This window comes from Vanellus vanellus (genome assembly GCF_965231255.1).
Source record: "Vanellus vanellus genome assembly, chromosome: 7".
In the NCBI taxonomy this organism is placed as follows: Eukaryota; Metazoa; Chordata; class Aves; order Charadriiformes; family Charadriidae; genus Vanellus; species Vanellus vanellus.
The window spans coordinates 47,487-117,945 of NC_138912.1; the positions used below are offsets into that span (position 1 = coordinate 47,487).

General features: G+C 46.5%; 2 protein-coding genes across 4 annotated transcripts in view; both read right to left on the reverse strand.

The window, feature by feature from the left end:
• Window positions 1-26,091: 26,091 nt before the first annotated feature.
• On the reverse strand, window positions 26,092-49,952 carry ALDH18A1 (aldehyde dehydrogenase 18 family member A1). Of its 3 annotated transcripts, none has more exons than XM_082486457.1 (16): window positions 49,826-49,952; window positions 48,042-48,191; window positions 47,847-47,951; window positions 46,773-46,925; window positions 46,090-46,180; window positions 44,373-44,497; window positions 42,583-42,727; window positions 39,840-39,913; window positions 39,099-39,198; window positions 37,734-37,954; window positions 32,913-33,050; window positions 31,989-32,184; window positions 31,715-31,836; window positions 29,393-29,579; window positions 27,820-27,915; window positions 26,092-26,837 (listed from the first exon to the last, which is right to left on the reverse strand). In XM_082486457.1, exons 2-16 carry the CDS (start codon window positions 48,183-48,185, stop codon window positions 26,656-26,658), a joined length of 2,079 nt encoding a protein of 692 aa, XP_082342583.1. In that variant the 5' UTR covers window positions 48,186-48,191; window positions 49,826-49,952; the 3' UTR covers window positions 26,092-26,655. The 3 variants fall into 3 exon arrangements, with proteins under 3 accessions (XP_082342583.1, XP_082342582.1, XP_082342584.1); XM_082486456.1 differs by having other exon boundaries at window positions 46,767-46,925; XM_082486458.1 differs by lacking the exon at window positions 47,847-47,951 and having other exon boundaries at window positions 46,767-46,925.
• A 15,265-nt stretch (window positions 49,953-65,217) lies between these two features.
• The window catches only part of TCTN3 (tectonic family member 3), a gene marked incomplete at its 5' end in the record, with an annotated part of 14,742 nt that continues 9,500 nt past the window's right edge, over window positions 65,218-70,459 (reverse strand). Inside the window, 3 exons of the mRNA XM_082486653.1 lie at window positions 65,218-66,133; window positions 69,088-69,225; window positions 69,988-70,153. Of these exons, the coding sequence (XP_082342779.1) occupies window positions 65,912-66,133; window positions 69,088-69,225; window positions 69,988-70,153 (526 nt within the window). The 3' untranslated portion in view covers window positions 65,218-65,911. The remainder of the gene's footprint in view (window positions 66,134-69,087; window positions 69,226-69,987; window positions 70,154-70,459) is intronic.

A 70,459-nucleotide genomic window follows, 5' to 3' on the forward strand; every position in this document is an offset into this window, starting at 1 on the left:
TGCGTGCTCCGGACAGAGGACACCCCATCTCCCTCCAGCTCCTGCTCGCCAAGCTCTGGCTAACTGAAGCCCCGGCTCTGCACTGAAGCTCCAGCTGATTTCAACTCCTTCTTCCCAGCTCCAGCTACTTGCAATAGTCTGGGCTGTTATTCTTGTGGGGGACTTCAACTTCCCAGATGTCTGCTGGAAATACTACGCAGCAGAGAGGGAACAGTCATGGAGGTTCCTGGAGTGTGTGGAAGACAACTTCCTAACACAGCTGGTGAAGGAACCAACTAGGGGAAATGCCCTGCTGGACCTACTGTTTGTTAACAGAGAAGGTCTTGTGGGGGATGTAAAGGTTGGAGGTCGGCTTGGGCAGAGTGATCACGAAATGATAGAATTTTCAATTCTTGATCAAGTAAGGCGGGGAGCCAGCAGAACTGCCACCTTGGATTTCCGAAGGGCAGACTTTAGCCTGTTTAGGAGCATAGTTGAGAGTGTCCCTTGGGAGGCAGTTTTGAAGAGCAAAGGTGCCCAGGAAGGCTGGGCATACTTCAAGCAGGTGCTCTTAAAAGCGCAGGAGAAGGCCATCCCCTTGTCTTGAAAAACGAGCAGACGGGGAAGAAGACCAGCTTGGCTAAATAGAGAACTTTGGCTGGACCTCAGGAAAAAAAGGAAAGTTTACATTCTCTGGAAAAGGGGGTTGGCAACTTATGAGGACTATCAAGATATAACAAAGCTATGTAGGGGGAAAATGAGAAGGGCCAAAGCTCAATCAGAACTCAGCTTGGCCACTGCAGTTAAAGACAATAAGAAGAGATTCTTTGAGTATATCAATAGAAAAAGGAAGACTAGGGAAAATGTAGGCCCACTGGTGAATGAGACAGGTGCCCTAGTGGTGGAAGACACAGAGAAGGCAGAGTTACTGAATGCCTTCTTTTCTTCGGTCTTCGCTGCTAAAGCTGTCCCTCATGAATCCCGTACTCTGAAGGCAAAGGGGAAAGTCTGGAGAGAGGAAGATTTTCCCTCAGTTGAGGAGGACCGTGTCAGAGACCACTTGGCCAAGCTGGACATTCACAAGTCCACGGGCCCTGATGGCATGCATCCGCGAGTGCTGAGAGAGCTGGCGGATGTTATTGCTAGACCACTCTCCATCGTCTTTGAACGGTCATGGAGAACAGGAGAGGTGCCTGAGGACTGGAGGAAGGCTGACATCACTCCGATCTTCAAAAAAGGCAAGAAGGAGGACCCAGGGAACTACAGACCATTTAGTCTCACCTCTGTCCCTGGGAAGGTAATGGAGCGACTCATTCTGGATGTCATCTCCAAACACGTTGAGGAACAGGAAGTTATTGGAAGTGGTCAACATGGATTTACCAAGGGTAAATCATGCTTGACCAATCTGATAGCTTTCTATGATGTTATAATTGGTTGGCTGGATGAGGGGAGAGTCGTAGGTGTCATCTACCTTGACTTTAGCAAGGCTTCTGACACTGTCTCCCATGACATCCTCATTAGGAAGCTGAGGAAGTATGGGCTAGATGAGGTGACAGTGAGGTGGATTGAGAGTTGGCTGCGGGACAGAACTCAGAGGGTTGTGATCAGCGGCACAGAGTCTAGTTGGAGGCCTGTAACCAGTGGTGTCCCCCAGGGGTCAATACGCGGTCCAATTTTGTTTAATATATTCATTAATGACCTGGATGAGGGGACAGAGTGTATCCTCAGCAAGTTTGCTGATGATACCAAACTGGGTGGGGTGGCTGACACCCCAGAGGCCTGTGCTGCCATCCAGCGTGCCCTGGACAGGCTGGAGAGCTGGGCAGAGAAGAACCTAATGAGGTTCAACAAAAGCAAGTGCAAGGTCCTGCACCTGGGGAGGAAGAATGCTAGGCACCAGGACAGGTTAGGGGCGGACCTGCTGGGAAGTAGCTCAGAGGAGAAGGATCTGGGGGTTGTGGTAGACAGTAAATTATCCATGGCCCAGCAATGTGCCCTTGTCGCCAAAAAGGCCAATGCAATCCTGGGCTGCATAGGGAAGAGTGTGGCCAGTAGGTCGAGGGAGGTCATTCTCCCCCTCTACTCTGCACTGGTGAGGCCACAACTGGAATACTGTGTCCAGTTTGGGGCTCCCCAGTTCAAGAGGGACAGGGAACTGCTGGAGAGAGTCCAGCGAAGAGCAACTAAGATGATGAAGGGCTTGGAGCATCTGCCTTATGAGGAAAGGCTGAGACAGCTGGGACTCTTTAGCCTGGAGAAGAGAAGGCTGAGGGGAGACCTTATTATGGCGTACAAGTATCTAAAGGGGGGGTTGAAGGAGGATGGAGCCAGGCTCTTTTCAATGGTTCCCAGTGACAGGACGAGGGGTAATGGGCACAAGTTAGAACACAGGAAGTTCCGTTCAAATACACAGAAAAACTTCTTTACGGTGAGGGTGACAGAGCACTGGCACAGGCTGCCCAGGGAGGGGGGGGAGTCCCCTTCTCTGGAGGTTTTCAAGACCCGCCTGGATGCAGTCCTGAGTAATGTGCTCAGGGCAATCCTGCTTTAGCAGGGGAGTGGGGCTGGATGACCTCTAGAGGTCCCCTTCCAACTCTGAAAATTCTGTGATTCTGTTGACGAGGTCGTCAACCAATCAGCGGCCTGACTTGAGTGTTAGGGTTAAACACCATGGCTTTACACAGTATAAATATCAATAAGTTGCTATGATTAATTACTTAATAACTATGCCAAGCAATGTCCAAAGAAGAGCTGGATTCAAAGAGGAGAGGTGTGCCAGGTCTGAAAAGCACCTCTCCCCCCAGAGACACCTGCAGACAGAGAGTTCAGCTGGCTGCACGCCGGCCTCCTGAACTCGGGGGTCCCACGGCACCAGACCCCCACCTCCGGGGAGGGTCCACGCACCTTGCCCACCCCATGCTTTTCCCCGCAGCCCCCAACGCCCTACCGCCCCTCTCTGCCTCCCCCCCGGCCCCTGCAAAACCAGCCAGGCTGGAATCCGCTCTTGGCCCCCAAACCCACTCGTTTAGTGCCCCTTTCTCAGCCCAAAACCTCAGCTGCTGGGCCCCTTCTCAAGTCCCAAAAACGCAGGACTGCACCCCTGCTCCTCAGCCCAAAGCCACACAACTCCGCCTGTTTCTGAGCCCAAAACCAGCCCCGGGAGCCTTTATTTCTCCGGCACCACCGGCCCCGCACCCCAACTCCCCCAGGTCGAAGGCACCCCGCGGGGAGCCGGGCCCAGCCAGCCCCGCTCCGAGCCTACACTGCGCCCCCCCCCCCATGCCCCCCGTTCCCCCAGCCTCCCTCAAGGCACCCGCTCAGCGCCCCGTCCCCCCCATCACCCCTCAGGGTCCTCTACAGGCCCCCCGCCATGTTCCCTTGGGGCCCCCTCAGGCCCTCTCACTCACCGTTCGCCTTGACGAGCTCTCAGCTGCCTCGCCACAGGCCCGCGGGCCCGGCCCGGCCCAGGACCCGTCCGCCGGGCTGCACTTCCCCTCCGCGCCGCCCCGCTCCCATTTCGAACTGGGCGCCATTTTCCCTACGACCCCTCGGCTTCCGGAGCGTCCCGGCTCGCCCTCGCCGCGCGCCCATTGGCCGTCGCCCGCACCCCTCCTTGGGAGGCCCCACTCCATTGGCTCGGCGCTGCCGTCAATCCCCGCTGCGCCCCACCCCGGCGAGGCAATCCGACCAATCGAAGCGCGGCTCCCGCTCTGTGATTGGCCCAACCTCCCCGCGAGGGTTGCCATGGTGAAGAGGCACCGGCCGCTGCGCGGGGCCGTCATTCACCAAACTCTCTCTTTTTGCTTCCTGAAATCTTTCTAGATTTTTGTGCGACAGCGCTAAATAAACCGGTTGCGCGGCCCGGCCCTCCACGGGGTCAGGCACTTCGAGGGGGGACGGCGCTCCCCAGCTCCGGGGGCACCGGCCGCTGCGCCGGCGCGAGGTCCAGCCTCTGCGGGGGGGGACAGGGCGGTGGGGGTGACGGGGGAGACTCCGGAGGAGCTCTGACGAGCTGCGGAGGCGCCCGGCGTCTGCGCCCGGCGGGGGTGCCCGCCGCCTTCCCCTCGTGCCTTCCGTCAGCTCTCGGGTAACTCCCGGGGACTGCCCGGAGCCGGCTCGCCTCCAGCGGACTGGCAGCCTGCCGCAGCGAGCGGTTTGAAGCCCCCGCCCCGCCAGCGCCGGGCGGCCAGCGGGCGGGAGACACGCCGGCACCCGGCGAAGGGGTTCTCTCGGCTCCCCGGTGCTCCTGGCCAAGACCCGCCGCCGGGGATGGCGCTGCAGTACCGCACTTCGGCCACGCGGAGGCAGCAGCAACGAGAACGAGGCAGGGCGGGAGGCGGGGCCGGGGCAGATGTAAGGTGGGCCAGGGAGGGTGAGAGGCGGTGCCTGTGAGGGGGAGGCGGGGCCGAGGCAGCAGCTTTGGAAAGCGCTTTTACGTCCTCCATAGATGGGGGGGACGGGGGAGTGGGTGTCGAGTTTTGAAATGCTGTCTACAAACAGGCTGTCTTTGCATTTCAAAAACCTTACAGAGCACAGACATTTCACTTATGTATCTATTTACACATAGATATATATATTTAGGGTAAACATAAAACTGAGAAATACCAGAAAACGTCCATGAGCTGAAGGGGAGAGACAGCAATTAAAGAATAGAGGCGGGGAGCCAGGCAGAGAGAGAACGATAAAGGCAAAAATGTGCTATAGGACAGATTTTTTTATATTCTAAAATGCTTTCTATAATAGAGCAGATTTTTTTTCATGTAGGTTTTTATTTTGAACTCCTTCTGTATACATAAATGAATATAATTTATCAATATATATAAAAATGAGAGACTTTTCTCTACTTCAAATGCCTCATGCCCATATTTACAGATTTTCATGTTTTTTAATCCCTCCATGAATTTTCAGATGTTTTTGAGCTGTGACCCGCCTCTTTTGGAGCAACACTTACATGACACCCCCCCCACCCCTCACTCACCTGCTCCTCTGCCACATCATCGCCCCCCCCGGTGACCTTAGGATGCCCCAAATGACATCATCACCCCCACAGATACACACACACCCCCTTTTTATCCCCCCCCCCCCAACAAAAAGGGCACAAAATGACCGGACACCCAGGGCTGGCCCCTTCCCCTCAGGGCGCTCAGCCACCAGCAGGCAAACCCGGGCGGGGGGATCTATTGAGCATCGCCAGACACATACAACGGGACACCTGGAAAAAAAAACAAAATCCCCAATTATGTTTCAGCAGATTAACAAAGAGCACGGAAGAAAGCAGAGGAATTCCCTCACACCGAGGGACGGGGCGGCAGCAGAGCTACAGGAGGACTCCTGCAGGGAAACAGCTCAGCGCCAAATACCGTGCGGCCTTTCAAAGCTGGAGCGACTGGAACTCTTCCGGTCAGTATTAAGACTAAGTGCCGCCTGCTGCCATTCTGAGCACGACAGTAAACCCTCGGGCTGGCTCTGGGAAACCCCTCCTGCCTTCCTCACGGCGCTGCTGCCGCGGGGACCTCCCCCTGCCAGGCTGCCGCACGAGATGCGACGGACCCCCTCAAACAGCTACAGCCCTCGCGCCGCCGCCGCTGCTGCAGCTGCACACCTTGCTGGGTCAGTACAGCCGAAAGGGAAGGGTAAAACTCTGAAGCGTGCAATGAACAAGAACGAACAAAGCTCAGTCCTTCACTCTATGCAGAAGAGGTGCACGTATGCTTAGAGAGATCTCTCTCTCCCCCCCCAATAAAAATACTTATACTACAAAAGTATTTGACCTTCCTTTGGCACTAAATGAACTTGCCCAGCTGTCAATCCATACCATTAAACCATCCATCTCCAATATATACAGCTATAATTTGATTCGGGGGGGGGGTTGGGTGCTGCACGATTAGTGGGGACATCTGGCCGGCCGCCCTGCCCAGGAGAGATGCTACTGAACTGCCAGGGAAACGTGCCGCTGACAGCCAGACAGAAATAAAATACTTCAGATCACTCCACCTAAATATCAAAAATAAAACCCCTGTAATATTCGGTTGCCTCTTTTTAAAGATTTACAACAAATACCTAACTGCTTAAGTACACCTCAAACATTGTATGCTACAGCTATGTGGCAGTTACAGTTGCAACAATGCAAGTCAGTTTGTAAATTACACGATTTAAACTTTTTTTTGAAGTTTTGTTGATGATAGAAAAATCAGCGAGATAAGAGATAGCCCATATGTTTTTACTTCTGGGCTGGGGGAGGGGGGGAATCAAATTCCCCGTGCTGCAATCCATAAGGCCACCAAAAAGGACCAGCAGATTGCCTCATGCTTTTGGCTGTGCTCAACGCACAGAGGAACATGTTTTTATGATATTGTGCTTTCAGGAAGAAAAAACAAACAGAGGGAAGCAAGCTTCGCATGAGCACAACATGATCCAGAACAGACCTTAAGTTTAGTATTTGTGTTCATATACTTCACAGAAAAACTACAGAAGGAGAGTCGGCACATCCTTAATGTTAACTCCAAAGCAGATGCACACCGGAGACATACCTCGTCCTGGCAGACCACTCTGGATCCTTTCTGTCTGTCCCGTACTGTCACAGCAGAAGAAAGGGTGACCGCGGAGAAAGGCTGGCCATTGACAATCTGCCGAGAGAGGAAAAAAACCTTGAGTGTAAAGCTGGGTAGGAATCTCAAGCTGCCTTCTTCCCTGAAGGCTTGCCCAGATGACAGCTGAGCGGAGGAAAAAGTACTTGGCATCACCTTTGGGACGCTTCTTGGTGCAGGCCACTAAAGCATTTGCGTTTTTTAGAGAACCTTGCCTTCTGTTGACTCACCGGCAGCTTCAGTTGCACTAGAGGCATGTCGTTGTTGGGACGGACACGACACTGAACATCAAGTTGCAGCAATCCAATCTCTATTTAACAAGCAGTGCTTTTTTATATTCTTTTATCTATGCATATATTCTAGCATTCTACTTTTGCCCGATACGCTCTCACATCACACGCTGTTCATGCTCTGGTCAAAGCCAGGATGTTTGCCAACCCTTATCTTTTTACTTAGCTCTTCTCAGGACTCCCCAGTCTCTTCAAGGGTACACAGATATCTGCTCAAGGTCAATGTTAAACTCACATTCTGATCCCTCGGACCAGCTGAGGTTTCCCACAGAGGTACTTCCCCGCAGGTGACAGACACAGACACCTATGTTCATCTTCTCAAGCCTATGTACAGCCAAGGTTTCCTCACCCTAGATGGCCCAAGGTAAATACTTTTCTTAAAGGGTAAGGCAACCCACCTGTCCTTCTGAACTGCCTCCTTGCAAAAAAAGCAATGATTTTTTTCCAGGCACCTTCTCCAAACAGTCAAGATCTTTTAAAAAGGCCGTTGTGTCACCAAACCTGCTCAGGGACCCTGCCAGCTTTCGACTGCCCTCCGCCTTACCAGGCACACCCTCTCTGCCATCTCCCAAAAGCAGGAGTACAGCACGCACCCAGACCCCAGCGCAACCCTGCCGGTGCCCACGCGCACCTCGCTCTTTGCACGAGGAGCCCTCGAGCATCCCTCCGAGCGCAGCCGCACGCGCAGGATCAGCTTCGCCTACGCTGGTTTCAGTGGATGCCATTGCTGAAGCTTTAAACCGAAAACCGCCTCCTGACACTCGGCCGCAGCAGAAGTCATCCATAACGAGAACTCCACAAAAACATAGAAACACAAATTGCAAACCCACAGCAGCAGCAGCAGCAGCTTCAGAGATATTGAGACCAGGAACAAGGGAGAAAAAGAAAACAGCTTCATCTCACGCATGGGAAAGCGGCAGACAGAGAAAAGGGTGAGCATTCACAGCCCTTACAGAAAACAGGCATTCTCCTTCCCTTCTGAAACCCGTCTCTGAGGCCTAAATATCGCAGCACCACTGTGGCAATACCCAGCGTGGGGAAAAACAGCCCCACTGCTGACGTTTATGGAGCAGGGCACACAGACAGAGGGACGCATTTTGCCACACACAACCCTGAATCTCCTGAAAATTAACGTTTACCAAAGAGAGCCCCTTGGAATGTACTGCCAAACAACATTTGGCAATAAAACTTTGATGTGTTTGTGTCCTGGTTCCGGCAAGGATGGGGTTAATTTCCCCAAGGAGCCGGCAGGGGAGGCAAGTATTCCATACCACGTGACCCATGCCCAGCTATAAAAGGTGCTAGCCGGGAGAGGGAGTCAGTTGCCACTCCGGGGTGGGCTGTGGCAGTGCGGGTCTGGTTGGTGCGCTTCGTGGCGGTTCTGTAATCGCGTTCTTGTATTCTTTTACCAGTGTTATTTTTCTTTCTTTCTTTTCTTTCTTTCTTTTCTTTCTTCTTCCCTTTGTCTGTTCTGTTAAGTTATAATATTTCAACCCACGAGTTTTGCCCTTTTCTGTTGATTTTTCCCACGGCTGTGGGAGTTGAGCGAGCGGCTGCGTGGTTCTCTGTTGCTGGCTGAGGCCAAACCACGACAGTCCTTTGTGGCGCCCAACGTGGGGCACGAAGGGTTGCAATAACGACAGATCTGACCAGAGCTTGTTAAAAGAGATTTCTTATATGCATTTCTCCTATTAGTTAAATAGTTGCCGGTTACAACGTTGCTTCGTTTGTTTACATGGCTGTGTTATGTAAATTCTTATATGCTGTATGTACTCCCTGTGATGCTGTTTGTTATCTCAGGGAGAGGGATCAGGACTATAATTTTGCTGTCCTGTGCAATATCAGCTTATGATATGGTAACATCACTATTCAAGTGGCTTTGTTGGGGTTTCTATGCAGTATTGCTGTCCTGTCCATACCTTGGTTCCTGTCTCTCAGAAGTTATCAATAATCACACCCAATCTATGGGAGAAACAGGGGGAGATGCTTTCCCCAGCTCTTTTGCCTCCTTTTTCTCCTTTGGGCCAGGTATAACACCTCTTGAGACTTTTGAATATCCTTGGGACGCTCAAACCAGCGTGTTCCTATTGCTATGTCTCCGGAATGTTTTTCAAGTCTTGTTTAGGGTAAAACAGCTGTTTAAGACTACCACTCAGAAATCTGTCCCAAGGCCAAGATAGCCAGGGGTGGCATGGGATGTGGGAGAACATGGGCAGGTATCTAGAGAACTTCTCACCTCCAATGGCTTGGGACTTCACCCTTGAACAACTCCAGGACCCTGATAAAGTAATAGAATATTTGAAAGGAAAATGCTGTGGCTATTCCAGAGAGACACAACTTATCACACTGTGTTGGGCCCTGGCCAGTATCTACCAAACACTGCTCAGTACTATGCAGGACCCTCAGGGGAAAGAGGGGAAAGCCAGACCAGCAGACAATGAGGCTACTCCAACGCCAGTGGCAGGCACTGTGGCTACTCAAACCCTGGTGACAGGCAATGAGGCTACTCCAACCCCAGTGGCAGGCACTGCAGCTGAACCGGATAACCAACCTGTGCCAGTATCAGTTGCTCCTATACAGAAGAAGAAATACACCAAGAAATCAGTTCGCATAGTAAAGGATGATGATGAACCAGGGCCATCAAAGGAACAGGAGGAAGAGACAGAACCAGAGATAATAACCCAATCCCTATCCCTGAGTGAGCTGCGAGATATGCAAAAAGATTTCAGTCGACTTCCTGGTGAGCACATTGTCACCTGGCTGCTCCGATGCTGGGATAACGGGGCCAGTAGCTTGGAATTAGAGGGCAGGGAAGCTAAGCAGCTGGGATCCCTGTCTAGGGAGGTGGGCATTGACAAGGCAATTGGGAAAAAGACACAAGCCCTCAGCCTCTGGAGGCGACTCCTGTCAGGTGTAAGGGAAAGGTATCCTTTCAGTGAAGATGTTGTATGTCGTCCAAGCAAGTGGACCACCATGGAAAAAGGTATCCAGTACCTAAGGGAATTAGCCGTATGAGAGATGATTTACTTCGACCCAGATAACACGCAGTTACCCACAGATCCTGATGAAGTCCAGTGCACAAGGCCCATATGGCGGAAGTTTGTACGGAGCGCACCATCATAATATGCCAACTCCTTGGCAGTGATGGAATGGAGAGGTGAAGAGGGACCAACGGTGGATGAGGTGGCTGGACGACTCCATCAATATGAAGGAAGCCTATCTTCCCCCCTCGTTTCAGCTGTGGAGAAACTGTCCCAGAAGGTCCAGCAACTTGAAGAGAGTATGTCCTACTCCCCACCTGTACAGGCCAGCATCTCAGCTATTAGGAGCAGGCGTTTCCCTACTCAAGAGGGAGAGTATAGGGGGTACACACCACGAGGCACCCTGTGGTTTTACCTGCGTGACCACAGAGAGGACATGAGGAGGTGGGATGGACAACCTACCTCAACCCTACGGACACGGGTACGTGAGCTGCAAGGAAGAACAATCACAAAAGGGGATCCCTCTAGGAAAAGTGCAGCTCCTGTTTCCAGCATACAGTTCCCCAGACAGAATGGAAGGCCTGATCTTACCTCCGATCCTCTTGAAGGGACTTCCAAATCATTTTTGCAACAAGTGAGTAACGTATACTATGATCAGGATTAGAGGGGCCCTGCCTCCAGCCAGGTGGGGGAAAGGGACAACCGGGTTTATTGGACTGTGTGGATTCGATGGCCTGGCACATCTGAGCCACAGGAGTATAAGGCTCTGGTGGACACTGGTGCACAATGCACCTTAATACCATCAAATTACAGAGGAGCAGAACCCATTTGTATTTCTGGAGTGACAGGGGGATCCCAAGAGCTGACTGTACTGGAAGCTGAAGTAAGCCTAACTGGAAATGAGTGGCAAAAGCATCCCATTGTGACTGGCCCAGAGGCTCCATGCATCCTTGGCATAGACTATGTCAGGAGAGGATACTTCAAGGACCCAAAAGGATACCGGTGGGCTTTTGGCTTAGCTGCCTTGGAGACAGAGGAAATTGAACAGTTATCCATCTTGCCTGGTCTCTCAGAGGACCCTTCTGTGGTAGGGTTGTTGAGGGTCAAAGAACAACCAGTGCCGATTGCTACCACAACGGTGCATCGACGGCAATATCGCACTAACCGAGACTCTGTGATTCCCATCCATAAGTTGATTCGTCAACTAGAGACTCAAGGAGTGATTAGCAAGACTCGCTCACCCTTTAATAGTCCCATATGGCCAGTGCAAAAATCTAATGGAGAATGGAGGCTAACAGTGGATTATCGTGGCCTGAATGAAGTCACACCACCGCTGAGCGCTGCCGTGCCAGACATGCTAGAGCTTCAATACGAACTGGAGTCAAAGGCAGCCAAGTGGTATGCAATGATTGATATCGCCAAAGCATTCTTCTCAATCCTTTTGGCAGCAGAGTGCAGGCCACAGTTTGCTTTCACTTGGAAGGGCATCCAGTACACTTGGAATCGACTGCCCCAGGGGTGGAAACACAGCCCCACCATTTGTCATGGACTGATCCAGACCACACTGGAACAGGATGAAGCTCCAGAACATTTGCAGTACATTGATGACATCATTGTATAGGGCGACACAGCAGAAGTTGTTTTTGAGAAAGGGAATAAAATAGTTCAAATCCTTCTGAAAGCTGGCTTTGCCATAAAATGAAGTAAGGTTAAGGGACCTGCACAGGAGATCCAATTTTTAGGAATAAAATAGCAAGATGGACGCCGTCAGATCCCAATGGATGTGATCAACAAAATAGCAGCTATGTCCCCACTGACTAGTAAAGAGGAAACACAGGCTTTCTTAGGTGTTGTGGGTTTTTGGAGGATGCATATTCCAAATTACAGTTTGATTGTGAGCCCTCTATATCAAGTGATGCGGAAAAAGAATGATTTTAAGTGGGGTCCTGAGCAACGACAAGCTTTCGAACAAATTAAGCAGGAAATAGTTCATGCAGTAGCCCTGGGGCCAGTCAGGGTGGGACAAGATGTTAAAAATGTGCTCTACACTGCAGCCGGGGAGAATGGCCCTACCTGGAGCCTCGGGCAAAAAGCACCAGGGGAGACTTGAGGTCGACCCCTGGGGTTCTGGAGTCGGGGATACAGAGGATCCGAAGCCTGCTATACCCCAACGGAAAAGGAGATACTGGCAGCATACGAGGGGGTTCAAGCTGCTTCGGAGGTGGTTGGCACTGAAGCACAGCTCCTCTTAACACCTTGACTGCCAGTGCTGGGCTGGATGTTCAAAGAAAGGGTCCCTGCCACACATCATGCAACTGATGCTACGTGGAGTAGTAAGTGTATTGCACTGATCACACAGCAAACTCGAATGGGAAACCCCAGTCGTCCAGGAATACTGGAAGTGATCATGGACTGGCCAGAAGGCAAAGATTTCGGAATATCACTAGAGGAAGAGGTGACGCGTGCAGAAGAGGCCCCACCGTATAATGAACTGCCAGAAAATGAGAAGAAACATGCCCTGTTCACTGATGGGTCCTGCTGAATTGTGGGAAAGCATCGAAAGTGGAAGGCTGCTGTGTGGAGTCCGACACGACGAGTTGCAGAAGCCACCGAAGGACAAGGTGAGTCGAGTCAGTTTGCAGAGGTAAAAGCCATTCAGCTGGCTTTGGACATTGCTGAGCGAGAGAAATGGCCGGTACTTTACCTCTATACTGATTCATGGATGGTGGCAAATGCTCTGTGGGGGTGGTTACAGCAGTGGAAGCAGAACAACTGGCAGCACAGAGGTAAGCCCATCTGGGCTGCTGAACTGTGGCAAGATATTGCTGCTCGGATTGAGAATCTGGTTGTGAAAGTATGTCATGTAGATGCCCACGTCCCCAAGAATCGGGCCACTGAGGAACATCAAAACAACCAGCAGGTAGATCAGGCTGCTAAAATTGAAGTGGCTGAGGTGGATCTGGACTGGCAACGTAAGGGTGAACTATTCATAGCTCGGTGGGTCCACCATGCCTCAGGCCATCAAGGAAAAGATGCGACATATAGATGGGCTCGTGACCGAGGGGTGGACTTGACCATGGACACTATTGCACAGGTTATCCACAAATGTGAAACGTGTGCTGCCATTAAGCAAGCCAAGTGGTTAAAGACTCTTTGGTATGGAGGACGATGGCTAAAATATAAACATGGGGAGGCCTGGCAGATTGATTATATCACACTCCCACAAACTCGCCAAGGCAAGCGCCACGTGCTCACAATGGTGGAAGCAACCACTGGATGGCTGGAGACATACCCTGTGCCCCATGCCACTGCCTGTAACACTATCCTGGGCCTTGAAAAGCAAATCTTATGGCGACATGGCACCCCAGAAATAATTGAGTCGGACAACGGGACTCACTTCCGAAACAGCCTCATAGACACCTGGGCTAAGGAGCATGGCATTGAGTGGGTATATCACATTCCTTATCACACACCAGCCTCGGGTAAGATAGAACGATACAATGGACTGCTAAAGACTACCCTGAGAGCCATGGTGGGTGGGACCTTCAAACATTGGGATACCCATTTAGCAAAAGCCACCTGGTTAGTTAACACTAGGGGATCTGCCAATCGAGCTGGCCCTGCCCAATCAAAACTTCCACGTACAGTAGAAGGGGATAAAGTCCCTGTAGTGCATATGAAGAATATGTTAGGAAAGACAGTCTGGGTTAGCCCTGCCTCAGGCAAAGGCAAACCCATCCGTGGGATTGCTTTTGCACAAGGACCCGGGTGCACTTGGTGGGTGATGCGAGAGGATGGGGAGGTCCGATGTGTACCTCATGGGGATTTGATTTTGGGTGAGAATAGCCAATGAATAATTTTATGATGTTAAATGCTAAATAACCTTGCTGGTGTATGTTATCATTATCATTGCTATCAATGGTACTACAGAAGAATCACCCAAATCAATGACAGATGGACTTTGATGAGACTGAGTAAAGTGCGTGATGATGTAATAAGAACTGATGTCAGTATCTGGCACCCAGCAATTTTCCTTAAGATCAACATCTTCAATCTGCGGACTGTGAGCATGGACTGCATCAGGTACACCAGCCTCAGCAGCTGGCGCCCAGCAATCTCCTTGAGATCGACATCTTCAACCTGTGGACCGTGGGCATGGACTGCATTGGGTTCCCCAGTCACGAGCTTCAAATACAGCACCCAACAGTTCAGCACTACACAGCATCTTATGTGCCCTGAGAGACTGTTCTCACTGCTGGAGCCTACCGTCATGGACTATGTGAGCTTAATGGACATTTTTAAGGGATGGCTCATAGACTATGGGAACTGAAAGACCTGGGCATGACATAGATGGTATGGAATAAGGGGTGGATAATGTCCTGGTTCCGGTAAGGATGGGGTTAATTTCCCCAAGGAGCCGGCAGGGGAGGCAAGTATTCCATACCACGAACTAGCCGGGGAGAGGGAGCCAGTCGCCACTCGGGGGTTGGCTGTGGCAGTGCGGGTCTGGTTGGTGCGCTTCACGGCAGTTCTGTAATCGCGTTCTTATACTCCTTTACCGGTGTTATTGTTTTTCTTTCTTTCTTTTCTTTCTTCTTCCCTTTGTCTGTTCTGTTAAATTATATTTCAACCCACGAGTTTTGCCCTTTTCTGCTGATTTTTCCCACAGCTGTGGGAGTTGAGCGAGCGGCTGTATGGTTCTTTGTTGCTGGCTGAGGCCAAACCATGACAGTTTGACACACACAATCTGGGGGGAACTCGCTCTTTGCTTTCTGCTGCTGTTGTTCTTCCTTCAGAAATCCTACTGGGAGCCAAGTTTTTCAATACCAGTTCAAGCACTTACCTTCCTGGTATTACCAGCACATTTACACAGGCAAGTAACTTGATTGCTCCTCTCAAATTATCCAAATGAAAGTTACAGCCATGAGAGAGGTGTGAAAAAGGGGAGGTCAGGCAACAAGAGAGCTCTGCAGCCTGCCACCAGGCAACACCGCACTCTACTTTTGAAGCCATGCACGTGCCCCAAAAAAAGACACGCACTCACACCCCCACGCAAAACAAACCAAAAAATCCCACCCCTGAGGGAGCTGGGGGAAAATTAATGAAAGGGAAGACCAACAGCTGCAACATTAAGTGAAATTTGGCTTTAACCCTGACCATGTAGTTAAGCAACTCTCTGAGTCTACACATCAATCTGCTCAATGACCAGTCCTTTTCTGGAAGGACAAACTTTTTTTCCTTAGAAGTCGTAGATCAAAGGCTCCATGGAATAGAATGTGGGTCAAGCCACAGGACAACATGCCATCGACATTAGAATTAAAAAAAAAAAAAAGGAATAAAAATCAAGTGAAACATCAATTTCCATCACATTTCATTCATTACATTCCCACTGGCATCTAAATGCTCAAAAATGAGCTATACTGACACAACATACTCAAAAAAAAAAAATCAGTTTCACAGAGAAAAATGAACAGCTGATTCCACCTTGCCCATAAAATTAGCATGAACAAACAGAAGGGAAACACTTGGCCCTAAAGAAGGTATCGGGCAGGTTTAGTTTATCCGAGAGGAAAGTTCGCTCTTTTACCCAAAAGGAAGACAGGAGGGAAGGAGGCACGCTCTGTTCACTGCAATTTCGCATCAGCTTTTCTGCGCTGGCAGCAAATTTGCCTTTTCTGCCCCTTTGACGTGGAGTACCTGGAGTGCCCCTGAACTCGCAAACGTTTCTCCCCACTCCCCCAGCTCCTCGCGTGTGATGACCCGAGCATTTGGCAGAATCAACCCCACAGGATTTCCTTATCAGGATGCAGAAGGGGACACTGGAAAAAGAGGAGGTAAGAAACGACCCCGTTTGTCACAGCCAGACAACGTGCACAAGCCGGGGTCCCCAAGCCCACCTCTGCCCATGGGAGCGGGGCCCAGACAGGCACCTGGCAGGGATTTAACCCCCCAGGGAATAGGCCGGGCTCCTGCAGGCAGCAGGATGACTCGCCTCCCCGCTGCTCAGAGTTCCTTGGTTGGGACAGCCCAGCCTGCACCCGGCCGCTCTTCAGCCCTGCGGGGATCGCAGGCCAGCTGGTGGGTTCCCCAGCCAACACATGCTCTGGCTAACTACAGCTCCTGCTCATTACCGCTGCTGGGAGCCTTGCCTCTGGCTAATGCACGCTCCAGACAGTGCATACCCCAGCTCACTCCAGCTGCTGTTTGCCACAGCTCTGGCTAACTGAAGCCCCAGCTCTGCACCAAAGCTCCAGTTGATTTCAACTCCTCCTTACCAGCTCCAGCTATTGGTAACAGTCTGGGCTTTTCACAAGCTCATCAATCAATCACTTTCCTAACTTGAGTATTAGGGTTAAACACCATAGCTTTACACAGTATAAATATTGATTAGCTTGTATCATTAATTACTCAATAACTATCCTAAGCAATGTCCAAAGAAGAGCTGGATTCAAAGAGGAGAGGACGTGCCGGGTCTGAAAAGCGCCTTTCCCCCCGCAAAGATGGAGTTCAGCCTGCTGCACGTAGGCCTCCTGAACTCGAGGGTCCCATGGGACCAGACCCCCACCTCCGGGGAGGGTCCACATATACTTCCCACACCCTGCTTTCTCCTGCAGCCCCCAAAGCCCTCCTGCCCTTCTCTGTCTCCCACCCCCCAGCAAAAACAGCTTGTCTGGCTTCTGCTCTTGCCCCCCACACTGGCATGCTTAGTGCCCCTTTCTGAGCCCCAAACCCCAGCTGCTGGGCCCCTTCTCAAGCCCCAAAGCCACAGGACTGCACCCCTGCTCCTCCGCCCAAAGCCACACAATTCCATCTGTTTCTGCACCCCAAAACCAGCCCCGGGAGCCTGCTTTCCAGCCCCCAGGGCAGAAGACCTGCTCTCCCGTCTCGGGCCCCGAACCGGCTCAGCCCCTCTGCTTCCTCACCCCCTCGGCAGCCCCAGCGGGCCACGCTGAGGGCCGGGCCGAGTGCAGCCACCCCTCAGCCCGCCACCCCCAGGGCCCACAGGCACTTTCGGGGAGCGCTGCGCAAGTGCGGAGGGCCCGACCCCACCGCGCTGCGGGGAAGCGCCGGCACGGCCCGGGCGCCGCTTCACTATCGCCCTTTCAGCCTTTATTTCTCCGGCACCGCCAGCCCCGCACCTCAAACTCCCCAGGCCCAAGGCATCCCGTGGGGAGCCGGGCCAGGCCAGCCCCGCTCCAAGCCTACAGTGCCCCCCCTCAGGTCCCCCATTGCCCCAGACCCCCTCAAGGCCCCCGTTCAGCGCCCCTTCCCCCCCCGTCACCCCTCAGGGTCCTCTACAGCCCCCCCCGCCATGTTCCCTCGGGGCCCCCTCAGGCCCTGCCGCATCTTTGCCCACCACCCCCCACTCACCTTGACGCGCTCCAGCTGCCTCACGACAGCCTCGCGGCGAGTCCGCGGGCCCAGCACGGCCTTGCCCGGCACAGCACCCGCCCACTGGGCCCCGCTTTCCCCCCGGACCGCCCCACTCCGATTTCGAACTGGGCGCCATTTTCCTCCCACCCCCTCCGGTTCCGGAGCGTCCTGGCCCGCCCACGCCGCACGCCCATCCGCACCCCTCCTTGGGAATTCCCACTCCATTGGCTCGGCTCTGACGTCAATCCTCGCCGCGCCCCACCCCGGCGAGGCGATCTGACCAATCGAAGCGCGGCTGCCGCGCTGTGCTTGGCCCGCCCATCCGCCTGGGAGCGGTTGCCATGGTGAAGAGGCAGCGGCGGCGGCGCGGGACGGTTGCCGGTATGACGGGCCGGTGCGGCCTGGCCTGACCGGCGCAGGGGGCGCGGATTTACCAAACCCCGGCTTTTTTTTCTTAAAAATTGTACGGATTTGTGTGCGACGGCACAAAAGAAAACCGTTGCGCCTTCTTCCCCTCTTGCCTTCCGTCAGCTCTCGGGTAACGCCCGGGGGCTACCCGGAGCCGCCTCGCCTCCAGCGGACCGGCAGCCTGCCGTAGGAGGCGGCTTGAAGCTTCCCTCCCCGCCACCGCCGGGCGGCCAGCGGGCGGGAGACACTCCGGCACCCGGCGAAGGGGCTGTCTCGGCTCCTCCATGCTCCTGGTCCTCCCCCGCCGCCGGGGATGGCGCCCGGCAACGGCCCGTGCGGCGCCGGCGCTGCAGTACCTCGCTTTGGGTGGTAGTGGCGTTTCCTTACCGGGAGGCAGCAACGATTGCGGCGGCAACGCAGTATCGCATTGCCGGTACGGGCAGACGGCAGCGTGGAGCACGGGGATGCCAGTGCGCATGCGCGGCATCTGAGCTGCGGTACCGGTTTCTGGCAACATCCCCTTAATTATCGCGTTCTGAGCACTCATTACGATGAGCGATGACTGATATCTCAGCCCGGTTTATGCCATACAAAGACCATAACGACTTACTGGGGGTACAGGGCTTATATGAGTTTTAAGATATAACTTTAATAGGGTAGAACTTAACTTGTAAGATATAAATTATAACTCTGAGCTGTGTTTCCCAAGGCAGGTATGACTGTGGTGCTCTTGTCTCTGCTGCCCGCTGTGTTCTCACAGAACGCTTGCAGGAAGTAGCCCCTCAAGTTTCCTTTGTTACCCATGGGATTAATAGTTTCTGGTTTAACCACAAGCCAGTGTGACATGAGTTGTGAAGTTGCATGCTGTCCATGCCAAGGTGTAATCCTTAAACATGTTCTACTTGCTTTCCACTTCCTCCTCCCGTTTACTTTTTGCCTTGCTGCTGTTGGGAAAGATGCTTCCCAGGACCCCTCTCTTCCTCCTGAGCACGGCCAATTGTGCACCAATTTAAATAGACACGACCTTCATTTTTCTGAACGTGAAGGTGATTCTATTCTTAAGGAACAAAGAGGCAAGAGGGCTGGGGTCCTTCCCCAGCTCCTGGCGTTCCCAGTCCTGCTGAGCAGTGGCTTCATTGCTCTGGCTGCTGCTTCAATCAGCTGCAGTTTGGGGGCACACGTGGAGGGTGAATGCAGCCTTACCACACCGAGGAGGGGGAAAGGTAGGAACCACTTACCTGAGCCCACGGGATGGCGTATCTCATTAACTGCTGCTGCTGAGGGGATTAAAGGTACCTTAAACCACCTCCTCTTGTTGGTGGGTTTGGATCTGGAAACGTTATCTTTTCCTGCAGAAGTGGCATGTAGCTCAGTGATTGCAAAGTGCACGGAGATGTTATGTGGCAAAGGCAAAATCACATCTGTAATTGGCATTGCACCTGCCAGAGCAGAAACATCTTTTGATTCCTGCTGGGAATCGTTCCTGAATGCATTTTCAGGACATCTTGTCTGTGACCCTGAGCCATTGGCTCCTACCATCAGCGGACAATCAATCTCTCATCTTTGACTTCTGAGGGAATTTGGCAGCCACACCTGCATGAGAGGTGGCAGGTGGCAGCATATGCTCAGTACAGTGGCACAGCACCTCGTGTTGAAAGTGGGAAGCATCAAAGCCACCTGCCCAGTACTGCTGCTATCAGTAATGTCTCCAGAGAAAGCAAGCAGCAGAGGAGAGGCAGGTAAGTGAAACCTCCCTGCGTTTCCTCGTCCTTCCTGCTGCTTTGTCCCATTGAGTCTGAGAATGGTTCTTCCTTGATATCGGTCAGTCTGGAAATGTTAGTTCAGCACAAATTCACTTGGGCTAATGTTTAATAGGTAAGTCCACTCAAAGAGAAGTAAAGCCTATTTACGAACTTCATGTGAAGGGAAAAGGCACAAGGGGTGACAGCAAAGGACTCTAACGTATACCAGGCAATCTTTGGAAGTGAAAAATTGCTGTTTCCAAAGGAAATACCTTAAAAGTATCACAGGAAGCTCCAAAAATACACAAAGGTTGGAAAGAATCCTTTCTAGGCAAGAGTGGGCAGGTTTTAATGCTGTCCTTTCAAACCCCTCTGTGCAGGCTGCCCAGGGCGCATGCTGTTGGCGAGTTGGGCCCATAAGCTGCGTGCTGCGTGCCGTGGCCTGAGACACCACAGGCACAGCGAGCAACTGGGAAAGCTACAGGGGTGATGGGAATGGAAATATGGTGAGCTGGACTCACTGGCTTTAAAGGAAGGCTTATGAATTTGGGCTGCCTGAAACTGATGAGAGCAAAAGAAAGGGCGTACTGTCAGTAAAGCGCACAAAGTGAAAGACACATGATTTTTCAGGCTCCAGCGTCTGTTGTACTTGTTGGCTATGCCCAGTGGGGCTGTATCACAAGCTGGTGAAGTGCTCACACACTCACTACTACCTTTGCCAGAGTTAAAGTACAGCATCAGGCAGGGTGCTGCTGTTAGAGCCCACTCCTTCGGTTTGCGATGACTGGAAACTGATGGGCGCACCAGTAATGAGGAATACACACGAGAGCTCAGGGGTCTGATCCTCTGGGATACTGCATGCACCACTAGCCACAAGATCAGCACTCTAGAAGAAACAAGCAGTACCTCAGAGAAAGGCGAGAAGCGGCTCCTGTAGTGCAAGCTCAATTCTCTTCACGAGAGCAATCCTAACTAGCAGAGAATGAAAGTGCAATGTTGGGAAATGCATATGACCTCTTTTTTAATGCTGAAAGAACTAAGAAATCTCTCCATTCTTTTGGTAATACTGGATGCTAAAAATGCCAGTTGTGTGAGCCCACACTGAAATAGTCACCATGTAGGCTGAAATAGGCTTTGTAGCTTTCAGTGGGACTGAAGAAAGATGAGTGAGACACAGCCGCAGTCAGTGGGAATCAGCAGCAAATGGAAGATGTGGGCTTTGAATGCAATCAGGAAAACTACAGCTGGGTCCAAGCAGGCCCAGCCAAGCAGGGGTGGGGTGTACCAGCGTGGGTGGCCAAGGACAGCTGGGGATGGGCTCCAGAATCCTCCTGTGGGGACTCAGGTGGAGACCCAGTGCAGTAACGGGGGAGGCCGGGGCAGCCCAGTCAGCTGTGCTGTGTGTCTTCTGGTGTCGGGAGCCCTGGCAGCCTCCGTCCTCGGTCCCGGCCAGGTGGCTCACCAGGCTGGTGTGAGCATGTCTCTGTGAGTGTCTGCTTTCCCCTGAATCCTGCACCTTCTTTCCTGCTATTTCAGAAAGCTGTTCTCAAGGAAACTAAATTGAATGGGGCTTTTATCTGACTAGTTATTCCTTTGGGTACCAAAATCACTGAGAACTCCTTCCTGCTCTCATACAGAAATCAAAGGTGAAAAGTGTGCACTGCGCATGCTTGCGCTGAAAACAATCTGGATGGTTCTCCATCCAGCACTGATGCTTTAGGGATCATTCCTGATATTGCCCTCCTCACTGAGACTGGCAGTTGTATTGCATTAGAGAAACAATGAAGTATCTGAAAACACATCCAGCTGCTAAGGGAGGGCCTATTGTCAGGAGGCAGATAAATATACTGGAGAAAGCAAACAAGAAAAAGAAGGGAGGTTAGATAAAACCAACGAGAGAAGAGAAGTGCAGCAGAGGTGAGGCTCAAAGTCTGGGGTAGACATCTGACAAACAAAAGGACTCGTCACACAGACAGAAGAGAGGTAGCCACAGTGAGAAAACCGAATGGTTCAAACTGCGCTGTGATGAGGATCACATAAGCAGTTCCCCCAGGGGCTGCACTCAAGAAGCCAAAGTTCAAAGCCAGAAATGCTTCAGTGTTTTTCATGGTTCACTTCCAGGTCATTTGATTGAAAAGATTCTCAATTTAACAACTTCTAATGGTCCAAGAGGTTCAGATGTTTTTAAATCCATCCAGTTCATCCCTGCTTGAGATAAACGTGAACAGGCTGGTTGTTCACTGTAATAAAAGTTAGCTCAAAACCAGCCATTCAGACCCACAGAAGGGTGTGTTAGGAGCGGGTCTCTCACTAAAGAGGAAAGTCAGGGTGTTCGATTTTTAAAATGCTGTATAAAATCAGGGAAGAGCTGGCTGAATGTTGTCACTTTGCAGCCCTAGAGCTGAGTAAAGCAGAAGAGGAAGCAAATATGAGATAGAGGATGAATCACCGAATATCTCAAGTTGGAAGGGACCCATAAGGATCACTGAGTCCAACTCACTGCTCCTCACAGGACTACCTAAAACTAAACCATACAACTAACAGCATCATCCAGATGCTCCTTGAACTCTGACAGGCTCAGTGCTGTGACCACCCTCTCCGTGAAGAATCTTTTCCTTATGTCCAATCTGAACTTCCCCTGACGCAGCTTCATTCCATCTCCTTGTGTCCTATCAACCTTCTCTTCTCCAGGCCAAGCAAACTAAGTGACCTCAGCCACTCCTCGTAAGTCTTGCCCTCAAGACCTTTCACCATCTTGGTCACCCTCCTCTGTACACACTCTGATAGTTTGATGTCCTTATAGTGAGGTGCCCAAAACTGCACACAGTACTTGAGGTGGTACTGCTCCCGTGCAGCGTAGAGTGGGATGATCGCCTGCTTGATGCGCCCCAGAACACAGTTGGCCCTTTTGACTCCTGTTCAACTTGCCATCAACGCAGACCGCTTTCCACAGGGCTGCTCTTCAGCCTCTCATCCCCCTATTTGTACATATAACCAGGATTACCCCACCCAAAGCGGAGAATCCGGCACTCGCTCTTGTCAAATTTCATACAGTTGGTGACTGCCCAGCTCTCCAGACCTCTCTGGAAGGCCTCTCTACCCTTGAGGGAGTCTGCAGCTCCTCCTAGTTTAGTATCATCTGCAAACTTACTTAATGTATAAATTGCTGTGTCCAGATAATTTATAACAACATTAAAGACCACTGGCCCTAAAATGGAGTGCTGGGGAACCCCACTGGTGACTGGCCACCAGGCTGATGTAACTCCACTTACTATAACTCTGTCTTATTAAGGCATTTGTTGCCAGGCCTTTCTTACTGAGATCCAGAAGGAACCCGGCACCATCTCTCTCTCTCACCTCACCAGCTTCCCAGCTCCCCCGGCACAGAACAGGAGTTGAAGAGAGGAAAAGAGGGATTGAGAGGCAGAGGAGTGAAGAGAGTGAAAGAGTGAGGACCCAGAGAGAGAGAGTGAGTGGAAGAGACAGATGGAGGTGGGCAGAGAGATGGATAGGGGAAAAGAGGGATGGCCAGGTGGACAGGGGCATGGGAGGAGCAAAAGGACCATTAGGTGGACAGGAGGGGAAAGAGAAGGATGGAGGGCCAAACAGAGGGATCGGAGCAGAAGAAAGCAAAAGAGGGATGTAGAAGTGGACAAAGGGATGAAGAGAGCAAAAGAGGGAAAGGTCATGGAACACATCAGTAGGGTGCCAGACAGAACGACAGGAAGAGAGAAGGATGGAGAACCTGTCAGAGTGACAGATAGAGCAATAGGGATGAGGATCAGCAGAGACGGCTAGAAAGACAAAAAGAGAAACAGGCAGCGAGAGAAAGACAGATGGATGGATAGTCAGACAGACGGACAGGAAACTGAAGAGGGGTAAAAAGGGAAAAGGGGATCAGGGAGCCAGACAGAAGGACAGGGAGTGGAAGAGAGGGATGAAAAAGGAAAAACAGGAATGAGGACCCAAAGAGAGGAAGTGTTTTTTGGAGTCAGAGAAAGGGACAGGGAACTGGAGAGAGGGATGGGGAACAAGGACAGGAAATTGAGATGAGATTGAGAGAATCAGGGGGATTAGGAGGATCAGAGGGACAGGTAACCAGATTTGTGGAGAGAAAATGAGAAGGAGGTGCCACAGGGAAGAATACATAGAGTGGAAAAGAGGGTCAGGGAGTGGGACAGAGGTACAGGGAGCCAGGAAGAGGTGATGGAAAAGCAAAGGGAGAGATGGAGAGGTGGGCAGAAGGATGGAAAGGTAAAAGAGCAATGAAAAGGTGGACAGAGGTTGGGGGGCCAAAGGGGTGGGGAGGAGCAGGAGAAAGAGGCAGGTGGAGAGCCTCATCAAGGGATAGAGAGAAAAAAAAAAAGGAAGAGATAGATACGGTGCTGGACAGAGGGATGGAGAGGGAAAGAGAAGGTTGGAAAGCTGGAAAGAGACAGAAAGTGTGAGAGCTGTATAGACCCAGACAGAAAGATGGGGAGGGGAGAAGAGGAAAAGGGAGATTAAGAGTCAGGCAGAGGACAGGAAAGATGCACAAGCAGCACAATGGAGGGGGGGTTAAGAGAGAATGGAAGGGGGTAAAGAGGGACTCAAGTAGGAAGAGGAGGAAAAGGCAGAGGGATGCAGGAGGTGTGGAGAGGAGAGGGATGAAGCACAACAGAGAGATGGAAGGAGGGATAGGCAAAGAGGCAGGCAGCAGTGGGAAGCAGGGCATGGAGGGACCGGATCAGGGACGAGGGGGACACAGACCAAAGGGCCTGGGACTTACTGTGTGTTCTGTTCTCAGCGCTGCCCAGAGAATTTTACAATTCAGATCCATCACTTCCTTTTTTGTAGCTCTGGTCACTTAACTAACACCCACTTAAGAAAATAACTTGGTATCTTATAGCTCTTTATGACTTCATTGACACATAAAATTATATACACTCAAATATATGTATCATACTTTCTGCTGGCTTATCTTCTTCTGAGTTCTTCAACTTCAGCTATACCAATTACTCTAAAAAGTAAGTATTTTGTATAGTTCATATGCATGTATGATAAAACAAAAGAAAACAGAAACCACAAAAGCAAAGCTAAGCCAAGTACAGTCAATGGTATCTATAGGGGAGGAATGGGTTACTTACTCCTCAGTGCTGCCCCTGGGAGACAAAAACAACATGCAGTTTTTAACAGAATTTATTTTAGTAACTGGAACTGTCTGCTGTAGAGGTTTCTGGCGATGTCACCGTTTCTCTTAACTGATTCTAATGATGTTATAGGAGAATAAAGTATATTCAAGGGCTAGCTCACTGCTGCTGGGACAGAATTTGGGGTTTTTCTGAGGCAATGGGACAGGCTTTGGGGAAGGTTCTGGAGTCGGTCAAAAAGTTGGGGCAGAGTATGGAGTGTTTTAAGTACTGGGGCTGGGTCGGGGGGACCACTGGGGGCTTTGTACAGGATTTATGGATGGTTTCAGAACTGTTAGGGCTGTTTTGGTGGGTGAGGGAGAAGTGTGCAAGGTGGAAGGATGGGAGTAGCCTCAGGAGGTCGGGGCGGGGGATCCCCAGAGGGATGCTGAGTGCGTATGGCTCCTACAGGTGGCTGCCTGGGCAGGGCCAGGTGCCAGAGAGACAGCAGAGGACAGGCGGGACCCAGTGCTACAGGCAGGCTCCCGTGGGGTGAGCAGGGCTGGGGAAGGCTCAGGGAGGCACCCATGGTTCGTGAGGGGCAGCGAGGAGGCCTCCAGGTACCCGGAGCGGGGTAGGGGGGATCCGTTTTTTCTCCATCTTCCTAGGTCCCCAATAACAGCTCTCCAGCAACTCCCTTAGGGTTGCATTTATTGTGCCTGATTCAAAATATCCTTAAATACATTTTATCCATCTATTTTAAACTTCCTTGCAACTTGCCAGCAACCTCAGGTGGGCATGCCCCAGCAGCACCATCCTGCTCCAGGACCCGCCCACCGCTCCTGGCTGTCCGTGTCCCCGGGGCACCAGCAGCTGCTGAGACACCACCCGGGCCCTCACAGCAGGACATGGCCTGGGAAAGGCCCCCTCATTGCGCTCCTGGCAGGGTCTGTGCCACGGCCCCCCAGTGCCAGGCTGACTGTCCCTGCCACGCCGCCTCCAGTGACCAGGAGACATCTGCAGCTACTGAAGCATCTCACTCGCCTCACCAGTGTCCGTGGGCCCCCAGCATCCACAGGGAGTGGAAACGTGCCCAGCGCCCTGCCATGCTGCCCCTGTGCGTCCCCCATGTGCCGACCAGGAGAGAGGGGGGTGCAGGAACGGGCTCCTGAAGCACTGACCGTGCAGGAGAAGGTGCTGAGGTAGTGGCTGCGAGAAGCAGACAGAAAAGGAAATGGCACCCTTGCGCACGGTACTGCACCCATCCCACCCCGGCGCCTGCAGCGCTGCCAACTCGCACATACGGCACTGGAGATGGCCCTACCTGCTGCTGAACCGCAGGGAGCAACGAGCCGCCGGCTGTGCCTGGTGGCCATTGAGGGAGAGCTGCGCTGAGCATCGTGCCACAGGGTGCGCATGTGAACCCACTCACTGCAGTGCACCAAGGGAAGCGTTTCTTCAGAACTTTGGTCAGGAAAAGCCAACATTGAAGTAGTATTGCTTTGGAGGAGGGGTTGCGGAAGCTTAGGTTTTATATAAAATGAAAGTAAAATAAGCCTTTGGTACAAATAAAGTAACAAAATTCACATAATAGACAGTTGTATTATTTATCTACAATAGTCAACAATACAAAGAAATTTGATAGAAAATGTTTCTTGGTCAAAAGCTTACGATGCATTTAGAACATCTATCCCTTTATCACAAGAGTAATCAAATACAAAGAAAGTGTAAAGCTTTCCAGTTTTCAAGAGCTGCCATGATCTTAAAACTGAAGAAAAAAAACAAACTGTCAAGTTTGTTCTCCAGAACAGATATTTGAATAAAACAAAGACATATGAAAAAAAAAAAGCTCCAGCACCAAGCATATTTGCTATAGGGAACATCAGGATAAAAAAAGAATGCAGCAGATATTTAAATCTTTCCTTGCGTTACCTGTATGTTTTGAAGAAGTCTGTCTCTGGGAAAAGTGAGGTCAGTTTGCTGATACTATCTAAGGGAACAGAAAGAGGCAGGGGAAAAAAAAAAATATCACAGATGGGATCATTTTGTATTCACTGTATTGCACAGTGACCGAGAACAATGTTCTGAAGATGAAAAACAAACTCCCTATCCAGAGACCACCCTGAAGCCTGAGCATCATCAGAAAATATTTGTACCCCTGGGTTTTCCCCCCCGCTCTGGTGTTCTCAGTTGGTATTTCTCTGAGGGAGAGGGAGGCTCTCATGAAGATACTTCATGCTCCCATGCTCTGAGAAGTCAGAAACAACATGATTGTCCCCCCTCAGCAACCACTTTGTAGTTAAGAGTCCTTCAATTCCCACTGGTCCACGTGCATGGATACGAGAAGTACTAATTCCCACTTCAGCACCTGCAGGAAACACACAAGGTAAAGGTAGTTAATCCTCAGAAGATGTTCACTTCATACTAAGCGGTTTTGCACTTTTATGTAAAAACAGCTGCCTGCCTTTCAGTGACCTGCCTTTCTCTGCTCCACTCCAAATGCCAGAAGTTACGTTTGCCTGTTCTAATTCAAAGGTTAGAGGAGCTTAACTATCACATCATAAACTGTAATGTTTATACTTCTGGCTGCTACAGAGTTACTTTTAGAGAGAAAGATGCAAGAGAGAAAGGTATCTCTCATATGGATCTTAAGACTTGTTTCCTGAGGGTTTAATCCTTTAAAAAAAAAAAAAAAAAAAAAAAGGTAAATTAGTCAAGACCGTGATCTTATGTCCTTTTTTTATAATTTTGAGGAGATACTGCAAGACCCTCACTAGATTTTTTTTAAATCACATTGAACACTGAATGTTCCAGCTGACACAGTAATAACCTGCTATGGAGATTTTTGAGTTTCTGCCTCAGGAAAGAACGTTTCCCTTGTCTTCTGCAATTCACAGTAGGTGCACCTGTTAGTTTAAGCAACTGATAATTGAGTTTGGTTCCTGCCTTGCATTCCTCCACAGGGCTGGCACACTGGACAGCAGCTGTCTGCCTGGCAGGAACGAAGCATGACATTCTTTACAGCATCATTAGAAAGATAAACAAAAGAAAAACTGTTCACCAATTTCAGATCCTGTGTTGCATTGTTCCATCACTACATGCAATGCAACATACTTTATTCTGATTGAACAGAGCTTCAAAGGATCCAAAACATCTTTGCTCCCTACTGCTAAGTTAATCTACATAGTCTGTATAGCAGTATCAGATAGTTCTGGCAGGAAAGAGTTATTAAAACTCTTAAACAGACAGTAAGATCAGAGACTAATCCTATCTTCCAGGATTCAGACTACCACACTTTTCACACAGGAGCAAATCCTGCAGTCACATCCCTGCAGTGTTTTCCCTCTTACCTAGTCCAAATCTATAGCCGTCAGAGAATCGAGTACTGGCATTCCAGAAAACACAAGCACTGTCCACATGCTGGAGAAAGAACTCTGCTGTTTTCTCTGGGAAAGAGGCAGAGAGAAAAATAAAATCCAGTACATACAGAATGATCAAACGCTCCAATAAACACAACATAATACAGTGAACAGATATAACAATACAACTTTCACATGCAACCTTCTCAGACAGTGTTTAAACAGCCTGGGCTAACACATGTTCATTTATACCTTCCCAGTATGCCTATGGAGTCGACACTGCTGCAAATGTTACAAGAAGCTTGCAAAGATTAGAACAAAGTAAAAAAATGTCAAATTCTAAATACATGCAGTCTAGAACCTGCAAACAGGGATAGCTGTATGACTGCGGAGAAGAGACAGTGTCCCCAAACAACATTTTGCAGTCAAACTGAGACAGTTAAACCACAGAGTCAGCTCTCCATTAGTCTCAAACACGGAATTGTTTTAGATAATGAAAAAGCCTATGCTAAACTGCTATTGCAGGTAATAGTTGGGAAATACAATGCAGAAATACCACAAGAAATCAGCTAACTAACCCAGTTTAACACAGAACGTGCAAGACCTGAGCAAGCTTAAGCAAAGTTATGCAAGTCTTGGTCCTCTGGAGGACTCCGTTTCTCTGCAAGCCTGTGAGCTGTGGGTCAGTCGCCCTTAGCAACAAGATGAACATTACAGATCAGCTCTATTTCCAGTACGCTCCCTAGCAAATCAGCAGTGCACTAGGTCCGGTGGCAGTGGGTTACGGTATCAAATGCATGCCTTTTAGTGGCACTCATGTAAGCTCGGCAGGAGGTACAGAAACAGAAGCCTGCTTGACTCACACACTGATCAACCACAGATCAACATGACCTTACTGCAGCTGATCCTCGGGAATTCCAGGCTTGGTCTCAGAGTCAGCCTTTGGCTGGGCGCAGCGCTATCTGGGTTTTGAACTGGCACAGTGTTCAAACTGCAGCCAGGACAGGTGTTAAGGATGGGAGCAGCACACAGATGCACAAAGGAACACAAGTTGACAACAAAGAGACAAATAACTGTGAATTGAGATAAATGCAGCTTTTATACTAGGGATGCAGAAGGGAGAAGTAAAGGACTGGGAGAGGTGGGGGGAAGACACTTGTCCTTGTTTGCAAGATATAAAAATGACACAGGAAGACAAAGTGGACAAAGTCTGATCTTCCCTACAATCCCTATTCCCTCCAATGAGGTAGTTCACCTCATCAGCATTCAGAGGTCTAAGGACATCTCCAAGATTCAGGATATGTTCCTGCAAAATCCTCTGATGCGGTAAGTCTGCACAACACAGGAACACAAAGCCATTTGCCCGGCAAGACCATGTGCTGCCATTGGCCAATTGCTCAAGCCCATTCCTTAACATCCTGGAATAAAGGCTACACAACATGTTTTCTTTGAGCTAAACAGGACTGTAGGTACGTTTAGCTCATAGGCCTCCAGTTGGTTACTAACACCAAGAATTGGCAGCCAAGCCAAAACAGTAGCTTAAGGAAGCAGACTGATCACTAACCATTCTCTGTGATGATAACATCTGTGTGAGAACTTCCATACTTGTGGATATGTTCAACAGCCTCTTGGACGCTGTCCACCACTTCAATGCAGCACTCCAGGTCCCCATATTCTGTGCGGAGAGATTTCACTTCTGAAGGGCTGAATGTCAAGTAAGATGCAAACTTTGGGCCAGCATGAATCTTCACCTGCAATATCAGAAACATTTTGTGCTGCTGACCACACCGATACCTTCCAGGTGAAAGTGTGGCTTGTACTCTGTGTGGGATGGAGTTAATTTTCTTCATAGCAGTCCCTATGGTGCTATGTTTTGGACTTGTTGATTCAAACAGCGTTGAAAACACAGCAATGTTTTGGCTGCTGCTGAACAGAGCTCACAGCATCCGGGCTTTCTCTTCCCCACCCCCACTCTGCCCCCAAGCAAGAAGGCTGGGAGTGTGCAGGAAGCTGGAGGGGACACAACCCTAAGAGCTGGCCTGAACTGACCAAAGAGATATTCCATGCCTTATAATGTCATGGGCAGCAATACAGAGGGTAGTGGGTTTTTGGGGTGGGTTTTTTTTTTTTTATTATTTATTTTTTGTTCTCCCCCCCCCCTCCTTCTTTCGCTTTCTGCTTCCTCTCTCCTTCACTTATCACACTATCTTTCTTTCAACCCACAAGGTTCCTTGCTTTTGCTCCTCTTATTCTCTCCCCCTGTCCCACTTGGGGCAGGGGAGAGTGAACGAGCAGCTGGCTGGTGCTTAGCCGCTGACTGCGGTTAACCCACAACATTTGTGAATCAAATGTTCACTGCATGTATTGTAAGAAAAATAAGCCTACACTTTGGGAAACAGCAGATCGGTGAACTAGTGACAAGGTACTACAGCTGACATGCTAGGTTGGCTACCTACCATGACATGCTCCTAGTTCAGGACTCATTTCAAAGTTATTTAAAGTAATGGCATCAGTTGGATAGAAAGTCATCAGGCAGGAGGACGGTACAACAATAGTACTGGGAAAACAGCTAAAATATTACAGCCAGCCCTTAAACCAAAAGTCTTAAGATCTTGAATGGCTTTTACCATTTTATTTTGTAAACTGACACCAGCCCTCTCTGAAGCCTGTGTTTCAGACACAAAACTCACGCGTTTCTCATTTGTTATAAAGATGGTCTAACACATTATCAACCTCTGAGTTTAATCATAGCAGCCAAGACACCTAAACAATGAGAGATAACTTAGAACTTATACAGCAGAGAAATCCCCATGCAAATGAAACACAGGGAATTTTGACAAGACAAACATAAATGGAAAATAAGGCACAAGTCTGCAACATTTGAAATCTGAAGGCTTTTAAGAAGGTATCTGTAAAACAGCATTTTCTTGTGCAACTATAAATTACTTTAATTGCATTATCCTGCCAAATATTTGCATGTTTCTTGTTGTCAGGTCAGATTAGACAGCGATAACATCCTCCCCACTGTATTAGGAGCTGGGTGGGTGGTATTGGAAATACACTAGTCCTCACACTCTCCCATCCAAAATCCAGAGATCTACTTTTCACTCGACCATTCCCAAGAAACAACCAAACAAGACATGGAAATAAAATCCATGAAGTGAGGACTTGCTCCTGACTACCTGTTAGCTTCTTTTACTATGACCTTTTCAACATCAACACATACAGCCTCTCTATTTCACCTGCATTAATCGCTGCCTGTACACTCTATTTGCCAAATACATACTGTTGTGTGAAAATCCTCTATTTATATGCAATTCACACCCCTTCATGGATATTTCTTTCCCAATACATCTCTGCTACCTTGACTGACAAAACATTACCTGTGTCAAGACAAATAATTAGTATACTGGCCTTTTGCTGTTCCTCTGACATGCTAGGAGGGAAAATGGCTGGGGATAAAGGGCATGAAAGGCAAAAGGCTTAAGAAAATGTGGATGAAGCAGATTCCAAAAGGAGAAAAACTGAAATGGAATTCACTTGGTTAAGAAGCTACATTATCAGAATCAAGAAGGGTAGAGAAAGGGTCGTGTATATGCTTTAAGGCAGAAGATGATTTTTTTCCATATAAAAGGAAGTATTTGTATCCCAATAATGGCACATAGCTGTCCCAAAGAAGCTGCTTTCAGATCATTTCTACAGGAAAAACCTGGGGTTATGTGGAGAAGCAGAGAAAGTTCTCTACAAGTTCATTTACGTGTACACAGAGACATACGGATAACTTGTGTTATGCCATCAAAACTAAATAGGGCTACACCAGCCAGACCAAATGCTTCTCAAGTGTTAGGAAAAAAACAACCACAAAACAAAAGTATGAGTGACTAACCTGTTCTACTCTCAACATGTCTATGATCTGATCAAACAACGGGGTTCTCAGCAAGTCTCGATGAATTAAGAGAGTTTCCAGAGCATTACAGGCAGCAGGATATTCACACTTTGAGTCTCTGACTGAGGTTTAAGAGTAGATAATTGGTTATGTAACATTTACGACAAAGATTTTCAACAGCACATGAATTATCAATTACAATAACCATATCACACACTCCAAATATGAAGTTCAATTACACCCATGAGATTCAAGTCACCCTCCCCAAGCTTACTTATTCGTGTGACCTTCTCAACGCTGGCATCTGTGTCCACATACACATGACAGATCCCTTCGCTGTGTCCCATCACTGGGATTCCCTTAGCAGCTTTCTGGATATTTCTGACTAGCTGTGATGAACCACGTGGAATGATTAGATCTATCAGCTTATCCAAACGGCAGAGATCTTCTACTTCTTCTCTTGTGTTCACCTGTGGTAGTTGCAATACAAACAGGTTTGAACTCTCAAGTTCTGCCCATACTTTTTATACCTACGTGCTGGTTTGAGTGACACAGGACTAATTTCTCTTCTAACACTTGGGAAGACTGCACTTTTAGAAGACTAGTGTCTAAATTTGTGAAAATACTTACTTTCTAGCCAGCTATGGTGTGTGGGTTTCAAGGTCTCAGTGTTTTCGAGCTTGCCAGGTGCAGGGATGAGGAGGAGCAAGACCTGAGCACTTGACCCAAGCTGGTCAACAGGATTATTTCATACCATCAATGTCACGTTCACTATAAATTAGAAAGTTTGCTGCAAAGTTCACTCTCTCTCCCTTAATGGCTGCGATCCTGAGAACTTCGTGCCCCAGTGCTGGACCCCTGAGCCCTTCCCTTCCTCCCAAAGCTGTAGCGCTCGCAGTGTCCGACATTTGCTGTCCACTGCTGTCCACTGCTTCCTGCTGATGTAATTGGCTAAGTACAATCTTTGCATATTCTGTATTGGTATCACGATCAATATTGGTTCTTTAGCGTATTAACATTAATCTTACTCTATTAAATCTGTTTATACTTCAGCCCCCAAGTTTCCTGTTTTTTTCCCCGATTCCCCTTCCTGGGTGGGGAGAGGCCATTGGGTGATAGACAATAAATTGCTATGGGTTTCTCAAACTATAACAACATACCATAACAAAGAACTGTTGACTTAATTCTAGGCACTTACTAGTTGCACTGCATCTTTGACTCCATGAATGGAGAGTGCTTCTTGTGTCAGATGATGAAGGATTTGATTGCTATGTGCTGCCTCTTTCCCTCCTTTAAGCAGTAAGCCATTGCCACTGGCTATGGCCAAAGCAGACACCTGTCAGAAAAGAAATTATTTAAGGTGAAAAAAGAAAAAAAAATGAGGGAAAGAGAAAAGTAATCTTCCTCTTCTGTTGGAGTAAGAACCACAAAATAGATTAAGAACAGGATTTTTAAACCTGTTGATTTACTCAGTGTTAATCTACGGGTATTATTTTATAGCACCAAAACAATCATTACAAGTAACAGCATGTTTCGCTCCAGAAATGAAATATTTTAGGAACAAACTTGAGTTTTCAGGGTACTAGTGCCAGGGGGAGACTGCAGTGGACAAGACAGAGGAAACCCTGGACATAGACTCTGGTATAAATTGGGTAGCTGTGTGGGCAATCACTCCAAGGAGAGTAATTTTAGGTGCAAGAACTCTTGTCCCTAACCATTGTGGCAGAAGGTGGCTAATGAGCTCTTCCTATGAGCAGTTAAGAACATTTTCATTGTGTTGTGTAACACAGAAGTCATAAATAGACAACACTTGCCATAAGTGTGGGGGGAAAAAAACCTTCTAGACAATAGGCCCAGCATCACCTGTTTCACGTTTATAACCAGAAGGAACAGACTGATATTGTTGCCTTTCTGTTTAAGACGCCAGATTTCACCCATTTAAGTCCAGCAACACAACTAGAGCATGTCTAAAAAAAATGCTCCAAAGAAACCACCACTTTTTGGAAGACATAAAAAATTACTTCTGCTGTTGAAAACATATACCAAATTTGTTCACTCTCCAGACACTAGTTCTTATTGGTGTTTTTCCCAGTAAACTGAAAACCTCTTTAACAGAGGGGTGGTAGGTTTTTTTGTTTGTTTCGGTTTTCTGTTCTTTTCTACCTAGAAGTATGTCAGACATGATAAAGCACCCTTCCCAGATTTATTTTACTTTTGTATCCCTTTTTGTCTTCCTTACCCCAATCCCATTCACAATGGCCTCACAATTTGTCCATATGTTTGAAAAAAAAAAAAAAACAACCATATACTCCTTTAGAGAAGAAAATCACCTCCTCTTCAGAACCTTTTAGAAAAAAACAAATTAAGTATTTGAAGTTATTTTACTGTATTAATATCTTCTGGGAAAGTTCATATGTATCATTATCATCATATGTACATATCATCACCAAACCTGCACTCATTAGTGTATCAATTGTATGCTGTTAAGATGTGGATGCCAGAATTAGCCACACTCACACCTAACAAGCAGTTAGCCTAATGGCACACTTTAGATGCTGATTCATACAGAAAAATGTTAAGCCCATCAGATACATCTCCTCAGATCACCTCCTTTTCACTTCTAATATCAAACAGATAACAACAATCACAATGTTTGCTACTCTACCTTATCGCGCTGTCAGCAATTTGAAAAGAATATTGCAAAATAAGAAATACTTCAGAAAAATACACTAAACTATAATAGTCTAAGAAGCCTGCCTTACTTAGACACTGTGTCTTTCTAACTTACAGAACTAGACACTAAAAAGCAGTCTGATTGTATTTTGAAAGTATCTTGTAAGTATCTGCCTCTCCAGAGGTCAGTATCACAAGGGAAAGCTAAACAAATAAGCTTATTTAAATAAAGAATTACAGGCATAAGATGAAAAGAAAGGTTATGAACTGATTTGAAAAAAAAATAAAGAATTAAGACACAAAACCAAAAAATGTTGTGATTAAAAGCAGAACAGAAGATATGGGGTTTCAAAACAGTTCAGTCCCTTCAAAGAGCAGTAGCGCGCGACTATACCTCAGAGCAACAACTGGATTTGCTGCAATCTATAGGAAGCAGTCTGCGAAAGATGCTCGCAATTTGGCCTTCTAAGTATTAGAGGCAAACATGCTATTTGTATATGCTCATTAGAAGCTTATTAAATCTTAACTGGTAATATGCAATTGTTTAATCTTTACTGCAGCTCAAGACTGAACTCTAGCACTGATCTAACTCTGCATAAGCTATCTCCAGGGAGCAAATCGAGCATGCTCTCTTCCAGGACAAAGTCAAATTTCCCCTGTAATTGGGTATCCAAGCAAGCATGAGATGTGGTAGTAAACTAAGAGGAGGGAACTGCTCCCCTGCAATCACAGACCATCCTACTATCAGCTACAGCATGGGACAGAAACCATACAATTCAAACACCGAGGTATCAAAGATGGTCCTCTGAAGTTGCATCAGAGTACCTGATGAGAAAATGAGGACAGGAGGCTGGCAGGAAGAAAAGCAACTACGAAAACAAGCTATTCCAAGTCCGTAAAATAAAAAGAGGGGAAAAAATGCGTGCAAGAGTCAGTCTGGTGCACGTTTTAAGATAAGATAAAGGGGAGGAGAAAGAGGGAGACATCAGCTACACAAGGCAAGAGACCAGGGTTGAAGTCCAGGAAGACAGACTAGAATTCAACAAGGAAGCATACTGGTTATCTATGAAGAACAGACCAAGCAACAAGGAGCTAATAATGGTAGACAAGGGAGACTAGTGCCTTTTTGTTTCATGGCAACTTTGCCTAGAACATACTCCCTTTCAGTATGAAATGAGGACCACTCACAAAATTCAGGCATGAAGTACCAAGCTATCTACTGGTTGAGTCTCACTTCCTTTTAAAGTGCCTATGCCCATCACTTCTTCCTCAAACACCCGCTTCATATATTAAGAGAACTCCTCAATCAATCTTCCTAGACACCTAATGTTAATTGTGGGAAATGTATTGATAATTAAGTTTTTTGTTTTCTTTTTAAAGAAATGGGCTAGATGAGGTGACAGTGAGGTGGATTGAGAGTTGGCTGCGGGACAGAACTCAGAGGGTTGTGATCAGCGGCACAGAGTCTAGTTGGAGGCCTGTAACCAGTGGTGTCCCTCAGGGGTCAATACGCGGTCCAATTTTGTTTAATATATTCATTAATGACCTGGATGAGGGGACAGAGTGTATCCCCAGCAAGTTTGCTGATGATACCAAACTGGGTGGGGTGGCTGACACCCCAGAGGCCTGTGCTGCCATCCAGCGTGCCCTGGACAGGCTGGAGAGCTGGGCAGAGAAGAACCTAATGAGGTTCAACAAAAGCAAGTGCAAGGTCCTGCACCTGGGGAGGAAGAATGCTAGGCACCAGGACAGGTTAGGGGCGGACCTGCTGGGAAGTAGCTCAGAGGAGAAGGATCTGGGGGTTGTGGTAGACAGTAAATTATCCATGGCCCAGCAATGTGCCCTTGTCGCCAAAAAGGCCAATGCAATCCTGGGCTGCATAGGGAAGAGTGTGGCCAGTAGGTCGAGGGAGGTCATTCTCCCCCTCTACTCTGCACTGGTGAGGCCACAACTGGAATACTGTGTCCAGTTTGGGGCTCCCCAGTTCAAGAGGGACAGGGAACTGCTGGAGCGAGTCCAGCGAAGGGCAACTAAGATGATGAAGGGATTGGAGCATCTGCCTTATGAGGAAAGGCTGAGACAGCTGGGACTCTTTAGCTTGGAGAAGAGAAGGCTGAGGGGAGACCTTATTATGGCGTACAAGTATCTAAAGGGGGGGTTGAAGGAGGATGGAGCCAGGCTCTTTTCAATGGTTCCAAGTAACAGGACGAGGGGCAACGGGCACAAGTTAGAACACAGGAAGTTCCATTCAAATACACGGAAACACTTCTTTACGGTGAGGGTGACAGAGCACGGGCACAGGCTGCCCAGGGAGGGGGGGGAGTCCCCTTCTCTGGAGATTTTCAAGACCCGCCTGGATGCAGTCCTGAGTAACGTGCTCTAGGCAATCCTGCTTTAGCAGGGGAGTTGGACTAGATGATCTCTAGAGGTCCCTTCCAACTCTGATAATTCTGTGATAAAATCTACTACAGTTGCTCAGTAAAGTAGTCTGGAGTTAGAAACTAAGATCAAGGTCACCTCTGCAACATTTAGTTCAGCCCCCCTATTTGAATGCATTATAACAGCATTTACTCGCAGCAATACTCCCACACAGTGCTGCAGATGAAGGCATTTGCCTTTAAGATGCCTGCCTTATTCCTGCCACAGGATAAATGATATTCACTTACAGTACACCACTTGAGATTTTCACTAGCCTTTCCAGCAACTTCAGTACTTAAGAACTTAGAACACCATTCTTCCTCACACCCATCTCACTACAACTGAGTCAAAGCTATTGTTCCCCCTCACTGCACACAAGCAGCATCAGTACACGACAGACCACTCAAAGCCTGGAACTTCTGTGTTTTCTGTGCTTAGCTTTTTTTAAATATATTTTTTTTAATCATGTACTCTTAACGGTTAAGAGCTAATTACTAGCATCTGTATTAAACAGTTCCTGTTCAATCCCAGCCTGCAGTTCAGCTGTATGCAGCATGGACAGACAAAACAAGTGCTCATTGGTAGGAGCCTCCCAAGCTGTCAGTTAGGCACTGAACGTACATTCTAAAGACACACGCAGGAACTGCACCATCTGGATGTAAGGTAACTTCTGTATGTCGGGGTGGGCTAAAAAAAAAACCACCCCAAAACAAAACAGGTCTGTATAACTCTAAATACTGCAGAAACGAGTCCTGAGATTATCTCTGCAGGAAAAATAGGGACGCCAACAAAATCAATTTTAGAAGAATCCAAACAGGAGTCCTTTGAGACAAGGCTTCTTGAAGCCTCCCAATTGCTCACCAACAGAAATACTTTTTCTTTTGTCATCAAAGAATTCCCAACAGTGTATTCTGCCCTCCTTACATACCTGCGGAAGACAGTCAGGACGGGACTCAAAGATCACGAGAAGGACACCAATAGGCACTGTCACCTGCTCCAAATCCAGGTCTTTTGCTATTCGCGTTCGCCGAATTACACGGCCAACACTGTCCTGTGAGGATGCTGCAATCTGACGGAGACCAATAGCCAAGCTGTTCAGCTTTGATGTAGACAGGCTTAGACGTTTTAACAAAGGAAGTGCCAATCTCCCTAAAAGAAAGAAAAAATTGTGCTGGAGATAGATAAACTGGTCTGCCTAAGCTCAAGCAAAAGTGATTTAAGGAGTGAACCTAAGGAAAATTCAGGTATTTCCCATGCCATAGCAAGAAACCTACTTGAGATGAAAAATGCAAAACATTAAGTCCGGTACCCACAATAAAACCACTCAAATGTGACAATGATTTCACACACTACCACATTTTCACTTAATGTGCTTTAAGTGATTTGTACATGAAGCAACATCAACATCCACAAAGATAAGGTTTGTCCTACTTCAAGTACTGCTACATGTCTGAATTTCTTACGCCCTTCTACCCTTGCAGTATTTCTGGAAGGTTCATGCAGTAATTTAATCTTTCTGGCTTACATATAGAAATCCCAAAGCAGAGATGCATACGTAGCATTTCTATTCAATAAAGACTGGGCAAGAACTGCCTGAATTTCCTAGTCTGAACATATTCAAACAGTAAGTTAACCCAGCAATGTACCCTCAAGTACTCTGATCAAGTAAAAAAAAAGGTTCCCTGGCGTCTTCCACAAAGTATTACAATTCATGATGTGTCACTTTCATACATGTGCTATCCCTGTATGTACACATCCCAACCCCAACTTCTCAATGAACGCATCAATCTCACATAGAAGAATGGGTTTAATCCAAGCGACCTAAATAGAACCTTCCTCAATCAGAAGGGGACAAGATTCTTTTCGGAGAGCATCAATTTAAGGATAGAGATAACAGCCTTCCCCCCAGGAGCCAAACGTTATTTTAATCAGCCCAGAAAATATTCACTTTATGCATGACAGTAACAGAGAGGATGTTTGTTATATTCCACTTCTAAAGTGAGCCTCCTTTGGCAAAATGGAGCACTAATTACTTTTTAAAAATTTTTTTACAATATACTGCTCAGTGTTTCGCAAAGCCTCAGTATCTTCTCAGATGAAGGCATCTGTTTTATGTAATTAAGGAAGCTGCCGCTGTTTACACTGACAAGCTCTCAAAGTCCTGCATTCACTAATCTGTGAGAACCATACAACCTAATCCCAGGTGACAGAAGATTCTAGTTCTGCTCATTTCCTTCAAAGCCCAGAGAGGTTCAAGACAATAGGATTACCATGGAAGGACTTGAAATATTACCTTTATTTTCAGCCTCTTCTAAGTCCTTTTTGTTTGCCAAGAGAATTTCTTCTCTCTGGTCAGTTAGTAAGTCAGCAAGACGATAAATAACCTCCGCTCTCTGAAAGAGAAAAGTTTCTGAACTGACTTCCTACACAAAGTCCATGCTATTTGACATCTGGCCCCTTTGAGTCCATTTATGTTGACCACATTCTCTCACTGTCTTGACTCCCCAAATACTTGGGGCCAGCTGATTTTTCCAGCCTGCATCACATTGAAAAATAAGGCTGAACACTGCTTCAGCCTTTACTTTGCTTTTCATTATCTTACTTTCTATACCCAGTCGCCTTCACCAAACCCACAAAGTTCTTCCTTTAAGACCACCTTCTTCACAACAGATGCCACATTTTACCTACCCAGCTGCAGAGCAGTAATTGATCGTCTACAGCTCCTCTTTTACATGCACTACACACAGGAGTGAATGGAACAAGTTATTCCAGTCAATTCTGCAGCAGCTCTGATCACAATGCATTTCTGAGTGACATTCAATGCTATTAAAATTTTTATAAACCCCACATGAAAGCATATATTACTTCATAGCCCCAAGATACATGATCTTGCTGTTTTTCTCATCTCTAAGCATGCTACAACCCAAATGATGGATATGGCACACAAAGAATAGATTCCTGTCCCAACAATCTATGTTGTAAAATTTGCCACATATTCACAAGTTTAACAAGTGAGGCCATGTTGTTCTGTCACCTGCTCAGGCTGTAGAGCCGCCAGGGTCCTGCCACCAGCTCGAGCCATTTCACCCTGCTGCTCTACTGTAGGACCTGAAAAAAAAACCAAAATATGTCATGCAGACAAAGTAACAGCACATGTGGAAGTGAACAATAGCCCTTCCATCTTCTGGTCTTTGCTCAAAGCAGGTACAGAGTCTTAACCTGCCGTATTCAAGAAATCTGTTGTATGCTAGAACAGGAAAATCTGTACCTGACACAAAAATACTGCTATAGTCCCCAAACATAAAGAGTCATCACAGAGATTCTGCAAGGTCACCATTTCAGAGGCAAGTGTGCCCCATGTACCAAAAAGACCTGACAAAGGGCAAAAGAACACCAGCATAGCTAAGTCTCAGGGCGTAGTAGCCTACTGAAAGAAAGGAGCCAACCTTTGAAAAGTTTTAGTACCCAGCTGAGGAAAACAGAAAGGATTACAAAAAAGCATAGGAATGTACAAAAACTAATGGGAGCCAAAACCCAATCAGAGTAACAGCTTGCAGAATTGCTTTCCCTCTGTCCCTCCCTGTGTGCATTTCAAAAGGGTTCCTATAGAAGAAAGGTGTGTTTTTTTCTTCTTTTCTGGCAGGACCCCAAAGAATCTGTCTCAATCTGAAATTATATGGAACAGGTTACTTCTGCTTTTATTTCAAAACAAGTCACCAGGTTCAGGTAGCATTTCCCCAAAGAGTTCTTAAGTAGCTCATGGATAAACTAAGTTGTGATTTTTAACTCTCCTGAAATTGCCTGTAAAGCAGATGACTTGACGGTGATAAATATGCCTCAACTTCTATTTAAGAAGGGTCCCATGGAAATTGCCAGCGCAGAATTTCAATGTTATGGAAAATAACAAAAGGTATAGTGGGAAGTGTAAGAAAAGAACTTGCGGACATGTGATTAATTAGACTCATTTAAGAAGTGTTAAAACAGCTTTTTAAAGTGAAGTCATACTTTACAAAGTATGGTATGTTTTGGTGTTCTCTGAGAAAAGTGACATGTATGTAAGCAGATACAATCGATTTAAAAAAGTTACTTGAATTTCCAAAGTTTGCTCTTTGGAAGATAGAAGACAAAGAGAGGACTGGAGTAAACAGAAGAGTGCCAGTAAAACTCCACAGGAACTTTTGCCATTTGCCGTATTTGTAAGTGACTCAGAATAGGGTCACAAGATGAAAAGTTTTACTGCTGATACACGTTTATTATAGTGGGACTAACTAGAAAGTGTCACTATTGCACTTTTTCCTAGAAAACAGCTTTTCAGAGGAGGACCTGGGGGTCCTGGTGGACACCGAACTGAGCACAAGCCAGCAGCATGTCCCTGCTGCAAAGGCGGCTAATGGTGTCCTGGGCTGCCATAGGAGGAGCGCTGCCAGCAGGTGGAGGGAGGTGATCCTTCCCCTCCACTCAGCATTGGTGAGAACTGAACACAGTTCTGGGCTCCCCAGTACAAGAGAGACATGGACACTGTGGAGAGAGCCCAGCGAAGGTCCACAAAGATGATGAAGGGACTGAAGCATCTCACATATGAGGAGGTGCTCAGAGAGCGGGACTGTTCAGCCTGGAGAATGTGGCTTAGTATTGTAACAAATAATATTATGAAAACGTCATCTCAGTGAACATCAACATCAAACAGCAAATTAAATGCTTGGAATTATTAGAAAAGGCCTAGAGAACAGAAAACATTATAAATCTTATCAAAACTAATTTAGTCCTGCCATCTCATAAATTAGAGCTTCATTTGCACCTTGAACAGTAGGTGAAATTTTGGGTTTTGCCCATCTCAAATGGGCCACAATAAAATGAAAGCAGTTTCAAACAAGAGAAATGGGTATGACCAAGTTTTTGGAACAGCTTTGGTACAAAATGTCTGAGACCAAACTTCTTTCACATGGAAGAGGGATGATGAGAGGAAAGATGATGTCTCACATCTTCAAAGCTGAACAGGGGTTGATTGCCCATACAGGCAGTAAGGGCACCAAATGAAGCTACCGGGAAGAAAATTCAAAACCTTCCCCACTCCCAACCCCAAATTAAAGCAAGCAGCTCTTTACATAGATCTAGCTCCAGAGTTTACACAGTATCTAGTTAAGGCTCTTGACTACTGTGACACAGAGCCCTGTGGATGCTGTCTTTATGTGGGTTCAAAGGATGGTTTGACAAATTCATAAGAAATTAATTGAAGATTATTATACACAAAGAAACTCACTTGGCTTCAAGCGCAAGTCAAAAGTAACACTCCATATTTGTCCTGTTCTGCTGAGGTCAGGGATCTTTGGTCTAACTTTCTCCAGCAATTTTTACACTGTCCCAGCAATGCAGTGGCAGGAAAACATTCCTACCTACCATACTAGAAGACTGAGTCTTAAAAGGAATCTATGATAAGAAATAAAACTAAACACTATCTTAGTGCAGCAGCACATTTTATGTCTACATTTTCACACTGAATTGTCAATACTAGATGATAACCCCTGAGACTAAAAATGGTAAAAATTCTACTCATTGCATTCTTCAAATGCAAGTCAGATGCAGCAGTTTATCATCTGCAGGGAACCAGAGCAGAGGATTCAACATTTTCTATTCCTACTTTAGAAAATACCTTTCAAAATCCATTTTTTCAAGCAGAGTGTGGTTTCCCAGTTATTGTGCAGGTCTAGCCAAATTTTAATTCTAACCTTTCAGGAAATCTCTACAACTCTCAATGTACACATTACTTCTGTACTCACCTGCAGGTTTTACCTCTGAAAAAAAAGTTCCAACTTTTTTCCCTTCCACAATATCTGTGATGACATGACCCGAGATCTTTGGGTGGGTTCCATTTGCAATCACTACAGAGGTGCCTCCTTGGAGGGCCCACAGAGCTGCTTTCACCTACAGTGAAGGATAGAGCCAGTTCCAGGAAATTCTTTTGTCATTTGAATCACCACTCTCAACCAGTGTTCTTGCTCCACTTTGATCTCCATATTGGTAATTTATGCTTTCAAAGAGCATTCAGCATGCTTCGGGAATTTCCATAATGTAGCATTAAACAAGATCATGTATTGCGCTTCACCTTCCCTTCCTTAACTAGCTGCCACTTTATAAGCATACTTCATATTTTTCCTAACAGCCTGCGTTTTTCAGGACTTCAGCAAGAACACTTTGGTCCTACGTTCTTTTTCACCATTACCTTATGTTGCAAGTTCTTACTGTTTGAAGAAACTTAATTTTCATTTTTGAAAAGATTCTGATGCCAGTTTTCCTGACATCGATTAGCCATCAATAATTAATACACTTTAAGCGACCATGTGATATTACTTGTACTGCAGAGCACTGTTCTTGCTCAGGTCCTAGCCATTACCATGTAACATTAAAATATTATTCAACACCTTTAGCTGTCTGAAGTACTCCCATAAAGTGTGATCAGCCTAAGCACTCCTTGTGGGTCTGCTTAAGATGTAGACGTATTCTCATTGTTTATAACCCTTTGGTGAAGCTATGAAGTTTGATGAAGAGTTACTCAGGTTTCCACACAAAATTTTTTACCTACTTTGTTCACATTTTCTGTTCATGTTTTCATTGGATTTTTTATTTATTTGATTCTACTTTTTGCTTGGGAGTACACCTATTGTCTTAATAGTTGTTTCTTTCAGTGGGCTCTATTTGAAGACTTTGTACTTCTTCAGTTTTGAATTATATCCTTTTTTTTTTGGTATTCTTCCCTCTTTTTGTTGTTATTTTGGAGGAAAAGTCTGCAAGTATAACATTTCGGAGTCATCTTCAAAGGTCAGGATTGCAGCGTACTAAGCAATGTATAGAAGCAACACACATGAGATCTAAGGCAAGAAGCAAGTCTGAAACAAAAAAAACCCTGATGTCCATAGACTGGGAACTGAAATCAATGATAGTACCAGATCACCTGTGTGCTAACGTCTGTCATCAAGGGTGGGTGGGGAGGCAGGCATCATGATCAACAAGAGCTCTATGAAATTTAGGGGCAGCATCTTTGTAGGCGTTGCCCTAACATGAAGGGCAACACGAGTTCCCTTTCTGAACTACAGTGTTGGCACACTGAAGTTTGCTTAGTCCTTCTACCAAACGTTAAGCTTATAGGAGGATCAGCTTATTAGTAAAGGTCTCCTCATCCTACAGATGTGGTCTCAACTAGTGCTGAGTAGAGGGAAATAATAATTTCCCTTGACCTGCTCACTATGTTCTTTCTAGTGCAACCCGTGATGCTGTTGGCCTGCTTTGCACAAAGGGCATATTGCTGGCTCACATTCCACTGGGTGTCTACCAGGCTCCCTATGTCCTTTTCAGTGAGCCTGCTTTCCAGCCAGTCAACTCACCAGCCCACATCGGTGAACGGAGTTGCTCCTCCCTAGGGGTAGAACTCATCATTTCCCATTATTGAACTCCATAAAGTTCCTGTCTGCCCACTTCTGTAGCCTGTCAAGATCCATCTGAACAACAGCACAATCATCTTGTCTATCTCCCTTTTTTCCCCAATAACAAAACAAATGTTCCACATTTCTACCTTGGCTTCCATGCCTCCCATTCCCACCCGGGACTTGGTTCCAAATGTTACAGACTGCTGGTCTCCTGGGTAGAATATGTCAATGAGCTTTGCATCATCAGATCCTGGAGGGCTGTCAAAGAGTCCTGAAATAAAAAATAAAAATCTGTTAGTGCTATATACCCTCATCTCCAAAGTTCACCCAAGAAAAAAAGAAAAAACAAAACAAAACAAAAAACAAAACCCCCATGAGGCTGAAAAGTTATAGGATTGAAAACTTTCACTGAACCCTGCTTTTTGTGTGATTGAAAGCATGAAACACTTAGCAGGCAGACTCAAGAAGTACAGCTTTACTGAAAGCATAACAAATAAGAAACTGAAACTCTGCATGCTGAATAGCAGCATGCAAGCTGGGAGGTAGTGCCATTTGGTTGAGGTTACAGAGACTGTTTACAGCTTTTATATGTTTGAAATCAGGGCTTACGTATACAAGCCCACAACTGAACAGGCAAAGGATAGTCCTCCTCACCAAAATCTCAGATGATATACTTGAGTGCTGGGTTGTGCAGTGATAAACTGGGCAATTCAGAAATATGTAAAAAGGGTAAATATCAAATTCTGCTAAGGAACACAACACTACAGAGACGTACTCTTATTATTTAAAAAAAAAAAAAATCTAGTAATTTTATGTAACTATGTTTGCAATTGAATGACACTTTGATTTACCTAACACATTAAACCTAAACTCTACCACCACACTTCCCAGAATTTCTATGTGAACAAGTACTGGCATTATAATTTAGAGAGCGTAAGTGCAGACTATCTGTGTCTTTCCTTGATAGCTTGGGAAGGAGAGGACACACATCTTTCCATAAACAAGATGTCACATTGAATGAGTAAGTTTGGAGGATGAGGGTGTTGGGTGTTAATTTTTTTTTTTTTTTACAAGTTCTTTTGCCTATTGCTTTTATGACTTGTTCTCAGACAGTCATTTCAACTAGAATCAACCACAAAATCCAGCTGAATCTGCTAAAAGAAACTGTGTTTACAGAAAGGCACCTCCTTCCTCCTCGGGGCCTACAATGTGTGCAAAAGTCCAGGATCCACTGAAAGAAACCCAACTGGAGAAGACGAAAAATGTGACTTGGGTCACGTGGACTGCACCGATCTGAAACTGCACCCACTACCCTCCTCTCTCTAGAAAAAGAACTTCAACATCCATAGGTGACAACACAGCTCAAAAGTCAAACATCTGGAAGACAGAAAAAGCTAGCAAGTTCCAGGTGTGTGGAAGGCAATGACCAGGACTTGTAACATACCTGTAATTCACCGAAAGACAGAACCTACTGCCAGAAGAAACAAACTATTGTAAAATTGTATTTGGCTTATATTCCTGATTCAGAACACAAAGCCTTTATCCTACATATTACTCATGACTGTATCATACAATTCTGAGAAGCTAGCAGAAGTACCATAGTACATATGGTATTCTGGGTGCTGGAACAAGTCTCAAGTTCACATGCACTCTCACCCACCCAGATTCAACAGTGTGGCAGACAGTCTTTGGCTTATGCAACAACATCAGCATTGGATATATGCCTTAAGGAGTTACGTGGTACGTTGTAATTGTCCCTGTAAAAGATATGAACTAAAGAGATCAGTAAAACCTGAATACAAGTTGGTTTTACTATCTGATGTACTTCAATAAAACAAGAAAGTAAAGAAATGAATCACAAACCTTCTACATCTGAGAGAACAATCAGGAGATCAGTTTTCATTTCCACAGCCAGTCGTGCTGCCAGACTGTCATTATCCTTCACACTAATCACCTGTAATGCACATGCATATCAGCAGCACTGAATAGCAGGAGGAACTAGGAAATATTTGGCTGCAACAGACAAAAGCAAGCTACCTCAGCACTACCAAATCCTTCTGAGCTACTTTGTTCACACCCACTGGAAACTTGGAAGGTGATCTTTGTGTGAATGTACATACACTTCTGGAATGCAGTAGAGCAGTGCCAAAATGACAAGCAGTGTGATCAGCACTTGCATTCTCCACCTTGCTGCCCAGTGACAGGACAAGAGGTACTAACTGACCCTGCTTTAAGTGGGGGTACTGGACTAGATGACCTGTAGAAGCCCTTTCCAACTTCAACTGTTCAGCAAAAAGCAACTGGGCATGCTTGTTTTTAGCAGGGCCAGACATCATCTGCCCTGCTTCCACCCCACAGCACTGTATCATGCCAGAAACAGACAGGTCAGCATAGTCTTTCAGTACCCTCTGTCCATATTACTAATGTTGTATGTTTGTTTCCCTGCTGCAGGCCTCAGAGGTCCCCAATTATTAGCGAAGAACACATTAGAGCTGTACCATCTACAAGCAGGATCCACCCCCTTGCAATACTTTACCCACATTTACCCCCTGCAGATCACTATTCGGCTCTGGAGGTGGAACAACAGCATCATTAGTGTTAATTATAGGGACAATATTCATTCTTAAAAGTTCATGCAACGTTCCATTTAAGTTCCGACGCTTCTGTTCATCATGGAAATCCAGGTTGGTGACTAAAATCTAAAAGAAAAAAAAAACCCTCAATGTTTGCTCTGAAGAGACATTTTTTTCATTTTTACTCTGCTATTGGACATTTGAGAACTAGGCAAACAACTCCACCACACAAATGTTACACTAGCATGAGGAATCAATGTGTACACTGACTTGTTTGGCATGGGAAATTAATTCTTTTAAATCAAAGGAATGATAGTTGTCTGCCAACTTGAAGATTATAATCCAGCACAACCTATAGTGATTGTTAGCTATACTGTAAATATTTTTAATCATATCAGCTATACTGTAGTACAGGAAGAAGTTCCTCCATGCGAGACTTCATATTAGGCTCCTAAATTCATTAATGGTGTCTAAACAAATAAGGCCTTACAGTTGATGCAATTCTGTATTCTCAGAGTATTTAAGATAAGCAAAGCCTGCTTAAGTTCAATTAATACATTTGCAGCATTCAGTATAGGTAGAAGACCCAGGCTAGGGATACCATCACCTACAAATTAGAAAGATTTGAGGAGCAGATGGACAGCAAGTTCTGAAGTGTAGATATACATTTCTGTCAGCTTTATAGAATGTGTGGCAGTTCACCCACTTGTGATTTTTAAACTTTCACTTTGGGTCACCAACTTCAGCTTTTGTGAAGAGACCTTAACAGACCTCACCCCATACATAAGAGCAGGACACACATGAACTCCAAAAGAAAAAAGCACATTTCCTCCACCTTGACAATAGGAAACTCCATTTCAGAAATACTTAGCAAGGCACTCCTGTATAAGCTACCATTTGTGCTACAACATGCCCCAAAAGTGGGATGGCAATGGAAGTGCAAGACGACAGTAAAGATAGCAGCATATAAAACATGGAAAAAATCCAAGAACAATTCCATCACTGACTGAAGTAGTCAGTCAGATTAGGAAAGAAGGAATCCCTTACTTGAGCTGCACAGATGCTGTACTGTGTAAACATGGCCTCATACAGAGCCATTAGGCCACTCTGGCCAGCTGCTGCACAGGCCCGGGCCTCCAAGACTGGAATAGCCTACAAAGATAAAGAACAACTGTCAGGCAGCGACTTGAGCAGGTACTACCCAACATTCAAGGAAAAGCAAGAGCGCTGCCAGACACTCACCATATCTTTTAGCTGACTCTGGCCTGAATGAAGCGCTTGCCTCACACTCTGAGAAAGCAAGATCTCATGACGCAACCGCTGCTTTCCAAAAGCTACAGCACCGCTGGTGACAATCATCATCTCTCGGCCCTGATTTTGCAGCATTGACACCTGTAAGGACAGAACACAAGAAATATGGCCTGGAGCATAATCACCGCTAGCATGACAGTTCTGGCTATGACAGATAACCTTCTGCTCACCAGTTCTTGCTGACACAAGTGTTTTGCTTTATCCATGGATGTGCAAAGCAAGGCAACCACCCTCTATGATACTCCTGTGCACCTTCCTAGCCACTTAAGAGCTATGCAAAGGACTGCATGCAATCTGTAGCTTCTGCTAAACTTTCTTTTCACAATACCAGTTTTTATGACAGACTCATGCTTGAATTTTCACAACACATATCACTTGGTAACACTTCTATACCCCTTCCCCTTCCACCTTCATTGAAACAGATAAGGAAAGATAAGATATGAAAAAGCTGTGAAGTAGCACCTGTACCTTCCACCAACTTTCATATTCACCATCCATTCCCAAAGCTGCTGTCATACAGTAACTTTGTATTCTAGAAGTGAAGAAGCAAACTCTGGTAGTACTGCTTTTAACTACTTCTTCCTTACATATATATGGCCAGATTCCTTTCAAAGCCTTAAAGCTAGATGTCTTACATGAATTTAATTTATTATGTTAACTTTACTTTCCAGAGAAGACATGTCCAATCCCCCCCAAAGTCATAATTTCATTTTGAGGAACCAATCCATGAGTTGACCCCATCAGTTTTTCCCACAAGTAATGAGGTTTCAAGCTTTCTCCTGGAGGAAATCTGCAAATGCTCAGGTAATCAAGAAGGGTCTACACTTTCTGCAAACTTCAGTGCCACCATCTCACTAGATCCACTAAAGCCCAAGTAATTTCTTACCTATTGCATAAAAATCTCAGTGTGCAAATCTTTCCCTCTATACTGGGTCTGGCCAACATGGAGGTAACTTTCTTCACAGAGCCCGTACAGTGCTGTATTTTGGATTCCGGGACTAAAACAGTGTTGATAACATTCCAATATTTTGCCTATTGCTAAATAGTGCTTGCACAGCATCAAAGCCTTCTCTTTCCCACGTTTAGCAGTACTTGCACAGCATCAAGGCTTTCTTCTTCCCACTACATCCCATCACAGCAGGTAGGCTAGGGGCTGGGCAAGAAGTTTGGAGAGGACACATTTGGGACACCTGACCTGAACTGGCCAAAGGGACATTTCATAACACATAACGTTATGCTCAGTAATAAAACTGGGGTAGCAGAATAGGAAAGGGCAGCGGGTTGTCTTCCAAGGTGGCCATCGCTTGGGGACTAGCCGGGCATCAGTCTGCTTGAGCAAGGTAGTGAGTGATTGCCTTAGCATCACTTCTTTCTCTTCCCCTTCCCTTCGCTTATTAAACTGTCTTTATTTCAATATACGAGTTTTCTTACTTTTGCTCTTCCTATTTTCTTCCCAGTCCAACTGGTGGCAGAGCACGAGTGCGGGTGGCTTAGCTGCTGGTTGGGATCAACCCCCCACACCTTCAAACGCCAATTTACTGAGTTACATGGTTTATGCTACCACAGCACAAGGGGACGAAAAAGGGAAAGGCCAAGACATTGCTTTATCTGGGCCATCATTGCTTTATGAGTTTTTCCTAAAATCTTCTATGCCATCCAACAATCACCAAGTACCTGAAGTTAAAACAAACATTCCACTTCAGTCACAGAATTACCTGCTCTACAATAGATGCCAGCCTCCCAAGGGCCAAGCCACACTCATCCCCTCGAGTCACAACAGCACTACCCAGCTTCACTACAATCCGCTTTGCATGCTTCAGCTCACTGCGGTGCGCAAACGATTTTCCATGTGCACGGCTGAGTGGCATGGTGATAAACGGGATGTTGCTCCAACAACGGATGGATTCATTCCTTAATCTTTGGTTATGGCGAGGGAAATCTGCAGTTAAAGAAAGAAAAATGCACTCTTAAGTGTTTCATTCAGACTTTAAGCCTTTAAAGTCATGTAACATTTCCTCCCTTTCCAAGGCTAAAGCTCACAATGCACACTTCTCAGTGACTGGGAATGAGAAGCTAGCTTTCAAGTCACCAAAATAAAGTGAGAACCAATAATATCTGAGCAGCACTAACCATTGCTAAGGTATATAAGGCAACATCTCATGTGTCACAGAGCTTTGACTCTGGGAATCTAGAAGACCAAACTGAAAGACACCGTAAAACAGCCCCTACAGCTCACATCAGAAGTACTAGTTTTAAAAACAATCCCCTCTGCCTTCCCTCATTAAATACAGCTAGAGAGTTTTCCTGTCTGTAGTAGTGCAGAAAGCTTGACTGTTAGGAAAGAAAACACACACAGCTTTTACAACCTAAGTCAGTTGTTTTTGCGCATTGCTCAACTAGGGGCAGCAGAAGGGGGATGATGGACATACAAACCACAAGTCACCTTCCTACAAGATAAAACAGGCGTTGGAGGGAAAAGAGATAGTCACAGCATTACTCAGGTAAGATACATAAGGATGGCACTTCGCCCAAGTCAATGAGCTCGGGAACATTTCTCAGCAAAATCTTTGTTTTCAAAATGCCTGCAAAGGACAATAAGACCACCGTCAGCACAGCAGATTGATGAGAATAATGACTATTAGTAAAATAGAATAGAATAGTCTGGATCCTTTCTAACTGACCAAGAGGCAGAACCAAATACATAAAGTCCCAAAATTAAGCTGAGGGAAGGAAGGCAGATGGAAAGCACTTCCAACATACTTCATATGAAGCTGCAGAGCCACAGAGGATTGTGTCTGACAGAGTCTTGCAGGTAAGAATACCTGTAGTCCAAGTGTGTCAACTGGATAACTGATATAATACAGAAAAGACATATTACTTGAAATAAACTTGAAACCACATTTCCTTATCCTCCATCTAGTTCTTCTTGTATTACTATTCTGAAACTGCAGGAAACCAGGTCAACTTTTAGACAGTCTCAAAAATACCACTATAGCAAAAAAGAGCAAGAATACTTCTGATGTAAATACAGACAGGCTACCGACACTACACTCTGGGACCAAAAGTGCAACTTAGTCAAAATATGGCATACATTCATGGAAAAATTATGGAGATCATACTGGATGTTGCTGAAAGGCATTTAAAGAACAATGCAATCAGCAGACAGTCAAAACGAGTTCACAAAGGGAAAGTCCTGTTTAACTAATTTGACATCCTTCTATGATAAGGTCCCTGCCCAGTGGATCAAGGGAAGGTGTTGGATATAGTTTTTCTGGATTTTAATGAGGTCTTCTATACTGTTCCTCACAGCATCCTTCCGGACAAGTTGTCTAGCCGTTAAGATGGACGGGTCCACAGTGTGCTGGGTGAAGAACTGACTGGACAGCGGGGCTCAAAGGGTTGTAGTAAATGGGGATACATCTAGCTGACAACTGGTCACCAGCGATGTTCCTCAGGGCTCAACCCTACGGCCAGTGCTGTTCCTCAGGGCTCAACCCTACGGCCAGTGCTGTTCAGTGTATGATGACCTGGATGCAGAAGTTGACTGCACCATTAGCAAGTTTGCTGATGGTATTAAACTGGCAGGTGCTGCTGACTCCCCCAAGGGACAAGAGGCCTTGCAGAGGAATCTAGACAGATCAGAGCACTAGGCAATCATCAATAGCATGAAATTTAACAATTCCAAATTGCAGATTCTCCACCAGGGACAGAGTAACGCTGGACACAAGTATAAGCTGGTAGAGGAGAGGCTGGAGAGCAGCCCTGCAGAAAGGGTTCTGGGGGTGCCAGTCGGCAGCAGCTCAGTAGGAGCCAGCAGTGGGCCCTGGCACCAAGAGGGCAAACTGCATCCTGGGGTGCATCAAACACAGCAAACCAGCCAGTCAAGAGAGGTGATTACCCCAATGTATTTATCTTTGGTGTGGCCTCATCTGGAATACTGTGTGCAGTTCTCAGCCCCACAATTCAAGAAGGATGTGAAGGTCCTTGAATGCCTTCAGAGGAGGGCAACAAAGCTGGTGAAAGGGCTGGAAGGAATGTCTGTGAGGAGCAGCTGAGCACTCAGTTTGTCTCGTTTGGAGAGAAGGAGGCTGAGGGGTGACCTCATGGCTCTCTGCAGCTTCCTGAGGAGGGGACGTGGGGAGGGAAGTGCTGAGCTCTTCTCCCTGGGATCCAGGGACAGGATGCCTGGCAATGGTTCAAAGCTGCACCAGAGGAGGTTCAGACTGGACGCAAGGAAGCATTTCTTTACCGAGAGGATGTAACAGGCTTCTCAGGTCAATGCCCCACGCCTGTCAGGGTTTAAGAGGCAATTGGACAACGCACTTAACATGTTTTAGCTTTTGGTCAGCCCTGAGTTGGTCAGGCAGCTGGACGAGATAATCATTGTAGGTCCCTTCCAGCTGAACTATTCTATTCCAAGTCAATCCTATCCAGTATCTCATCTAAACATGAAGAGGCTTCTTTACAAGTCAGTAAACTGAATCCTATGCCATCCTCAGAGTTACCTGATTTTATTTAATCCGTTCAGTCTCTCTAATTGTGATGCTCTATAATACAAAATAGATTGATTTATAATGTAAAGTGACTATTCTGGGTGTTACTTCTGCTGGAGAAAGACAGGAATGAACACAGTGCTACAGAAAAGAGAAACTTGTCATTTAACAATGCTTTAAGTAAATAAATCTGCTGTTCATTATACACGCAGCAGAATCTTAAGTGGTTAATCATAACTGAGGGCTGCATTAACATGTCACACATATAAAAGTAGAAAAATGAATTTGGAGGTGAGTTTCATTTGCCCCTCATTTTCATGAGGGAATACTTGTGAATGTGAATAAGGCCTACAATACATCCGGAAAAATAGGTAAAGGAGTCCAATGTAATTGTTCTTTCCACCATTATACATTACTATATAGGATTTGCCTATCCCACACAGTATGACCACAAAGGCGTAAAACCAAATTATTTCCAATTCTCTTGGCTAGAGCTTCAGAATTTAGAAAGTTCAAAGATGACAGCCATTGAGGGATAACCAGTATCTGAAAAGAAACTACTTTTTTTTTTTTTTTCCTTCATCAGAAAAACAAGGAAAATGTTTTAGAACAGGCAGAGAATTTAATTCATCTCCACTGAAGGCCTAGTTGCTAACCTAATAGGCAACAACTATTTACAGGGCACCTATGTACTTACACTCAGGTTTCCTGCAAGCATCTTTCCACTTTTATCTAATCCAAATACATTTGAGCTTCACACCTTGCTTTACTCAAGACATCTGTGGACTGAAAATGCAGATAGGGGAACAGGCATAATCAGGTCTTGTTTTCTAGAAACATATGAGGTTGAAATAAAGGACTTTCACAGTGGCAGTACTTTCACAACTGATTTTTTTGCTTGAAATGCACATCAGAATGAAAAATACACCCTCGCAGACATCCAGCTGAATATTACTGAGTTAAGGGAGAAAGTAACATTAAGAAAGTACAGCTTCAACTGCAGCTCACTCCAGAGGTTTTAAGTTTTGAATGATGTTAATGAGGTGATTCTCCTTTCAACATGGGAAGGAGCATAGGCATGCCCAGACACGTGCTGACCCACATTATTAAAAACGTGTGCTTTCTCTCATACATACATAAACGGGAAATGGCTGTGATGGCATGTGGAGACAACACAAAGCACCGTCCAGGGGAACGGACAAGAGGGCTCAGAGCAGCTCGACACAACATTTTGAGACGTCTTCTGCAAATCAAGGATATCTGTAAGTTGAAAGGAAAGGATGAAGGAAACTTGGTTAAATATCAGTGAATTTCCATCTGTATTTCTCTCCTCACCCACATCCCCCCTCAACTCCTTTGTCCTGTACAGTCTTATTGCAATTTCCTTGTGCAAGAGACAGGCAGCCCACTCTCTCTGTTTTGCAGAATTCTAAGACTGTGACTTAGAAGAACTGAAGGCCCCTGTTCCCAACCTGCTGGCAGAAGATAATTATTAAAGATCAAGAAGAAAACATGGTTCTCCAAGAAGGGAAAAGAGTATTAACGAGTGTATTGACAATGGAGAAAAGTCCTAACTTTGTCCACAAATAAGCTTGGAAGAAAAAAAAAATAAACGTGGAGAGGTTATATCATCCACACTTCTCCGTACACCCCACAGTGGAGCATCTACTATACTTCTCATGAATCTCAGCCCTATTCAATATAAAGGATATGCTGATTCACTTTTCCCTGAACGCTACCAAAGGACAAGTTGTTAACTATGATTACAAGTAAGGACACTGATTTCCAAGGTATTTGGCATTGGTTTCCCTTAACTGAACTTGTAAATACCCAGGATTTCTGTAACTGAAAATCCACTACTGCAAGTACCCAGCAAACAAGAGATACACAATTAGCAATTTCCTATGACAGGTCTGGTTGAAGTAATGCATCTAGTATCATAAAGGCAACAAAAGAGATTAACAAGAATCCAGTTCTCCCAGACAGTGATTAAGCCATGAAATCTCTCCCTTTTACAAAATTTTACTTCCTTTACTTGCTTTCAATCCATCCCTCTGCATCATTGGAATAGAGCAAACAACACTGAACAAGCTGTGGTAGGGAGAATGTATTGAAGAGAGGACAAGTAGAGCTTATAGTAACTGCACTGGAAAACTGCTATTACAAATAAAATGACAATTATAGCACCTGGCAGTCCTGGCATATGTGTACATGAACACTTGAAGTTGCTTCATTACCCCGCATCAGTGTACTGTTTTTATACCTCATTATAATCCTTACCAAAATATACACCTCTACACAAGACAAGGCAGCCACCAGCAGATAAGGGATCTCCAGTTTTGTCTAGTAAAGATTACACAGCATGGCACTTCAACAATGCTAATCTGCAACGGCCCTCCAGTTCTGTGTTTAAGCTGAAATGGCAGTCTTGACCACTGCCAGGATAAGGCAGACAAAGGACTCAGAGCAGATGATACAACCAAGCAAGTAGTCCAAGCTGGCTTCTCATAACAGGGCAAGCTTAAAGGAGCTGGTGAACAGTACCGACTAGACATTCTCTCTTTGAACCTTGACCAGGCACCTCATGGACCTGCCTGTGGGGACATAGCAGTTCCCACTGTTCATATGTCTGGCTATTTGACCCTTCCACCTTGAAGTTCACCCTAGCATCTAGTGTCAGCCATCACCTTCCCAGTAGGATCTTAATTGTGTATCAGAGGGATGCTCAAAGTCCAGCAGCTTCTGACAACCTGAACTGGCAAATGACAGGTCCTTTATCCAGAAGCCCTTCCACCACAATTATCCCGAGTGGCACTACCCAGTCCTCTTCAGGTCCCTTCACAGACCGTCTCCCTTAAGGAACAGAAGCGGGCACTCCACCTGAAGTTTCACCCCCAGACATTTCCTGTTACAACCTCTACTGTCAGGCCTTTGACTCCCACTACAGTAATTTCACACGGTGTTGCACTGTCACTAGAACACAGACCCATAATAGCTAGATTAAGCCGTGTTGTCTCCTTGGTTGCTCTTACCAATCTGCCAGAGAACCTCTTCATGTTCTCACTACAGGGCCGCTTGCAACTAAGACCAACCTTGTCCTTCTGGAAGACTGCCTCCCGTTTCCCTTTGCCAGAGATAACTTTGCTAAGAGTCAGAAGACTATGAGGAGTGAGAAGTAGCAGACAGTGCGGATCTTTTGAAAGAAAAAGATCATAAAGAAACGGCATGTTGGTTGAAACTAGCTTGTGAGAAAAGACAAGCAGTCTAAGTTAACAAGATGGAAGCGGAGATTTTAAAGCAGCAGCAGGCATCAAGAAAAGAAAAAGAGATCCATGAAATGGGGATGATGCTGGCAGAAAGCACAGATAGAGCACGGGGCACACTGTAAATTAAAAGCTTGCTTTCAGGCTAGTCTGAGACTGCAAAACAACTCCTTTCTCTCCTCTCACTTAACCATGGATTTAAAGTTAATTTCAAACCTGATTTTCCATTCCACTCCCATTTCCATACCTGGAATGGTTCTGGTCTTCAGTTACAAACCAAAAACAGGTACATAATTTAAAAAAAAAAAAAAAAAAAACAAACACAAGAACACCAAAAAACAAACAAACAAAAAATTAAAACCTTCTGCCTTACTTGGAGGGGAGAAATAAAAAGAAATGCAAAATGTGTTATTCAGGTATTGATCCAAGACCCTAGCATCAGCTTAAAAAAAATTTTTTTTTTCATTACCAGGACAACCTACTCCTTCCAAACTAGTCTCCAAACCTGACTTTTAAAAATATAATTCTCCCATCATCTAAACAACAAAACTTTTCCTTATATTATCACTCACAGAAAGCAATACCATTGGCTAGTTTTCACTAATTTATTATCTTCATAACATCTGTTAAATAGCACAGTACATTTAGATTCTGTTCCAGATCGGTGTAAAGAAACTTAAGCCACCTTCCCAAGCAGTCAGAGGTCTCAAATCCTAAAACTGGTGCATTTAAACAGCAATAATCAGTAACAATATAAAACTGATTTTTCAATCTGTCGGCTGCAGGCCCGTGAGATATCCATAACTATCTGCAGTGAGTTTATAAAATAAAACTAAATAAACTTTTTTCACAGTTTTATATATAAAGGTCAATACTTCAACCGTTAGTGCATTCCACAAGTGAAAAAAACCTGGAAACCAATCTCCTATAGAAAGACCTATACCGTGCTACACTTAAGCAATTAAGCAGAGAGAAATCAAGTTCCGTGGAAATGCACACAATTGTAATGAAATAAGTCTTTACCATAACACAACATTCGGGGGGGTCTGCTATTTAAACAGCTTTGTTACCTTACCAACTAAGATTTTTGTAAGAAAAAAAAAACACACTAGAATTTTGCAGTTCTTAGTGCAAACTCAAACCCAAGAATGCTTGCTTCCCAGAGGGAAACCAGTTCAGAAGAACTGACTAAAACAAAGAAAAGCTTCAAACAAATTGTCTTTAGAAGAGTCTGCACGTAGCTTTGCCCAGGCCCTATGGGAGCCGTACAGACAGAGGACAGGCAATCCAAAGCCACGAGTCCCCCGCGGTTCCTTTCTGCCCCGAACCCACAGTTCCAGCGGGACGGCGCGGCCCCGCCAGCCTGCACCCACCAGCACCGCCTCCTGCAGCCGAATAAAACGCTGCCACTGCCCTCTCAGAGCCCTTCTAACATCGCCAGAGACAGCACCCGGCTCAGGTGAGGACCGTCCCCTCTGTCACACCTGCCCACCGACGGGCGGGCGGCAGCAGCGCCAGATAGGGCCAGGGCCAGGGCCAGGGCCAGGGCCGGGGCCGGGGCCGGGGCCGGGGCCGGGGCCCGGGCAAGGAACCCAGCCACAGGCAGCAGAGCCCGCGCACGCACAGCGAAGGAAACCGGGCTGAACGCGGCAGACACGTTACTTGTCGGGCGTTGATCGGTGACCCCCCGGCGGCGCTCCTTCCCCAGCGCCGAACCCGCCGCCGCGCCGCTCCCGCCGAGCGCTGAGGCGATGCCCGGCCGGGGCGGGGCAGGGCTCACGCCGCGGCGCACCCAGCTGACCCGCCGCAGCCAATCAGGGCCGCCGGCAGCGGGGCCACATCAGCGCCGCCATGGCGGGCCCGCCGCCGGCCGCACGCGCGCCTTCCCAGCGGATGATGTAACTCTGCTCCACGTTGCAGCACAAAATCCAGCGCTCGGCGAGTTACGGCATTAACGACTGTTTTCTGTCTAGTCCCAGACGAGCCCAGACAGCCCTCCCCACCGCGCGGCCTGCCTGACCGCTGCCCACGCCCCTTGACCTCCCGTCCCCCTTCTCGCAGGCCTGCTGGCCGCTGCGGGCAGCACGTGAAGGGGCTCTGTAGCCAAACCCCTCAGAGGCTTTGCCTCCTTCGGCCCTTTACCTCCTTTGATTTCTCTACCGCAGTGCAAATGCCTCCACATGGGCAAGAGTGCTGGCGCTGCTCTTCACTTACCTCCCATATCTGATTTGCATTCATTCCTAAATTAAGAGAATCATAGAATTATTTAGGTTGGAAAAGACCTTTTAAGACCATCAAGTCCAACCATAAGCCTAATACTGCCCAGCCCACCGCTAAACCATGTCCCTAAGTGCCATGTCTGTACCTTTAAATACCTTTTAAATACCTCCAGGGATGGCGACTCCACCCCTTCCCTGGGCAGCCTGTTCCAACGCTTGACAACACTTTTGGTGAAGAAATATTTCCTAATATCCACCCTAAACCTCCCCTGGCACAACTTGAGGCCGTTCCCTCCTGTCCCATGGGAGCAGAGACCGACCCCCCCTCACTGTCAGGGCGCTGTAGAGAGTGAGAAGGTCTCCCGTCAGCCTCCTCTTCTCCAGGCTGAACACCCCCAGGGCCCTCAGCCGCTCCTCACCAGACATGTGCTCCAGATCCCTCACAGCTACGCTGCCCTTCTCTGGACATACTCCAGCCCCTCAATGTCTTTCTTGTTGTGAGGTGCCCAAAACTGAGCACAGCACTCAAGGTGGGACCTCACCAGTGCCGAGCACAGGGGGAGGGGACGGTCACTGCCTCAGTCCTGCTCACCACACTGTTACTGACATAGGCCAGGATGCCGTTGGCCTTCTTGGCCACCTGGGCATACTGCTGGCTCATGTTCGGCCACTGTCAACCAACACCCCCAGGGCCTTCTCCGCCAGGCAGCTTTCCAGCCACTCTGCCCCAATCCTGTAGTGACCATGGTGTTGGTGTGACCCAAGTGCAAGACCCGACACTTGACCTGGTTGACCCTCACACCATTGGCCTCGGCCCATCCATTCAGCCTGTCCAGATCCCTCTGTGGGCCATCCTACCCTCCAGCAGATGCACACTCCAAACCAACTTGGTGTCCTCTGCAAGCACTCTTATCACTGCAATTAGTAGAAACCATAAATCTACAGTTTTTCATTCTCAAAGACACCAAACTCAGTTCAACTCAGGTACTAGCTATACTGTCATCTGTCTATATCCATTTTACCATTGTTATAGTCCAATTTTCCTATTAGAATTCAAACAAATCCCAACAGAACTCTCATGTTGTTACAAGACAGTATTTGGGGTTTTGGGGGTTTTGTTTGTTTTGTGGGATATTTTTGTTTGTTTGTCTGGGGGGTTGTTTATTTTGGGGGTGGGGGGTTGTTGTGGTTTGTGTTCTTTTTTTTAATCTTTAACACATCACCTTCTGGGACCAGAAAACAATTTTCTCTGAAAGTCTCATGACTGTGGAGAAAACCTCATGAAGAGTGAACAATATTCATCTGGTGGGGGTAGGGTTCAAGAAACTTGCAAAAACCTCAATGTCTCAAAAATTAATAAAAGACCCAACTCACAATTATCTGACATTAAGATTTCACTATCTCCACACAAGGGAAAACAAAACAACCCTTTACCCCCGCAAAATCCCCTTATGGTCATCACTTTGTTAGAAGACTATCTGGAGAGCTCCACTTCACCAGAAGTGGAATTTGTTTTAATCATCATAGGGCACATAAGCCCTGCTCTCCCGTCCTCCCCACTCCAATTATTAGCAAAGGTAAACCTGATGTGCTTAACTGCAAAATAAAGACTGCCAAGACCACTCACAAAAAAGACAGGACAGTGATTAAAGATATATCACAGCAGCTGATTTTTTTATGTTAAGCCAAGCCTTCATTTTGATTTTTAAACAGCTAACAGGAATCAGGAATGCCCTCATTTTAGGCTCACCTGGCCAAGTTTTAGCACATGCAACTTCTTTGAACTGTGTTTGCAAATAAAAAGCAACAGGTTTCCCTCAAACCCTGCAGATACTGATGAGCAGCTTTTCTTTTTCAGACACTGAAACAGAGGAAGAATCGGTAAGAGAAAATGAACAGAAACTAAATTGGTACTTTTGTTTGCCACATGAAACCAGTACTTTTTATGGATGGATGATTGTTAGTGGCAAGGAATCCTAAATTTCCTACCTGGTCAGCAGTTACTTACCTCAGCATACAGCAAGCATAGTAGGAAGTGAGCAATGGAAAACTGGTTTCAGATAGTTAAGGGTAGTGGACATCTTGAGTAATCTTAAAGAGAGTTCCATCTTTGAGAAAAAGCATGGAATCATCCTGATGGTATTAACAATCTGTGTAGGTAGATATGCTACAGTCCACCTACAGTCCTAGACACAATTGCAACAAATACAGGTGTATCTCTGTGCAAAGACTGTTTTTTTCCTCACCTAATTAAAAAAAAAAAATAAAATCAGAGTAGCTGCTTTAATCAAGATTACTAAGAAAGGAACATAAGGACACAGGTTAACTTAAGCACTAGTCCTCACTAAGAAGCCTCAAGATAGGGTTAGTTAGCACACTTCAAGCATTTCCTTCCTCCTAACAGCATCTCTCTACTTTTGCCTGGATGAAATCTGTCTACTTTTTTCTACCCCCTGTATTCAGCACTGAGCAGCAAAACGTCAGGTTCCATCAGCTGTTAAGGATAAAGATGACAGAACTAGCATCCCAGTGCTGTTCCTGTTTCCCTACAGCCACCAAATGAAGGTTGTACAAGTGCCAAAGATCATTCAGGAAACGCAATGGAGACTGAGTAAAAAACTTGTAATAGCTGTGGTTAGTAGAGTGACAATAGTGCCACTAAGTGACAAGATGCAAATCAAGTACCTGGCCACATGTTCATATCCAGGAGAAACTGCAGCCAGGGAATGCAAAGATGGAATTAAAAGAAATTTGAAAAATGTAGACTGAAGTCAGCACTCTCGTTTACTACTTCAGGAGAAAGACTGACGTCTACATTTAGTACCCTGGGTGTCAGCCTCTCTTCCAGTACCTATGACAGAAACTTTAGTTGTGCTTTTTCGCCCTACTAATATTTTTTTATTCATACCCTCCATATCCAAAGCCCCATTGTGGTACCTCTTCAACAACTGCCTTCTGGCAATGGTTAAGGCAGCCAGCAACAACTTCCTAAGAAAAACTAGGGAATATTCACCAACTGTAGGATTTATTTCTAAGCCTCCGTGCTATAATTTCTGCAAGAAGAGCACCAGCCAAAACAGCATTCATCAGCATCTCAACCTCAGGGAACTGCGTGTGCTCAGCTCAGCATTCCCTCCAGTTCCTTATTTTTAAGTCATTTGCCTTTATCTACCTCTCTTTTTTTTTTTTTATCTCTGACCTCACAATGTATTTCCGTCTTCTTTTAGGGTTGAGGAGAAAGAAGACGGCATTCAGTTTCTATAAAGGATAAGCTGACACCCAAATCCTAATGGGGAAAATACAAAATAAAATGAAATGCATCAGTAGACCAGCAGTCTGTCAGATGCCCAGATAAATCATAGAATCACAGGATGGTTTAGGTTGGAAAGGATGTTGAAGATCATCGAGTTCCAACCCCCCTGCCATAGACAGGGACGCCTCCCACTAGACCAGGTTGCCCAAGGCCCAAGGTTGTCCAGCGTGGCTTTGAACACCTCCAGGGATGGGGCCTCAACAACTTCTCTGGGCAACCTGTGCCAGTGCCTCACCACCCTCACAGTGAAAAACTTCTTCCTAAGGTTCAATCTGAACCTGCCCTCTTCCAGTTTAAAGCCATTCCCCCTCATCCTATCGCTACATGCCCAAGTAGAAAGTCCTTCCCCAGCTCTCTTGTAGGCCCCCTTTAGGTACTGGAAGGCCGCAATAAGGTCTCCCGGGAGCCTTCTCTTCTCCAGGCTGAACAGCCCCAACTCTCTCAGCCTCTCCTCATAGGAGAGGTGCTCTGGCCCTCGCATCATCCTCGTGGCTCTCCTCTGGACACGCTCCAGCAGGTCCATGTCCTTCTTATGTTGAGGACTCCAGAGCTGGATGCAGTACTCCAAGTGGGGTCTCACAAGAGTGGAGCAGAGGGGCAGAATCAGCTCCTTTGACCTGCTGGCCACACTTCTGATGCAGCCCAGGATACGGTTGGCCTTCTGGGCTGCAATCGCACACTGCTGGCTCATGTTGAGCTTCTCGTCAATCAGCACCCCCAGGCCCTTCTCCTCAGGGCTGCTCTCCAGCCATTCCCCACTGAGCCTGTGTTTGTGCTTGGGATTGCCCCGACCCAGATGTAGGACCTTGCACTTGGCCTTGTTCAACTTCATGAGGTTGGCTTGGGCCAACCTCTCCAGCCTGTCCAGGTCCCTCTGGATGGTATCCCTCTCCTCCAGCGTGTCTACTTCGCCAAACAGCTTGGTGTCATCGGCAAAGTTGTTGAGGGTGCACTCGACCCCACTGTCCATGTCACCGACAAAGATGTTGAACAGTAGAGGTGCCAGTACCGACCCCTGGTACCCATAAAGTATATGGGCAGTACAAGAAAGCAATTAGAACTACCTGAATACTCTCCTGGTCTCCAGCTTTGTGTGGCTCTGGGGCTGTTCACCTTCTCCACAGGACTCAGGATTTTACAGACTTGTAGTGCACCCACACTCTCATTCCTCTCTCTGCTATGATGCTCAAGTTGTCCCTAAACAATTCTAGCAACAGTTTTGCCACCCCTCCTGCTCAAAGCTGCAGTTCCCACCCCCTCCGAAAACCAGCTTGATCATGGTAACATCCTGGTCAGAGACCAACTGACCCGCCGTCTATACAATCATGTGAGTAGTAGCACCAGCAAGGGAGAAGCACAGCAACTCCTTAGACTACACTGCCACTAATAAAGCAGTATAGGATGCTCTTGCTCTCCTTATATCAAGGCTATTTCATATACACAGTAATTTCCACTGCTTTTCCTCCACCTCCCTGATTATCCTAAACAGACTACAGCATATAACCCAAGGGAGAGTCCAGAACTGCACAGAGTACTCAAGTTTGGACGAAGCAAGGATTTATATACTGACACGATACGGACTTTTATCCTGCACTTCATGCCTTACCTGATAATTTCTACCATTCTATTCGCTTTTTGACTTTCACTACCCCTCGAACTGACTTTTCAGAGTATCACCTGCAGTGGCTCTCAGATGTTTTCTTCCCTGGATGTTGCAGAAAAACATAGAAATACCATTGCTTTTGTACTCCTACTAATGCAACATGCAACCACAGCAGCTGAAAAATTACTGAAGCTAAGCCTGAAATTGGGTACGCTTCTTGTAACCACCCTGGCAAAGAGTAGTTCAGAAGAGGAAGGTAGTATAGGAAACAAACAAATAAATCAGAGAAGCAGTTAACACAACAAAAGTTATTCACTGACACAAATACAGAAGAATTAACATACTTTCTAAAGTGACCAGATATAAATACTTTACTATAGAACAGGGAAGAAAACTTTATTTTAACCTGTTATGAACTGCTTCTCAGTGTCATCAAGAGCAAATCTGATAAAAGAAAGAAGGTAAACACTTCCAAATATCCATCATTTTTACGGTACAGAGTCAGCACAGGTATAAGCATTTATGGAAGCATTTTAGTTATTTTTCATTTAAGAAAATAAAGCTGTTCTTGACTTCATAGTGCAGAGACGCTTGCCAAAGGCTTTTGGGAAACTGTGTAAGCTTTGCTCATTAAGTCTCCTTTATCTACAGTTTTATTACTTCAATCAGAGCGCTATCAGGTTTCTTAAAAAACCTCTAATCTGATCCTGTTATATCTCCCGTGAAGAAACACTACTGAACAACACAGGCTTATCACCAAGAGTTCGGTCAAAACCTAGCTACTAACTTCCATGTGTCACACAAGCGTCTGGAGGGTTTAAATATTTTCTTTGGGTGCGGAGAGGTCCTGTGAGCAGAGGCAAGAGACGAGCAAGGAAACAAAAACCTCCGGAGCGGCAGCAGCTGTGCCCTCACGGAGCTCCGGGAGGAGGGGAGGAGGCCAACGCAGCTCTCATCCATCAGCCCACTGCTTGCGGGGTCCAGGCTGCAGCTTCGCCGTGCCCGCAACCCCCGTCACCGCAGCACCGGCGCTCTGGAGCCGTCGAGAAGATTCGCACCGACGTCCACCGGGCTCCGCAGAGCCGCCGCGGGCGCAGCGCTGCCCCGGGGCAGGCGGCGCCGCGCCGGGCTTAGGGCTCCGCTGCCTCTGCCTTCTTCCCGCGGGGCCCTCGCTCCTCGCGCAGCGGCCGCTCCCACAGCCGCAGGAGGGGAACCGGCAGCGGCCGCTTTAGCGGCCTCCCGAGGCAGCGGCGCGACCGCGACCGGGACCGGGACCGGCCCCGCGCGCGCGGCGCGTCACCGCTCACTCTCGCTCACCCGCCGCGTCGCGTCGCGTCTTTTCCGCCCCGCCTCCGGCAGCGCGGCGCACGTGCGCCCGGCTCGCGCCCCGCCCGGCGGGCGGCCTGTGGCGGCGGCGGTCTGGTGGGACTCCCGCTTGCCGTCCCGGCGGGGGAGAGGCGTTCGGGCCAGCGAGGGCCCCGTGGAACCGGCCCGCAGGGAGGCGGCGGCAGAAGGAGCGTTCCGGTACAACCGGGCGCCATCGCGGGACGCCAGCTCGGGCAGCGGCGGTTCCTGTGGAGCCGCGGCCCTGCGCCGAGCCGGGAGGCGGTTCCGTCGGCAGCTGCTGCGGGCGGGGGCAGGACGCGGCGAGGGGGAGCGTGTCCCCCCGCCGGCCCCGGGCAGCGCTGCCGCCCCCCCCCCCACCCCCCCGGGGGCGGCGGCGGCTCCGTCTGGTCCGGGGCGCGTGAGTTCTTGCCCATTATCAATTCCACTGGAGTACTTGACATTAGATGGGGAAGATTTTTCCATCATCTGGAGAATTTAAGGTAAATAATAAATCCTTTGCTTAAAAAATACATGGTCATCCAACAACTTAATGGAACAATTGAGCAGATTCCCTTTGCCTGTGTGATGCAGTGGGGCAGACTAGATAATCAGATCACCTTCAAACACAATCAGCTAATGTTCTGGTCACAGAGACTGAGCCAGAGGTAAGGTATTGCAGTAAGCTTCAGTCTCATAATGCATCTACAAATTCTTCCTACAATAATTGATTTTTTTTTCTTTAGGACTGTTCACAACTCTCTCTGATGTGCCACCTAATTGTTATCAGTCCAGTTCCTATCGCACAAGAGAACATTTCTTATCTACAAAAAACCATATTCAGGCCTGTTTCTTCAAGAAAAAGAGAAAACAAGATCAGGAAGGAAGCTGTCTTGACAAACAACTAAAATTCAATTATATTTCAGAGGATGGAACACTTACAATTACTTTGCTTTGTGTAACGCTATCGCTAATGTAAACAGTGATTAAAACACAAACATTTCAATTGAAGATCTGTGTTTGAAAAGACAGAAAAATACGAATCAAAAACTGTCAGAGTAACATGTAACAAGGACATGTTAAAGGTGGCTGGCAGATGTGTACTAATAAAATAATAATTCAGGCTGCCTGGGAAGGCTCCTGTCTTTTAAATGTTCAGTTAGTTCCATGTAGAAAAATCAGGTGCTTCTCCAGAAGGTGACTGAACACAGCTCCAAAATTCTTGGATTGAACTTATTCTCCTCTCTCCATGCTCTTTGGTTTAGGAAGCACTATTGGTTTCTGTGAACATGGAATGTTCACTTTAACGTCCTCCTCCTTGTTTCTCATAAATGCAACATCTCTTGATCCCTCCATCGGTCAAGCGTTTCACTGCAGTAAGGTTTGCAGATGGTGCGTATGGAGAATAAGGGTATTAGAGGACACAGCACAGAAGCTAGTCACGTGGCTAATCCAACAACAAAAGGCACATAGGTGTCGTAGGCACAGTATGAGAACCTGAGGAGAAAAGTCTATGATCTGGATCAGACTCTGAATGTATCCATTCACTTACTGTACTTTAAGTATGGGCCCCGTCTATATGACTTTTCAAAAGCAGAGAATACTAGACGTTATTAGAATCAACAAAAAATAGACAACCAGGTCACCTCTGTAACTTCTTTCCATATTATATGCCACTTTGAATGGGTAAAAGATGTCAAATGGGAGTTTCCAGTGGATTTGGGGCTGGCCTCGTGGAGGTTCTGGCCATTCCGTCATGTCAGTGAAGGTAACGACAGTTGTCAAAGGTACCGTGCTCGTGCTTAGGAACTGTAACAAGAAGGAAAGCACAAAGAGTTTAGCACGCTTAATACAAAAGATACATCTTTCCTTGATTTGCATTAGCTGTAGATGACTGGCAAGCAAGATGTCTTTAGGAGAGTAGGAGTTAGGTGTTCCAGACATATTTTTTAGTGGAGTAACTCCTCTTTCCCCAAATTGATACCTAGCAGGTAAATCAAGGGCACGTGTCTCGGGGAAGATCAGTAGCTACTGTGCATTATGTTACAGATCTCCAGAATGGGAGCAGTGACTCTCCTATTCAGAGAAAAGACATATTGGCTAGTTGGTAATAACAGCAGACGCAAAGCTCTATTTTTTATAAAATTATATTTTTTACATAAGATAAGATTACCTGGCCCTTTGAACAGGTGGTTGCTGCCAGAAACAGACAGGACTGCCGGAAAATTTGATCCTTTCAATAAAATATCAATAAAATGAATGCAGGACCCAATGCAAAAATGAATTTATTTCTCATGTTTTAGGATATTGTTTCAGAAAGGAGACAGATTGGTAGGTCAGTTGGTTAAGATGGAACAGGGGACTGAACTTCTAAGGCCTCAGCTCCCTTCTGTTTCAACAGAATGCTGTAAGACAACTAATGCACTCACTGCTTGAGGTATGTGGAGTTTCGTGGCTAGCTTGGGCTAGCAATCCCAAGAGCGTCAGCATGGGGCACCTCAGCCCAGTTGTGGGTCCATCCCCCAGCCCAGCTCTGCTGCCCAGAAGTGGCCCCTGAGCTTGGGCCCCTGACCCATCCCGTTCCAGGACGGCTACAAGAAAATACTGAGGCTTTTTCCTATTGCCTCACTTCACTCCCTTGCAAGGAGTCTGTCTCTGGCATTCCTCCTTCCAGCCAGTTTAACCCCTTCTCACAGTTGGGCCTTCTTGCTCTTCATGCCAGATCATTCCTTGGTCACAAATTACCACTGCTGAGCAGTTACAAGTAGAATTTCCCCTTTACTCCTGATGGATATAAGTTCTCCTGTTGATGAGTAAACATACAGTAGGCACAATTGCCTTAGTCAATAAGAAGCCTCAAAATGATTCTGACTTTGTGTCTGGACCTTCAAAGTCTGCCTTAAAATCAGAGAGATTAGTGGGGAAAAAAACCCATACACAAACCCTCAGTAGCTGGGTGAAGGCAGCCACAAGCGACTTCCAGCATGCTCCTGTATAGCTCTATATCACTGAAGACTGTCTTTTATTTTCAGGAAGTCCAAATACAACTGTGACCAGACACTGTGGATGGGTGTAGAAAATGGGATGTCTTTCCTGTGTTTTCTGGCCAGTCACTAAGGCAACTCTCCAGTGACTGTGTGGTCTAAAGGAAAAGGTTTTCTCTAAAGAATGGATAGTTCTCAGATAGAGAATCTGTAGGCTAAAACTGGGAAGTGACGTAATTCAAGAGTAAAGCAGTATACAGCAGGCATCGGTCATCTCACTGGTATGCTCACAAATGGCTGCAATTCTTAACTGCTGGGTATGGTACCAACTCGTACCTTTGCCAAGATGTCTTTACTAACAACCCTAATTTGTGGATTGCCACTGATGAAGTCGGTACTATTTTAATGGTGCGTTTTTTTCTTGCTGCCAGAAACTTGTTTTCTTATCACTTGCTTTGCAATACACCTTACAGCTCTGAAGTAATTAGCATCAGTGGCTCAAGCAGATGATGTCTGAATCTCATAGTTCCTGACTGGCTAATCCTTACTGAGGGATACGCACCCTGTACTTTTTCTAGGAATGCAAGTCTCCCTCCTCAGACAGAAGTTTTGTTAATGGCGCCATGTAACAGCTCAGATTTAGAAAATACCTTCGTGGGGCAGGGGTGTCTATTTGCCTCAGGGCAACATGTGTTTTACAAGGTGAACATTTTCCCTATTGTGTTTTTTTCATGTATGTTGCAAGAAGGGAGGATGAAGAGGTACCATGAGATACATCCAAACATGTGATGTAAAAATCTCATTTAGGCAGAGTCTGAAGTTCAAAGAGTAGTAACAGATCAGACAGACACTTGCCATGTCATACCTCACTGCCACAAGAACGCTGTGGGCAGGTGTCAGCTGCTCCCCTAAAGCCCTTGCAGAGAAGTATAAGTCTTGAAATACATGTGCTGCCCAAAAGACTTTGTGATGCCAGGAATCCAGCCTTGCACAAAAATGGGATCCACTGACACACGCTTGAAAAAGACTATTCTCCTTTGCGGACCTGTGAGCTCCACCTTCCTGCTGACATCATAGAATAGTCTGGGTTGGAAGGAACCTTTAAAGGCCATCTAGTCCAAGCCCCCTGCAAGGAGCAGGGACCTCTTCCACTAGATCAGGTTACTCAGAGCCCCATCCAACCTGACCTTGAATGTTTCCATCATGTAATCTCTTAGAAAGGAGCAGAACGTCTCAGCTTTCCGGCTGAGAACATTTCCCCCTAATTCTTCACATCTGCTGCCATCAGCATTAGCTTCTTCCTCAGCTACCTGTTGGTAATTTCAGAACCCTAGATGAATAGAAATATTGTCTTGCGCAGATTAGCAGCATGCTGTAGAGTCTGTGAAATATAAATCGACTCAAATTACATATTAAGGCTTTAAGAGACAACTAGATAAACATGTAGTTATTGAATGTTTGTAACTACAACTTTATACTGAGTGTAATTAAATGTTTAAAGTTCGAGTTCTGAAGTGGCAGAAGGTAGTTTGGGGTTGGAAAGAAGGTACCTTTTCCAGTTGTACAAATGATTGAGGACAGTACTGATAAGACCATAAAACCACCTTCCTCTATGGAGCTGTTAAAGACAAGCTCTTGCCATTGCAGCCAGACCACTGCTAAAGTTCAGTACATCTCAACTCAGTAATATCCAGACCATTTGATTCCTTGGTTCTTAAATAACCTGTGAATCCCATGTAATTACCTCTGTGTGTGAGGGGAGAGTTTTAAATTCCATACCTTCAGGGGGTGACACCGATAAAAGTACCGTGCACCCAGTATTTGAGCTTGTGGGTTGGACAGGAGGCCCACATTAGTCCACAGTATCTGTATCTCCAGGGTCACAGGGACCATGCAACAGGAAGTGCAATTCACAGCCTGAAAAAAAAAATACACACCAAACATCTTAATATAGTATATTAAAGGTGAAAAAGGCCCATTATGATCAAAGTGTAATATTTTAGATAGCATAGGTCACTGAACCTGAATCAGTCACTTCAGTGCTAACCCCAAAACTTTTGGTCAGGTCAACCACCCATTTTAGAGCTATACACATCTCATTGTCATCTCCTTTGCAAACAGAATTTGTTTCAGCTCTACGACTTCGATTTTGCATTCTATTAGGGCATCTCCTGATAGATTAGTAATTATTAAAATAGATTTCCCTCCTCCATAACTACTTGTATTGCAAACTTTTACCCTTATTAGGTAATATATAAATATCCCTAGAAACTGGAAAATCAGAAAGGATGATAATAATGAAAGCATCAAATTAACAGGAAGTAACCAGGTAATATTAGGTCTAGAAGGCTGTCAGAACCCGAGGTAATACAACTCTGGATTCAGTATTAAACTCTTTTTGCCTATTTAAATAGCAGGAACAGGACTCAAGAGAGATTATATCTCTCAGGGTTGGGTTTTTTTTTGTTTGTTTAGTAAATATCCCAATAATATGAACCACAATAAGAATGACTGCTTACAAGCATTAAGACTCCTGAGAGTCAGTGGATCATCACACAAAGAAAGAAAGCCCAGATGAACAAGGTGGTTCTTTTTTTCCCCATGTCCACATTTCTCCAAGGCAATACAAAGACATGAAAGGAAAAATACTCACAGCTGGTCTTTTTGCATTCATATTACCTGCACACTGCAGTTCTGAATCAGAATGGCCATCCACTCTTCTGCCTGGCTTGAATGAGCACTGCCAGTTATAGCAATGTCCTCTGCTCTGTTCATCCCCTGAAGAGCCTTGTATAACTTCTGCTGGATGTAACTACAGTTACTTTCTTCCAGTATTGGGGATAGGCTGAAAATGAGAAAACAACGGCTTTGACAAAGTGATTTCCAGGACAGAAAAAAAATAATGCTATCAACATCCTTCCTTCATAATGAGTATTGCTTCTGCTCTTGTCAACAGAATTGCTACAGAAATATTGGTATTAGATGGATGCAGTTTCAATCCTCTCTGCAATGAGAAGGGAGAAGAACATGGCAGGGTAACACATGATAAGGAAAAATGACATCTCTTTAGCCATCTTTCACATCAGTGGTCATATACCTGCCCTGTCACCAACAAAAGAATGATCCAAATCATCAAAACAATTGCTTTTTA

What these genes read in the sequence shown, in the direction of transcription:
- ALDH18A1 (XM_082486456.1), bottom strand. Translation starts at nt 48,185, where the DNA reads ATGCTGCAAAATCAGGGCCGAGAGATGATGATTGTCACCAGCGGTGCT. An exon ending in CGGCTCTACAGCCTGAGCAG is followed by an intron (nt 39,199 to 39,839) that starts GTGACAGAACAA and finishes TTTCTCTTTCAG; the next exon opens with AGAGCGGAGGTTATTTATCG. An exon ending in ACATGTTGAGAGTAGAACAG is followed by an intron (nt 29,580 to 31,714) that starts GTTAGTCACTCA and finishes CTGATATTGCAG; the next exon opens with GTGAAGATTCATGCTGGCCC.